Source organism: Rhamphochromis sp. 'chilingali' (genome assembly GCF_963969265.1).
Source record: "Rhamphochromis sp. 'chilingali' genome assembly, chromosome: 1".
In the NCBI taxonomy this organism is placed as follows: Eukaryota; Metazoa; Chordata; class Actinopteri; order Cichliformes; family Cichlidae; genus Rhamphochromis; species Rhamphochromis sp. 'chilingali'.
The window spans coordinates 4,803,929-4,860,000 of record NC_137929.1 but is presented as its reverse complement, the minus strand read 5'-3'; the positions used below and the strand labels follow the sequence as shown (position 1 = coordinate 4,860,000).

General features: G+C 43.1%; 3 protein-coding genes across 9 annotated transcripts; 1 reads left to right on the top strand and 2 right to left on the bottom strand.

The window, feature by feature from the left end:
• The first annotated feature begins 18,048 nt into the window (after positions 1-18,048).
• Positions 18,049-24,567, top strand: LOC308399027 (uncharacterized protein). 4 transcript variants are annotated; one of them, XM_080885966.1, is made up of 3 exons: positions 18,049-18,927; positions 23,993-24,104; positions 24,313-24,567. In XM_080885966.1, the coding sequence occupies exons 1-3, from the start codon at positions 18,841-18,843 to the stop codon at positions 24,351-24,353; spliced, it is 240 nt and encodes a 79-aa protein (XP_080742092.1). In that variant the 5' UTR covers positions 18,049-18,840; the 3' UTR covers positions 24,354-24,567. The 4 variants fall into 4 exon arrangements, with proteins under 4 accessions (XP_080742092.1, XP_080742089.1, XP_080742091.1 ...); XM_080885963.1 differs by having other exon boundaries at positions 23,993-24,144; XM_080885965.1 differs by having other exon boundaries at positions 23,993-24,178.
• Positions 24,568-33,622: 9,055 nt separating this feature from the next.
• On the bottom strand, positions 33,623-36,716 carry LOC308398945 (phospholipase D1-like). 4 transcript variants are annotated; one of them, XR_013972039.1, is made up of 4 exons: positions 35,887-36,202; positions 35,014-35,596; positions 34,831-34,924; positions 33,623-34,492 (listed from the first exon to the last, which is right to left on the bottom strand). XR_013972039.1 is itself a non-coding variant. In XM_080885847.1 (4 exons), exons 1-3 carry the CDS (start codon positions 36,106-36,108, stop codon positions 34,871-34,873), a joined length of 525 nt encoding a protein of 174 aa, XP_080741973.1. In that variant the 5' UTR covers positions 36,109-36,716; the 3' UTR covers positions 33,623-34,488; positions 34,831-34,870. The 4 variants fall into 4 exon arrangements, 2 of the variants coding, with proteins under 2 accessions (XP_080741973.1, XP_080741972.1); XM_080885847.1 differs by having other exon boundaries at positions 33,623-34,488; positions 35,348-35,596; positions 35,887-36,716; XM_080885846.1 differs by having other exon boundaries at positions 35,348-35,596; positions 35,887-36,714.
• A 1,690-nt stretch (positions 36,717-38,406) lies between these two features.
• On the bottom strand, positions 38,407-52,470 carry LOC308398291 (uncharacterized protein). The gene is made up of 4 exons (XM_080884845.1): positions 52,391-52,470; positions 48,077-48,173; positions 40,026-40,622; positions 38,407-39,700 (listed from the first exon to the last, which is right to left on the bottom strand). Exons 2-4 carry the CDS (start codon positions 48,137-48,139, stop codon positions 39,014-39,016), a joined length of 1,347 nt encoding a protein of 448 aa, XP_080740971.1. The 5' UTR covers positions 48,140-48,173; positions 52,391-52,470; the 3' UTR covers positions 38,407-39,013.
• Between the last annotated feature and the right edge of the window lie 3,602 nt (positions 52,471-56,072).

Here is a 56,072-nt window from a genome sequence, read left to right as displayed (position 1 = left end):
CTCCTCTCCTCCATGAATGTATCCCCACTAATCCCATTACATGCTTGTCCTTGTCCCACATTTATCAAACATACTTTTTAAAATCAAACAGTTAGAAATGACATTCATTACTTCATTATGTAACATGTCCCTGTGATCTAAACAGCCTGTTAGCCCTCGGAGCACATTTAAGTAAATTGAAATAATTGTGCCAATAAATTAGATTTGAAAGCTCTTATTCTAATTTTCTGTTTTGATGATATTTGGGATATGCTGTTTATGTAGAACAGCTAAAACTAGTTCTTTATATTCCCATATAAATGATAAACACACATTATTTACAAAACACTGCCCGGTGGACGCCAAAGGACGGCCTGTTTTGATTACGCTGGGATCTTTTTGGAGCGCACATTTTTGGTCTACGATCAAAGCTGCCACACCACGCTGGATTAATCTCCCAGTAGCTGAGTTTATGAAGTCATAAGAAAGGAATGTCCCACACGTTCCTGCTGTTACACCATATTTGGACTGGGACACCTTTGCTAACCTCTGTTGCTCAATGACACACTGATTTGAATCTGAAGGCGCTGGCGACATATTTGCAGCAGTGTGGGTTCACAGAGGCTGTTTGGACTCTGAGCATGTGACACACCAGTAGCGTGCCACACTGGGCCTCTCGGGGTGGCGTACAGTGTCACTGTGTGTGTCTATTTAAGTGTTTGTCGTGTAAATGAGGACAACCAAGATATGTGAAGTATAGAGTGGTGTACCACAGTGACAGGTTAATGTCAGTGTGAGTGTGTGTAGCAGTTTGTGTGGCCAGAGAAGGTCAGCAGCCTCCAGAGGACAAAGCGCTTGTGTTCTTCCACAATCGCCCGTTTGATCAGACAGATCATTTGGCATCTGTCAGGCTAAAAACAACAACACAACATGAAACCAAGCATACGCTCTGCAGTCCTGCAGCTAACTCCTGACAGTCTGTCTGCTGTAGGCTGAAGAAATCAGGGGCTCATTCATCTGCACCTGTCAGCGTCTTTATGCTAACAATAGATCAAACAGTATGTGTCCACAGGATGTGTAATGTTGAAGGTTACCGTACATCCTTATCTCCAGCACTGAGAATCAGTTATCACTGATCGCTGTCTCTGCTTTGTTTTGACATGTTTCATATTTATATATTTCATATTTATAAGGTAAATACCCTACAACATTACAGAGAAGAAGAAGTAACCCCAGGCTCGGTGAGGGGCAGCCATCTGCCGTCACCAGCTGGAGGTGATGAGTGGAAGACTCGATAGGCCACTCTTATTTTCATCCACTGCTTCGTTACCTCGACACGATGTTTTGGATCATCGTCATGCTTGAACATCCATCTTCATGGGACGAAGGTTCCTCGTCACAGTACGATACGCGGTCCTGTCTATTGGCCCTCCATGCAGGGAGGTCATGTTGTGCTCTTAGCAGAAAAGTGACCCATGTTTCCACCGCTTTACTGTGGGGGCGGTGTTCTTTGGTTTTTAGTGATTGTAAAGAAGAAAAAACCCATTAAGTGCCAACATAACATAAACCTGTAGTTTTAAAAATAAATAACTACGAATTTTCAAAAACTTCTTAACAGAAAATCTGTTTAAACAAAAAGGTTTTGACCTGCTTTTTAAAAGAATGGACAGAGTCAGCTGTAGACTGGTGCAGAGCCTTGGTGGTTTCTCTAATCCAGCACAGAGGCCAGTACATTAATCTAAATGCAATGATGGAAACGCATTGATAATTTCTTCCAGTGCAGCAGAGGAGACCATGTTTAGAAATGTTAGGAGTGAGATAAAGATTTTACACAGTTGAAACTCAGAGAAGACTCAAACATTACACCAAGATTTTGAATGCTGAACTTAGCATGTGAACAAAAACAGAATAGAATAGAATGCGTTTTATTGTCACTACACACATGCACAATAAGCTTCAGAGCATCTCCTATTCAGTGCAGACGTGGGAAAGAAAGAGGGGTGAGTTGCACAGTTCTGCAGCACTATCTACAAATATAGAAACAAAACATAGTGCTATATATTACAGTGTGGGTTACTGCACGTAAATTAAGTGTTGCACTGTGGTGATGATAGTTGTGTAGTCTGTGTGTAGAGGTCCTAGATTGGGGGGTGGAACTGTGTTTATCATGTGTGAGTTCAGGCTGGTTATGGGTCTGTGGGTCTCCTTGCTGATGCACCTGTAGCGCCTCCCTGAGGGAAGCAGGCTGAACATGTTGAAACCAGAGTGGGAGCTGTCCTTGATGATGTTTGCTGCTCTGCTGAGGCAGTGGGAAGAATAAATGTCCTTCAGGGAGGGGAGAGGGCAGCCGATGATCTTCTGTGCTGTCTTGACCACACTCTGAAGCCTCTATCCGCCTTAGTGCAGCTGCCGTACCATACTGTGATGCAGTAGGTTAGCAGGTTCTCAATGGACGAGCGGTAGAAGGTCAGCAGCAGGTTGGAGTTCAGCTTGTACTTCCTGAGGACTCTCAGGAAGTACAAGCTATATGGGATATCTTGATAAACCGAGCAGATATTTGATGTTTACACAACTACTTTCTCGCCTGAAAATATGTTAAAAGTTTATTTTGTGACCCAGAAAGATTAGTATGAGTAATTTTAAAACTTAGTAGCGGCCGCCATTGCTGGAAACTGGAGTTTGGCTGGGCCGCGCTATGAATTCTGGGATATGGTAGTAATTTGGACAGCCTTATAATCGCAGTATAATCGCAGCCTTTGCGGTTAGAAAATTGCACTTGATCATGTCGCGATATTATCGCAAATGCGATATATCGTTCAGCCCTAGCTGAGATGTTGTCTGTCCAGGAGATGTCAGCAGAGATGAGGACACCAAGGAACCGGGAGGTGTGGACCCTCTCCACACGCTCCCCGTTGATGTAGAGGGGGGCCAAGTCAGTGCCTCCTGACATTGACAATGACCTCTTTGGTTTTCTTAGTGTTCAGTCCCAGGCTGTTTTCTGAACACCATGCTGCCAGCTTCAGGACTCTGTATGCTGAATCTTTCATCCGGGCTGGACTTCTTATTCTTGACTGAACTTGGCTTTGCCCTGGTGAGTTCTTTTCTTTCTCAGAACCAACCCGATTCACCTTTCTGAGCTCACCCCAGTCCACTGACAGAGGTGGAGGGCCAGCTTCAGTTTTTAAAAACAAATTTCGATGTCGGCCGCTGTCATCATGTACCCCAGCTTCGAGGTGCAGTTATTGGAACTGAACTGAACCTCATTTCTTTGCGCTGTGGTGTATCGCCCCCCGAAATTTGTTACGGATTTTATTTCTGAATTTGCTGACTTACTGGGGAGTGTCGTCTTACGCTATGATCGTATTTTAATTCTTTGTGATTTTAACTTCCACGTTTGTTGCGAGGACGGCTCACTAGTCAAAGACTTCCTTGCTCTTATGAATTCGTTTAATCTCACCCAGTTCGTAAGTGATCCAACTCACACAAAAGGTCACACACTCGACTTGGTACTGTCCCGTGGTTTGGATATCTGCATCACGGACATTAAGGACTTCGGGATTTCGGACCATTTTCCGGTTTTGTTTAATACTGTTATTAACAATGTTGATTTGTATAGTGATGGTTCTCTACGGCAAACGCGCTCGATGAGCTCTCAGTCACTTGCTCATTTCACTGCTGCTTTTCTTGATTCTCCTCTTTCTGATGTTAATGGTATTGCAGATTTATCAGCGGAGGAACTTGCCAACCTTCTTAATACTACATGCGCCGACATTCTTAATTCGGTGGCACCTCTGAGGACAAAAAGTGCCAAATTGTTACGCCAACCCTGGCGTAATGACCCTACCGGCGCCCTTAGGCGTGGATGTCGGCGCGCTGAGCGAAAATGGAAAAAAGATAAACTCCATGTCTCTCTGGACATGCTTCGTAAATGTCTATCTAGGTATCAAAAGTCTGTTAAAGCTGCTAAATCTGCCTCCTTCTCTGGTATTATTTGGTCTAACTGCCATAATCCCCGAGCCCTTTTTAGTATTTGTAATTCCTCGATAAACCCTTGCCCCTTTACTTGTAGGGATGCCTCTCCTGTACTTCGTGATAATTTTTTTTAAATATTTCACTGACAAAATTTAAGTTCTGAGGGCGTCTCTCTCATCTTGAGTCGTTGTTAGTTTCTGACCCTGTTCCAGTCCCTGAATGCTTGACTGTCCTTCAACAGTTCAATCCACTGTCTTATTCTCATTTAACAGCTATAAGTGATCATCTCTAACTCCCCCCGTGATATCGTTCCCTCTCGTTTTCTTAAGGAAGCTTTGCACACTATTGGTCCCTGTATCCAACTTTTACTAAATGTATCCCTGTCATCAGGTTGTGCACCGTCAGTATTTAAGCGCGCTGTCGTGCAACCCATTATAAAGAAAAAGGATCTTGACCCTAGTGCTCTAACTACAGACCGATCTCCAAACTCCCTCTGATATCCAAAATTCTGGAAAACGTGGTTCTAAAACAACTTCAGTCCTTCCTTGATACTAACGGTATCAGTGAAAGTCAGTCTGGCTTTAAACCTCGCCATCGCACTGAGACAGCGTTAGTTAGGCTTTTTAATGATCTTCTTCTACCTGTGGGCCATTGTTTTAGTTTTACTAGATCTGACTGCTGCCTTTGACACAGTCGACCACAAGATTCTCATCTCTAGAACATGTCGTTGGTCTTAAAGTTATAGCTTTATCTTGGTTCATCTGTCAGAGAGGTTGTTTTCCGTAGCCATGGAGCAACACTCCTCGGCCTCTGCCCCATTGTGGTGTGCCTCAAGGATCTGTGCTCGGCCCAGTTCTTTTTCCTTGTACATGCTGCCTTTGGGAGTAATACTTAAAAAATATAACATTTCCTTTCACTGCTACGCCGACGACATACAAATTTATTTCCCTTTGACATCAGATGTCTCTACGTCTCTGGAACCCCTATTTGACTGTCTAAATGAGGTCCAAACGTGGTCACGTCTCTCACACTGAACGAGGATAAGACAGAAGTTATAGTTTTTGATAGTCACACCCCGCTGGAACAACTGCCTTAGGGTCCCTTGGTAGCCATCTCTCACTCACTGTTAGAAACCTTGGTGTTTTCCTGGACAGCTCAAGAAATCGACCTCCTCTGTGGTAAAAAACAGTTTCTACCAGCTGCATCAGATATCTAAAGCAAAGCCATACCTCCCTTTGAAGGACCTTAAAAAACTCATTCATGGTCTTATCACTTCCAGATTAGACTACTGTGATTCCCTCTACTCGGGCCTCCCACCTTCCTCTATTCACTGGCTCCAGTTAGTTTGAAATGCAGCTGCGCGTCTCTTAACTGGAACTAGAAATTATGCCCACATCACACCAGTTTTAGCCAACCTACGTTGGCTCCCTGTTGATTATCGTACCAATATTCAAAATTCTTTTGCTTACCTTTAAAACTTTAAACAATTTAGCTCCCAGCTATCTACGCGAGCGCCTCCATTTGTGCATCCCTAATAAGGCACTTAGATCTTCCAATCAAATGCTCCTGACGCAACCGAGGTCTCGTCTGAAGTCCAGAGGGGATCGGGCCTTTGCTGTCGTACCTCCCAGACTCTGGAGTAACCTCCCTCTTTATATTCGTCTCTCCGAGTCCATGCAGTCTTTTAAATTGTGTCTTAAAACTTATTATTTTAGTCTGGCTTTTGATCCAAACTACTATGTTATTTCTATTTTGTTTATTTATTTATTTTGATAACACTTCTGAAGCGTCAGAGCTGTCCTTGCCTGTGATAGAGCTGACCTGCCATAGGACACTGGGACGAGTGTAAATCCAGGCTGAATTCCTTGTGTTGGACAGTATTTGTGTGCAGCAGCAGAGCGCACAAATCAAACTGTATGTTTTGGTAAGCCTGGCCTTCTTGTACTGGATGTCAGTGAGCCAGTAGCTGGTGAGTTTATCACATTAACATTTTTACTAGCAATTTCACTAGCTGGGACCACATCCTCAGTTACGATGAACGATGATGGATGAGGGAGCGTGTACTGGTGCTGCAGTGTGGGGAAGGCCTCAAAGAGGACCGGCAGCGGCTCCTGGGCTCCAGGTGGGCATGAAAATGAGAACAGAGGGTATTGGTGAAGGGGGCATATATAAACTGAGGCGGCGTGAATGAGGTGTAGTCCCACTCCTGAAATTCAGATAATATCTCCACTTAGAATAAACTGGGTCAAAGAAAAAGTGCCTCTGATTGGGCTGCTTTCTACAGTTGGCTGTGAGTCCATTGCAGGGCATCAAACATGGATAAGGGGTTGTTTCAACAGTAATTCTATGATGAAAAATTAATGAGGCATTTATCAGGATCTATATTTAATTTAATATCTATTTAACATATTTAATCAATATAAAGCTCAGTGTCTATTTCTTAGCTTGTAAAGTTGTGAAATTCATGGCAGATTCACTTCTTGGCTGTTTTGCGTTTTATTAGATAGTTGATAATAAAGAGTGTCTTTGCCTGTGGCTTTGTTAAGACTGCAGGTTTTTGTCCGCCTGACCTTTGGTGACCTTGGCGAGCTCAGGATGAACAGGCTGTCTGCTCTGTTTGGGTGTGATGCTGCCTGCAGAGACAGTCTACTCTCATGCAGACACAACATCTTTACTGATATAACGTGGTCATGGACTCTTCTCTGTTCTTCCTTATTAAATAATAGTAAAATGACTCTGCAGTTTTGATTCAAAATGCACCAGGTCTGCTCAGTCTGAATCACACCGTTAGAGCCAGACCAAATGATTGGAGCACCAATGTTAGCACTCAAAGAGTCTAAGCAGTACCATAAACAGTGGTAACCAGGCTGAAAGGCAGCGCACATTTCGGTGCTTTATTTCTGTGCTTTTTTTTTCCTGAGCTGTCATACACTTTAGATTCTAGCCAATCATTTTACGTTTCCGAGGATAGTAGGCGGGCCCAGGTACGTACGTTCTTTTAGAGCAGAGCTCCAGATTAAAAATGCCCAAGGCGAAGCGGTCAAAGTCTGGCTGTACTTCACAGCAGAAGATGCAAACTCAGCAGCAACAAGTGCTTTAAGCTGATACTGTGATGTTGTCAAAGGAGGTAACACCTCGAATCTGATGACACACCTGGCGACGCATAGCATTTTTTTTAAAAGCCGAGAAATGCGCCGTATTTGATAGCTTGCTGCGAGACCTCACACCGTGCACATCTACTGCGGGTGTGGTGCCTGTTATCGGACCCGGAGTTAGCAACATCCCCAAGAACCCGAAGAGGAGAGTCCTGGCCCCTAGCCCTGCCAGTGTAGCAGAAATGATGAGGATGATGATGCAGCAGCAGCCGTTCTTCTCTGCCTGAGTAGCTTAATGTTGTTTGTGTGTAATTTACGTTGAGTAGGCTAACCACGTTATTACATTAATGCATGTAAGGTGAACTAGCAAACATCATCATAGCTACATGCGGCTGTCTTCTTGTTTGATGACAGATACTCCCTTCACCCTGGCCAAAAAGGCTAAAATGACCAAAGAAAAAGTGGGAAACAGCTAAACATGAGAGGTTTTTGGACAAAGTTTGTGTTTTTTCCATTGTTTAAGCACTGCTTCCAGCCAAGAGTGATACCATATATGCCCCATAGCTGCAGAAAAGGCGAACATTGTTATCTTTTTACAAAAAACAGCTGAACATGAGAGGTTTTTGGACCAATTTTGTGTTCTCCATTCGTTAAGCACCGGTTTGAGCACCGTTTAAGCACCGGCACCGTTTCAAAAGTAACGGTTTGGCACCGGTATCGGATAAAACCTAAACGATACCCATCCCTATTAGTAATAAACATTATCTGATTTCACTGCAGCTTTTACGAGTCAGCCGTGCTATTTCTGATAGGCTCCCCTCTTCTCTCTGTGAGTGTCGCTCATAGAAAACTTGGACACATTAGCCGGTCATGTGAGCTGCTGCCTGTTAGTGCACACGCCGCTGCCGCCTCGCAGCAGCCTGGGATTCCTGATTTACTGCTAATTCACTGAGCAGAAGAACAGCGTTTAATGGGGCTCTTTCCTAAAAGTCGTGGCCTGTGTGAGGGATCGTGGCGTGTAGTGTATGTGTTGTTGGCAAGCCGTCACAAGGGGGCGCCCTTCGACAACTTACCTTTGATTTTGTGACTCATGAGCAAGAAAAGCATAATGTCAGATTATTAAATGTAATTCATCTTCATAGTAAAGGAGGAAACACGGATGTTTCTCAGTGACTCATGTTTGTTGTGCTGTGTTTTCAGTCAGTTTGAGACAAGAAGAAAAGAAATGAGCAGGAAGCAGAACACATCACTGTTTGCTCCTCCTTTTATATAATAGGACTAATACAGCAGTGTTAGATATGTAAATGGCTCCAGCTGTCATAAACTAAGATTCAGGAAGTTCTCTGATTGAAATGCTGGCAGGTGATGGGTAACCCTCCCCAGCATGTTCCCAAGCGTTGCATACAAGCCACTGAAAAGTAGCTGACGACAGGCTGACTGTCTGTGTGGAGAATCAGTAGGAATACGATGGATGAGCACATGAATCTGACATATTTGGAACAACCAGGTCTCGTGAATGACGTCATTTTTACTCCACGTGAAGAGAAAAACATGTAAACAGATCGTGAGCATCAGATCTGTTTATGCACTGCTTCAGTTTCCTGCTATCCAAAGACGTCAGCTGACGGCCCCGCCTGCCTTTGTTGTCTCTGCCCAGCCTTCCTGTCGTTATCCGTGTTTTTGCTCCCCATCCCCTCTGCCCTGTTGCCCTGACAACAGACAGACACCTAGGTTTCCTTGGTGACCGGGCAGTTTCCTGCCTCCCTGCTTGGACGCTGTGACTGTAGCACAGAGTGTAAGATGTGATTTCAAAGCCAAACCTGGGGATGTGTGTGCTTCACAGCACGCGGCTGTGAGCGGCCCGACCTCACAGGACACGTCGAGCTTTGTCTGGGTTTGGATTTAAGGAGCTACAGGTTAGAGGAGCAGGGACAGAAATCGTCTGTCAGTGTCCCCGTGAAGCCATCGCTGATGTGATTACTGCTGTTTCACATCAAACACTGCAGTTTTCCAGCAGTGGAAAGAAGCTGCTTTTGCTGGCATCCTTATGGAAGTTTAAAGTTTACATATAAGTCATGCAGACCGTCAGTGATGCAGGTGTGTGGCTGTGATTATGACAGTTGGACGGTTTCTCCCCTTCTTAGTCCAGAAGACGTGGACACGTTGGACTGACAGCAGCACTGTTCCCTCTTGTCCTCGGTCAGTTTGTATGTTATGTTTACATACGGCTTCTTCTTCTTTGTTGTGGATGCAGGGTGAACTGACATCATGCAGTCTGATTAACATTTCCCATCAAAGACCAGAACTGTGCTTTTCACAGATGAGAGCCGCTGCATGCTGAGCACATGTGGAAGAGGCTGCAGAGCATCGTGCTGCTGGAACCTCGTCAGCACGGCTGCTCTGGTGTTTCAGTGATGGTCTGGGGGACATCCCAACCACTCAGCACCCTTTGAGTCGCTCTAATAACAGCTACTTATTAATAACATTTGTGCACGAAGCTGCCACATAACACCTGGATTCTTGGGGTGTCTCTGCACCTACACAGAATGGTTTCAGTGATGGATGGAAGAACCCTCAGACGATGCCTTGCGTTGGGTTCTGCGTCGACTGGACGCCTTGTGTCGGAGGTGAACCGTTTGGATTTAAAGGTTGATCGTAGCGCTCCCTCTGTGACTCCCAACATTAACTAGCTCACTCGTGAGCGAGAGAAGATCAGCTGTGATCCTGTCTGCTTCATGTTTGTCGTGAACGTGAAATATTTTTCAGTGTAGGTGGAGCACAACCAGTGTGTATTAAGTTTCACACAGCACAGGTGAAACAGCTACTAACCATCACTGCAAGCTCGACAGCAGGAGCCGTCTTCCTGTCGCAGTATACCCCAAACAGCTAATTATTGGACTGCAGGGAAATGGGACGGGTGTTGGTGCCATGAGGGAAAACCGTCGTTCTCCTCGCTCCTCCCTTTGCCTCCTGCTTGCTCCTGCCGACCCCGCTGGTCTCCGTTTTCCCCGACACTGATTAACCCCCCTCCTCTTCCCTAACAACGTTAGGCCCCTTTGATCTCCAGCACTTAAAACCAGCAGCTACCATTGTGCCATCCAAAACATCTCTGTGGTTGCTATGGTTATTCACTTAGATACAATTACTATAGCAACAGTGTTTCTGAGGGCTGGGGAGGAAGTGGCTCAGCAGGGATCCAGGTGGAGACACATGAAAGACACAGGCTGCATATAAACGGTGGATCGGTGAGGGCCGGCCCTCCTCGCCAGCCTCGCCATCGATACGATTTCTCTTTATGTAAATACGTGACACAGATATGTATGTTGAAGAAAGACAGAACATCCTTTCACACGATCCTCTGACACACTTGTCTCTACAATTGGATGTGAAACAGACTTGAAAGGAAAGAAGTCGTGTCAGGTATTAACAGATATATCAAACACATTATCTTCATATGCAGGGGTTAAGACTCTGTCATCAAACACCTTTACAGAGAAAAGTAGCCAAGTGTGTGAGATGATAGCTACAGTGAGTGACAGCTTAGCAAAAATCCTGAAAGTTGGACACTTAATGTCAGCTTTGTCAGCCACACTGCAGAGCTCACAGAAGGCCCACAGCTCTGATGACTCAGTGGATGGAATAAAGCCCTCCAATGTGAACTGCACAGTGGTGTCATCATCACGTGTCCTTCATCTTCTCTGGGATGGATCAATAGATGGCTGATCCAGCCCCGTGTCATGAGGCAGCGCTGCCTGGTTGGCAGAATCTGACCCCAGACCAGCTATATACCATGTACAGTGTTCAATCAACCTTTCACTGGGCATGTGTATAAGGTCACAGCTGTCAGTGTGCTGGATATTTGCAGTGTTTTAAAATGTATTCCACTACAGACTACAGATTACATGCCCCAAAATGTATTCTGTAACGTTACTCAATGAGAGTAATGTATTCTGAATACTTTGGATTACTTAATATATTATCATGTTGTTTACAACTACATGAATGTACTGTTGCTGTGATTTATTACTGTTACTGAAGGTCCGCGGCTCCGAACCGTAGTAAAGGGACCTCTGGCTAACACGTCGGGTTCGTGTCGGGCTCGTAGCTGAAAACGAGCTTTACTTTGTTGTCTGGGTCGACTTTGCTAGCAGAGACAGAGAGGCGTTGAAAGGCTGCTCCAACAGAACTTATTGTCAAAGGAGCAGAACAGAGTCAAACCTCTGTTCTTAGAACTGAAGAAGCTTCTCGGATGAGAGGTGAAACGTCTTCAAGCAACTTAAAGAAGTCCAGACGCTTTTCTTTGCAAGCTCCTCAGACTACGATGACCTGGATGACTGAGAACCTTCACAGACAACAGAACTTATTGTTTCGGAGGAAAACAGGAACACGGTGTACGGTCGAGTCTTAACAGCTTACTTACAGCTGGGCTCGTCAGGCTCTCTTCTTGCAGTGGTTATTATTATATTTACATGCTTCCAGCACCCGTTTCTGCTCGGTGACAGCTCGTGCTTTTCCTTTCTCTCCCTCCCTCGCTCACAGACACATCACGGGTACAGCAGTCCATTCTCCCTGCAGCACGGACTACACTGCCCATGATGCTACATTCTGCCTGTTAGCTTAGCACAACAACAACAAGGCCTCTCTCACCCAGGAAACACGCAGCGTGTCACCCTGTAACCATGGCAACCACAACGCTGCCGCCTGGAACAACAGAACATGTCAAACAAACCCAAACAGTCCTGACCCGCCACAATATGAAACAGGAAAGTACCGCCGTGTAATCCATTTATTTCAACAAAGTAACTGTATTCTAAATACCACCTGTTTAAACGGTAACTGTAACAGAATACAGTTACTCGTACGTGTACTCCGTTACTCCCCAACACTGGATGTTTGTCATATAATTGAAATATCATTAAACTCACTACTCGTACTCATAAATATGGTCCGTGCACAAAGCAGCGTCGTCTCTTTCTAACCATCCCTGCTCCAACAAACACGAGGTTGTTTCCATCGCTGCTGCTGTTCCATGTTGTTCAGCTCTTATTGTTACTGTAAGTCTCGTGTTTCTTATTTGTGTGAGACTTTGCTCCTGCCCGTCACTCTGCTGCTGTTCCATGTTGTACAGCTCTTATTGTTACTGTAAGTCTCGTGTTTCTTATTTGTGTGAGGCTTTGCTCCTGCCCGTCACTCTGCTGCTGTTACATGTTGTTCAGCTCTTATTGTTACTGTAAGTCTCGTAGTTCTTATTTGTGTGAGGCTTTGCTCCTGCCCGTCACTCTGCTGCTGGAGCACCGGGATTTCCCCAATCAGGACAATAACGGATGTTTCTGTTCGTTTCTGGTCTGTACATGTTTTATATCAGAGCATCTCCCAGAATCTGAACTGATCAAAAAGTGCCGACATGTCCGGAGGGATTTTGGCCCACTGCTCTTTACAGCTGCTTCCACAGATTTAGTAAAGGAGGCTCTGGAGGCTGGCTAGCCCACTTCTTCTTCAGCCCCTGCTTTGTTTGCACCCATCCACGGCCACCACTGTGTGTTTGACTGTGGGGATGTTGGTGTGTTGGCCCATCCAGCACCTTTCCTATGATCATCCTCCGCCCATGAGGCTGACTGATCACATCATGGTCAGAACTGCTGCTCCCACAGTCACCGAGCTTCATGCTGACGCCCTTTGCATCTATATGCTGAGAGTCCCACAGCCAGTCTGTGGGATCCAGGGTTGTAGAGGATCACACACTTCATTCAGGGACATGCAGATCTGTTCATAACTGATATGTTTTTTGTTCGATGTTTCTAAACTCAGGTAAAAATCAGAGACTGTTCATTTCTCTGTAAGTGAGCAAACTTATAAATTCAGCAGGGAGGATAATTGTTTCCCCGTCGTAGTTCAGTGTAGCTAGTCTCTTAACCCCCAACCAACCCGCTGCACCTCCTCCCTCCCCTCCCTCTCATAAAATATTGAGAGAGCCTGGCACTAGGCCAGACGCCCCCCTCCCTCTCTGCCAGGCAGACGGCCAGCTGACGGAGCATGTGGCTGTGGGAGGGGCACGAAGGGCGGCTCGGCTGAGGAGATACAGTAACCATGAACATATTCGTTCTCTAAATGAACGCCACGAGTTGTTCCCACATCGAGCTGCTCTACTCTGAACTCATTCACACGAGCACTTTCTGCTCGAGTGCTTCCTCTGTTCACAGCCACACTCACGGATGCGCTGGAGAACAGCTCGGGTAAGAAGTGTGAACAACATGCTGGCATTTCATTCTACCTGCAGTGGTCAAATCAAGGCAGTGGTCAAATCTAGCTTCTTTCAGCTCAGGCAGCTGCAAAAACAAAGCCAATTCTTTCACGGCAGCACTTTGAGACAGTGATCCAGGCCTTTGTCAGCACTCGGCTGCATTACTGTGATGACCTTCATGTTGGGGTCAGCGCATCATATATTAGTCAAAATGCTGCAGCTCGTCTTTTAACTGGCACTCGAAAGTTTGAGCACATTTCCCCTGTTTTAGCTTCACGTCACTGGCTGCCCATTTCTTTTAGGATTCATTTTAAAATTCTTTTATTTACTTTTAAAGCTCTCCATGGCCTCGCCCCATCTCATCTCTCTGAGCTGCGACAGCCTCATACAGGCCAGCTGATCAGCTGCTCCTGCATGTACCCAGGACTGGGCGTAAACTTAGAGGAGATCCTGCTTTTGCTGTAGCAGCTGCAAACTGTGGAGCGAGCTTCCTTTGGAGATCAGACAGGCCACTTCTTTACCTGTTTTTAAGTCTTGAAAACCCGCCTCTTTACCCTGAGCTTTGACACCACGTGAGATGTTGGTTTTTATTTCAGTTGTTTTTAGGTGATTCGATGCTGTTTTATCTTGTTTTGTTTTCATTTGATGTTTTATGTGTTTTATTTATTTATTTTGCTGTTTTCTGTTGTTCTATTGTTTTAACTTATTTTCCGTGCAGCACTTTGTTCCTGTGCTGGCTATTTTAAAGTGCTTTATAAATAAGATTGGATTGGATTGGACTGCCACCAACAGCTCTGTAACACACTGTGCACACAATGCTATCATTGTCTTTTCTTTTTAGCTGCTTTTACATTTTAGTTGCTGACTTCTGATAAACTGAATAAAACAGGAGAACACACAACCTGGAAATCTTCAACCACACACAAAATACATACGTTTCCCTGGTAAAGTACACAACCTCTGCAGTACCGCTGAGTTTTCTACAAGCGCACAAAGCTGCTACCAGCTCTGCTGCTGTGACCTGTGTTACCTGTGTTAGGCTCTTACATCCATACGATGGTTGAAGGACCGGCCGTGTCCCGTCTTCCTTCTGTGCATAATCGTGGCCCCTGCTGAAAGCTGACCCCGTTCTCCCACAGTGTTGCTGAAATGGTGAAACTGGAGCACGAATCGATCTGGGAGCTTTGATGAGAGATCAGCTGAAGTTTGACTGCAGCCTGATTCACTTTAGGACAACCAGTTTGCTTTTAATGTTTTTCTGCCTGATTCATTCTGATACACAAACACAGGCTGAACGGTGTCTGTGCTCCCACATCCTCAGTGTCCGTCTCAACACCTCTGCATCCTTCACTCACTTCTTAGCATGCAGGACGTGTGTGTGTGTGTGTGTGTGTGTGTGTGTGTGTGTGTGTGTGTGTGTGTGTGTGTGTGTGTGTGTGTGTGTGTGTGTGTGTGGCACAGGGGAATGTGGGACTTTGTCCTGATGTGAATGTGTGTGTGGATCTTCTCCTCCCGGCCTATCACAGTGAGGAATGGAGGTGGTGTCAGTGTGGGTCAGTGTCACTGGGAGCTGTGGGCGTCTCCACAGTGGGCCTGGGAAACTTTGAAAAGATGTTTTCTTCTTTCGGCCATAAAATCCAGATCTTGGTTTCCTCTTTGTGAGCACAACAGAGACTCCCCTTGTTTCTTACACAGCCCCCCTTTGGCTTTCATGCACACACACCCACTCAGGGAATAAAGTCACTGCAGCCATTTAGCTGCTTCTCAGCACTCGCTGCATAACCTGAGGTTGGTCAGCCGGTCGACTCGTCGTGCATAGTGACAAATGAGGGATTTCAAATATTTCCAAAGCGATGCATCAGGTTTCTTTGCAGATGAAGTGAGACGTGGATGTTTCACAGCACCAATGAAGATTGTGTTTAAGTGCAGCCGGGCGCACGCTCCCCCAGCGACGCCAGCTTCTTCTCACCGTGCAAACACTTTGATTTGAAATAGATTACAGCCGTGAGTGTTTGACTGTGATGCACTGGTGATGTGTTCAGGGTCGCAGGTTTCCACCCGCCTCGTCTCTTTGCATGCAGTGAAGGAAACTATGCAAACTATGCAAGGTGTGCAGTAACAGGTCTGAACAAACCAGCAGCAAATAACTTCCAGTCTCCACAGGTTCAGTGCAGCTGGTGTAACAAACGTTTGGTTACAACATATTAATGTTCGCACACTGCTGTAAAAATAGTTTTATTAAAATGAACGTGCACTTTTGTAGAAGCTCGTGGTGAACGCTCCACTGCCTTTGTTTTATTGTTACTATTATGTTGTGATGGGTTGAACAGGATGACTTGAGACGTGTGCGATGTGACAGAATAGACAGATGGAAGCCTTCATGTTGGATCAGAACGACGTCGGGCTTGTTGGTCTGCTGTGGTTTGATCAGAAGACTTCCTCAGATCAGCACCGTGGCCCTCCTCTTCCTCTCCCCCATCTGCTTCTTCTAGCAGCTTCCAACACACTGAGGTCTCTGACAGTGAGAGTGACTCCAGTGTTCCTGTAACTTTGAAGCAGAGGTTCAAGACAGATTTGATCTTTCCTTTCCTTCTGTTTGGGATTGAAGTGATGTAATATCAGGGGGGGCAGGGGGGGCTATGATGTCCTGTCATTCTCATGTAAATCTGTGTTGGGAACATTAATGTTTAGTAAATGTGAAGTTAGCAGAGCAGTTTTGGTCTGAATCACTGACGTCTTTCTTAAATACTGCAGGAACAGTTAGGAGTGTAACTGTAATCTGTAACTGTAGTTTGGCTGAGCTGGAGTCTTTGGGTTCATCATGTCGTTGGATGCTCACCTCCTGCAGCTGCTGGCTGCTCTCCCAGATGAGAGATGATATCTGAATGTCCTTTATAATAACCTTAATTCACCTCGCACACACACAATGAGCTGTCTAATCAGCTGACTGGAGCAGGTGCTGTGTGTGAGAGCGATGTTGGGGTTGTGAGGGCCCAAAGAGCTGGATCTCAGCCCCTGTGGAGGACAGAGGGGGTATGGACGTCGCGTGCGTGGACACCACTCCTCAGCTACTAGCTGCAGATGTGCAGTGCACATGTGGAACATGCAGCACCTGAAAGCCTCTTTTCCTCTGGAGTTAAACACTCTCCCTATCTGTTCACATACAGGTCTGTGTCCTCTGTACAAACCGCTGGTGACCGTAGCAAACTGGCAACCAGAGTAATGGTAAATGGTAAATGCACTGGTTCTTATACAGCACTCTTCTACCCTCCCTAAGCACTAAACCAGTTCCAGAGCATCTAATAAAAGCACTGGCAGCAACAGGGGCCAGTATCCCGCCCAAGGTGACTTTGGCACGCAGACTGGAGCAGCCGGGGATCGAACTACCGACTGACGTCCTGAGCCACAGTCGCCTCTTTTCCAGTAGAACATAACTGCCTCAGCTCAACTTGACTCTACTCGACGCTGTTTCTCAGTTACAGTTGAGCACCACCTCGGTGTGGGTGGGGCTGTTACAGCAACACAACCTGGAAGTCCCGTGACGCAAACACAACAAGCGATGACATCCCGGTGATGGAACATCTGCACCCCGTCACTGGACTTCCTGTGTAGCCGTTTCCCTCGTTGCCAGGCAGGTTTGAGTCTTGAAGGGTTCGCTCTCATAACTGATCCAGTGATGTCACTTCCTGGCCATCGGCGGCATGTATCTGGGACACAAACTGGGCTTGGAACTGGGTGAGAGATGAAACTCTGAGGACCTGCACAGACTTGCTGCCTCGCTCTTTGTGAGGAACGTCCTTCAGGAGTATGAAAGGGAAACTAGCAGTTTATTGAAACCAGCTGCGCTTCAACCTCAGATGCACACAAAGTAGACTCGTTCCCCAAGAGTTTGCACTTTGGATCCCAGGTATCGAACCAGCAACCCTCTGATTAGCAGATGAGCCAGTCGGGCTACAGCTACCCTACGTGTGTGTGTGTGTTGCCTGTTCATTCACATAATCCATCTTATCTCTAATGAAAAAGCCAAATGAAATCCTCAGATTTGCCCCTCAGGTTCCCACAGTGTTCAGGTCCCACATTTGAGCCACGACTGTGGGTCACACAGAGCATGTCCTTTAGCCTTCTTTGTTTTTGGATTGTGTGCCACAGAGTCTCACTGAACATGATTTTGGCACGTTTGCTGAGATTGTTTGAAAAACAAGCTAAAGAACACGTCCACGATGTGACAGCAGCTGTGGGCCTCGATGGAGCCCACGCTTGTCCTGGAGGCGTCCTCTGTGGAGTGAGGCCGGCTCACATGGTTCAGTCTGAACAGGGTGAAGCTCCAGCTTTGACCTGATTAACTTCCAGTAGTGGAAAAGCAGCTGTAACTGCATTTTTCATCACTATTAATGGGATGCTGCTATGACCTGCTGTTAGTGGGAGCTCAAAGCCTGAGGCCATCATTAAGATCTGTGTGGGTCTGTGTGGGTCTGTGTGGGTCTGTGTGGGTCTCTGTGTGTGTCTGTGTGGGTCTGTGTGGGTCTGTGTGTGTGTGGGACACTCACTGAGTAGTAGTCGACTGACCGACCCAAACACGGTGACTTCATATCACAGGAAATATTCAGCTCAGGCTTCTGTCTGACGCTTTGCTGTCTCACATTTAAATCACAAAGGTTGTTTCTACAAACACCCACTCATCTATCGTCCTCTTTCACACCGGTCACAGACCCACTGCTGAACTCACAATATCATTTATTTTCCTTGTGTTTGATTGGTGGTACAGTTGTTTTATTTTGTGTGTTTGTTACACAGGAAAGCTGTTATTGATCAGTTTGAGAGTAAAACAGAAATTGTGAGTGTAAATGTGGAGATTACAGTCGTTTCATGCTGTAACCTACAAAATGCTTTGTGCAGACGAGTCAGTGAAATCATCCTGACTTCTTTAGCTCATGAACACAGTGTGGGGTCAGTGTTAACAACATGGTGCAGAAAGGAAACACAAGCGTGGAGTCGGTGGGATTGTGCAAACGGTGGCTCGTGCATCAATCAGCTCCAGCTGTGATGCATCTCTTTGATTAGTGGGAGCAGCAAACTCCATCCAGACAGCTTCCTTTGTTTTTTTCACTTGACTAATCAATCAGCGCACAGCTCCGTTTAGCACACACGCCATCTTTAACGACGGCGTGGAGTCTGTGCCCTGTTCCTCCCACACACGAGTGTTCGTTCATGTTCGGCCTTTGTGTCTGAGCGTTTCCTCTCGGTGTGTCTGTAACGAGGAAGCCACGGGCAGGTCGCACACAAACGTGTGGCTGCCGAGTGTGCGAGTGTGGCAACGTGTGGCAACTATTCTGGTTTGCCAGCGACGTTTCCAGATAAACACTGGTGGCAGCTGCTGCCATGGCAACACCATTGTGCTCCCTCCCTCCCTCGCTCGTCTCCCCTCCCTCTCCCCAACCACTCCTCTCTCTCATGCTCCGCCGGCTCAGAGAGCGAGGACCAGAGAGGAGAGAGGTCAGCTCGATTCAGAGGACAGAAAGAAGAAAGGAATAACCCGGAGTGGACGGGGACAGGATGAGCGAGGACAGCCACTCCCACTACAGGCTGGACCCCAGCGATCGCCTCAACGGGCTGGGACAGAGGAGGAAGAGACCCAAGAAGGTAAACGAATAGATGGAGAGCCACGTGGTGCAAAGTGTGTAAGGATGGAGCACCCCACCCTGCAAAAAGAGAAAGGAGGTGGGGTTAGGTGAGGTTTGTTTATGTGCAGACGAGCGTCCACATGATGTTAGGAGCACCGAACCATCTCTCACCCCGTCGTCTCCTGTGGAGTGTGTGGCTGCTCCCCCACAGCAGTTGTATCCTCTCTCATATCCTCCGTCTCCTGGTGTTGTGTTGCTCCACAGTGAGTCGTAGTAGGAGGCTCACATGCTGTCAGGGTGGGTCCCTGCTCGCTCTTTGTGTGCCTGTCGTTGGGGGTTTTGGTGTTTGCAGCTATCAGGAGGTTTGTGTTGTAGCCTGACGTGAGAAGTGTTGTTATTATCATCATTTTTAACATTTCTGCACCGCTACAATAAACAGACACACACCCATCAGCCTGTTTACAGATCTATACGCCCATAAAGACGTGAAACACACATTGCACAAATCTACTATAACGTGTTCATATGTGTTATAAAATAAAGAGGTAAACTATTAGCTGTTCAGGTTGATTCATAAATATGACATCAGCACGTGAAATCCTTCTGCTGACATCCCTAAAAGCTCGTCTTAATATCATGTCAGACCAACGAAGCCGTACAACACAAATAACCAGACCAAACCAGGGTTGTGCGTCTGTTGTTGAGAACATTGTCAGTAAACCACAGATCAGTGTTTATGTACCAGTGACGTCCTGTCAGTCTCGATGTAATGATTCCTAACAGCGCGTCTTTGTGTGCCACCTGCTCGCTCAGCAGCTACACAACCCAGGAGCTCCGTTTTGAAACAAACCTTAGCACAGTGTTTGTGTGTCCGCCGGGAGAGATGTCTCACTCTGTTTCCATCCTTTTCTCGTGAACAGCGATCTGGTGTTTCTGAGGACACAGAAGCATCCAGCGTCATTATTTTTGTGTATGTCGTGTGAGCTGAGAGCTGTAACCAAAGGTAGTGAGCGCGTCGGCCTTTAACGTCGCGGCTGGTTGTGCGATCGCGTCGCCGCTGAACTCGTGAGAGTTTGTCTCAGGGATCTTTACATTTGAAGTCAGGTGAACATCCAGTGAACTAACAGAACATTCAGGAGCATTTACTCTCATGAATGTCAGACAAACTGAGGTTTGTGTGTCAGTTAGATTCTTTAAGTCATTAAAGTGTCTCTGTTAGGAAAAGCATCTGTTTCCTCCACTTCTGCAGAACTGCGTGACCCGTAGCATCATTGCAGGAAGTATCCTGTGACAATGAGTGACTGCACATCATCATTATCAACACATAAACCTGTGGTCTGGACCTGCAGTTCTTATTTTTACTGTCTGGTTTTGTGTAAAGCAGCACTTCAGTAAGCACCTGTGAAGCACACAGTCATAGTCGAGTAATGAAGCGATCCATATGTGAAACATATTCCACGTCTACAGGATAGTGGAGGTTACATGGGTCAACCTGGCAAACTGTACCAGCACATGTGATCACACTGATAGCAGAACACAGGTATGTGAGTCTCTACGACGAGGTCAGAAACCAGTAACAAATGTTTCATGTGATTCGTTTTTCTCCAGTTTGTCTGCAGTGAACCTTAAATACTCACTGAACCAGCTGTTTCCTGATGTGGTGACGTGTGTCGGTGATGAAGCCAACACTCTGTCCAGTGTTGGGCAAGTTACTTGAAAACAGTAATCAGTAACTAATTACTTCCCAAAAAAAGTAATCCCGTTACTTTACTGATTACTTATTTTCAAAAGTAATTAATTACTTAGTTACTTTTTAAAAACCCGATTTCCAACCTGAAGAGGTGATAAAGCGATAGATCTTTCAGCCCAATTCTACTTTTTCTGCATAATCCATCATACAAAATGTAATCAAATGGAAAAGTCTCTTTTTAAAACTTGTTTTATTAGTTTTAATCTTTTAACTTTATGCATCAAGCAAACATTTAATTATCTGCAACATTCTCTGACTGGAAGAAATGAGTTTAACATTTAAACCTATTTTCTGCACATTCCAGCACATAAAATAAAATATTTTGTGTGTTTACACTCAGTCTTTCAAATAGATGCAAGTAAAACACAGCAGAAAATAAATAAAGTCAAAGACTCAGCGGTCCTGTTGCTCTATTTTCACCTGTAAAGCAGGAGTGGGGTAGGCGGAGGTTTACCCTGGTGCAGGTGTGCCGCGGTCAGTGGAAGAATCCGCGAGTTTCTCTGTGAGTTTCCCATTACGTCGTAGCTACTCGGTGCTTGTTGGAAGTTTAGGGGTTTTTTTCGCTGTAAAAAGAAGTTTTCTTCCCACGCACAGCGGACACTAATGTTTTTGTCACTTTTTATGGAATCAAACTCAAAGTAAGGTCAGTACTTCCACGCTTTAAACGCTGCACGCTCATACTCTCTCTGCACTCGATATATGATCCATTGTTGATCTGCACACAGCTGTTGTCACTAACGGCGCACTCGCTTACGTCACTGTCGTGAGACATTCTCGCAAAAAAATCACGGTTTTAGTAACGCAGTAACGCAGCGTTCCCACGGGAAAGTAACGGTAATCTAATTACTGTTTTTGCAATAGTAATCCCTTACTTTACTCGGTACTTCAAAAAAATAATCGGATTACGCGTTACTGGAGCGTTGTTCTCCTCTGTAACAAAGCAGTGATAAAGGAATAGATGCTGATTTTATTCATTTCAACTTGTGTCTTTGTGCTGCTGGATTCAGTCTGAAGCAGGCAGCAGTGCTGAACCTACCAGTGTAAATGTGATGGTGGAAGCAGAGGCCAGCACTTGGCAGTGCTAAACACAATAAAAGACTCACAAGTTCCTGCTCAAAGGTCAGCTGCCTTCAGATCAATCATTAACCTGCAGCAGGTTGTGGCCTGATGTGTTTGTAAGAGTTTCACTTTCAGGAGGAGAAGATTTAAACGAGTCACACAAATGTGAACTACAAAGTCTGTGACACACAATTTATGCAAACTGCAGTAAATCTGACCTGAAGAAATCCAGTCTTCTGCCTGTTGTGGTTGTGACAGCTGCTCGTAGGAGAGTTTGTTTGTAGGAGGTGGAGATGTTCTCAGATCAAGTGCGTAATCGTCTCTTTGTGTAGACGCTAAAAGCTGTGAGCCAAAACTCTCTGCTCTGAAACTCTTCACTCAGTCCTCACGCTGAGAGTTTAGAGGCTGAACTTCTTGTTCCTCCATAACACTTTTCATGAAACAGCAGAAATGAGCTTGTGTTTCTCAGCAGTGCGCACACAGAGAACCGATCCTCTCTGCTCAGTCTGAACAAATCAAAGTGAAACGTCAGTGAAAACACAGCTGCTGATCAAACTGTGTCAGATTAATGCCTCAATGTTTCACTGTGACGTTAAAAAATACATAAAAATGATTTAAAGAAGTAGGAGGCAGATTTTCACAATAAGAGCACTTTGTTTTTAATTCAGTTAATGTCAAACTGTCATCAACACCTCTGTGTTGTCTCTGAGCAGATTCAGGCATTACTCAAATAATAAAGGCTTTCTTTCACTATTATACTTTTCATTAGTCTCCAGGTTGATGATTATAAACAGAATTATTAAAGTTTTTATCATTTCAGGCTGAAAATCAACATGAATTTGGTTCTAATCAAAGAAGCTCCTTTAATGTGTGTCATTAAAATCCTCACACAGACTTAAAAAGGCGACATTAACATTAAAATAAATGAAAGAAGCTTCAGCTGAGAGCTTCATGCAGTCATCATCAGCAGCTCATAGCAGTCACAGCTCTTTATTACGCAGCTTTGCAGGAATTAAAGTGGCTGAAGTGTCAGAGTTTGTGTGAGAAGCTGCTTCATGGACAGCTGCACACACGTCTTTATTATTTCTTCATAAACCAAACACACAGGTTTGTCTGCAGATGATTTAAAGTGTGTCGTTGTGCAGTTAAAGCTGTTTGTGTGACGCCCTGACCTCCTGGGAATGAAACAGCCAATCAGATCCATCAGAGAGAGAGCAGGAAGTGTTGTGTGTTTGTGACAGAACAAGGAAACAGTGATGATGATGAACATAAAGGTCCTCTGATGTTTCCTGTTACAGTAACGCTTGTTCATCTGTTGCTCTCCTACACTTTCCTATAAATAAAGGAGAAAAAGTCCGTTTAGTTTCATTTCCTACAGCTCAGAGTTACACTTCACATTCCTGCTGTCACATCAAAAAGCTTCACTTTGGTCCAACATCTACATGTTAACATGAAACACAGACAGACTCAGAACATCTGGAACATCTGCACTTTGACCCAAACTGTTATAGCAGGATATTTTCTGCATATTTCTTATGTTGGACCTGTTTGAACTGTAAACGACCTGTAATCATCTGTAAATGGTGTGAGACACACTGAGGCCACCTACAGGGCAGCTGGGGAACAGCAGGGATCTGAAATCATACGAGACGTTAGTGAGTGAGAAGAACAAACGGACTTAAGATGGCTCGAAGTGATCAAAGTTGATCTAAAACAGAAGATAAATCCACTGATTCTTTGTAAAGTTCATCTGCTGCTCACATGAATCCATGAAAGATTTATTTCACTGAATGTTTCTTCAAAGCTCATTTCAACCTGTTGAAGTCATGAATGAAAGTGCAGACTGAGAGTGGATCACATGATGTTTGAGGTGTGTCATGTGACATGTTCAGTATTGTCACACATGTCTAGATTGTCCCTGATATCATAACTGCTCAAACACTGATGATTATATTTGAAGAATTATTCCTGATGGCAGCAAAGTTTGAATGGAGCTCTCTGTCTGTGCTGATTTGTCGCCCTCTGGAGGTCAAAGCACAAACCTACAGGGCAGCTGGGGAACAGCAGGGATCTGAAATCATACGAGATGTTAGTGAGAAGTTAGAACAAACGGACTTAAGATGGCTCGAAGTGATCAAAGTTGGTCTAAAACAGAAGATAAATCTAAAGCAGCATCAGATGAATGTTACCATTTCCAGTTACGGTGCCCTTCATCTAATATGGAAATGTGTTGTTTTTTTTTTTGCCGTGTTGTTGTTCTTCCTATTGTGTTTAGGCCAGAGATGCTCTTCAAACAGCTGACAGACATGACCACATTACAAGAACATGGTGTGAGTCCGATTTGATATTCCAGTCAACGCTGAGAGACCTTAACCAGGAAGTCAGAGGTCAGCTGATGCTGCGAGCAGGAAGCGAACCAAGGGAAAGGTCCACTCTACTCAATCTCAAAGAAAATATGCTGGTATTTGTTGATGTTGATGGTACAATAAAAATATATAATATAATAAATAATAAAATATCATGTGATGATGAGATGTGTTGTTGGTGTTTGTATTTTCTGTAAATGTCTTTTTTAATGTAAATGCTTTGTTCCAGACGGACAGGGAATCAGTTGCTGTACGATGACATCATCTTGATGTTGACGAGGAGGGCGAGAAAAACTAGTTTTGTCCTGCAGATGGCGATCTTGCACCGTGTTCAGAGAGCCGACACTTTGATGGTGCTGCTCTACTCAGCTTACTTTAGCCTGGGTTGGACTCTATATGAGCAGCTTCCACTCTGGTTTCACTCTTAAACACACTTGTTTGATTTCACTTGTAAAAGTTGAAGAATAAATATTTTATTACAAAATTATTTGTTGATGCATTTTTTTAGGGTCAAATATCTTGTTTGATTTGAGGAATGAACTGTTAGGGTGGAAAAAGTGAATCAGGTTAAAATAGTGGTGCTTTATATCAGTGAAGATGTATAATGTAATTTAAAATGTTGATGATGGGTTGTAGTGGGCTTGTACTTACAAAACTGCCTCATTTTATTGGAACGATCCACAGTTGCATCCATTCACGGATGACATCTGACATCATTTGACATCTGGTCTGAACACGTTTGTACACAAGATGCCTCAGTTCTGGATGTTCCCACAGACTCCTCTGTGCACCTAAAGAAAAGGTCAAGGGTCAGCAGCACATGTAGTTGGGACAATTCTTCAGTCGCACAAACTACATAATCATTTTCCTCCAATGACGACTTTTCACTTGCAGAAATGGTCCTGTGTGATTTCCAGGCTGTGATATAAAAACTAGTTCCTAATGGCAGCGACTCACTCAGTAAACATGTGTTTCCTTCACCAACCTCACACACAGATCCAATAAGATCAGGAAGTGGGCAGTATAGTACAATATGTGTTATTCTGTGCTGCACTGCCCAAACTAAAGATCTGCTGAAGTGTTGGAAATGATCCAGATGTTTATTTTGGACGATACAGCAGAAGATCAGACATGAAAGTGGAGATAACACAGAAGACCTGCAGCAAAGGTCAGAGGTCAGGCTGGGCCCTGGATTCAACAATGAGCCAATGATCATCAAGCAGTGACTAAAGCAGAGCCCTGACGTTCTGACATTCATCACACAGTCAGAACAAATGTCTGCTGATGACTTCATCTCATGAAACGACTGATAGATGTCAGTTCATTGATCAGCTGAGCTGCTGATCTTCATCGTCACAGAAACATTCAGCTTGTTTCAATCAGTAAATAACTCCCACTACTCCCAGTTTGAACTGTTCCCACTCAAAATGCTGTGAGAACAATGGTCATTGTAGAACTTCACAAACATCACGTGTTGTTTTCCACATGTAAGATCAGCAAACACACAGAAACTTCCTGTTGCCACACACGGCCTCTAAAATCTCTTCCACGCTTTCTGTCTGAAGTCCACTCTCTGTGTCGGATCCACAGGAAACAACAAGATCTTATTAACATGGTTTTCAATGTGTCTCCTTCCAAAAAGTCCAACCAATGAACAAATGTGTGTATTTGTGGAGGCCGAACAAAAGCATGACACATTTCTCTGTTTCTATAAACTGGAGTCAAACACAAACATGAAGAGTTTCACTGACAGACTCCAAAATGCCCCCACAGTGGATCAAAGGGAAATCCTACAGTGTGGCCAGAGACTCTTAATGGCTCCAACATCAACACATCCACAATGTTGGATCCAGTTCTGCCTCACAGAGTTACTAAGACACACCCTCTGCCAGCATCACAACAGCTCCACCTGCTTCACCTGCCTCCTCAGCATCTGTACACCTGAAGAGAAAAGAAAGGCTCCAACAGCTCAAATCTACAAAGGATTCATGAAGTTTCATCCAACAATAACATGTTTGCCTTCCACAGTGTGCTGTTAGACACCACTGTACCTCTGCCATTTCAAAAAGAGCAGCTTGGGAACATTTTGGCTCCAAACACTTTGTGTTTAAGTTCTTTGTTTTCTTTGTGAAGCCGACAACATCTGGAGCTTTGTGACTCATAGAAACATCATTTTGTTCTTTAGATGACAGCAGATTGGGACTGAATAATCAATCACTATCAAACCAATAAAGACAAACATGCTGATTTTACAGGAACTTTGTTGGAGAAGCTGCAAAGACATGAAACTGGTGGAGATCCCAAACCAGTTGATAGTGCTGGTTATTCCAAATAAAGCTGTTTCCCTTTGAGATGAAATGACTTTCTGTCCTGATATATAATAAAGATGTTGTTGTTTTTGAGCCCCTGTATTAAAAGTAGTTTAAAGTCAGCTTGAGTTTGATGTCTTTATGTCAAAGCTGCTCATGATGTTGAGCTGCTGATGGAATAAAAACAATATAAAAGCATGTAGTCCAGACTTAAATGTAGCCTGTTGTTAGCTGAGGTCCACACACAGTGTTTGACAGTGTAAAGTGTGTGAAAGGGCTGCTGGTGGAGCTCACTAGGATGAGCAGGTGACCACGAGGTGGAGAGCAGCTGGCCTGGCTTTGACCCGGGCCACGCCCCCTTTCTCTCTGCTTTGCTGTCACTTATCTTCACTGCTCTGTCCAATAAAGCTGAAAAAGGCCCCGAATCAAAGAAATCTGCTGCAGCCTCTGAAATGTCTTCTGTTTCCTTCCCGACGGCTTTTTCACCGTCAGCCCATCAGACAGTCCAGCAGCATTTATGATGATGTCATGATGTTGAAGAGGCTGCTACGGTGGCCTCCCATGACCCCCAGCCTCATCACAGCTGAGATGCAGACATTTGAAAACATTCAGCAGACAACTGAATAACAGTCCAACACAACAGTCTGTGTGCAGACACACACTGACCTTTCATATAGTCAAACACAGCTGGTTGAGTCATTTCTCTGTGAGTCTAAAGTGAATCTAGTATTTGAAAGTCCACTTCCTGTATTTGTTGTTGAAGACTTCTTCAGCTTCTTCTCAAGGACATCAGCTGCTTGTTTGGCAGCAGAGGCAGTTAAGAAGCTTCCTGAAAAACACTGAACAGTGAGTTCACTGTGGCATATGACAGATTCAGCTTTCTGTGTGCAAATGTGTCTGTGTCGACCTTTCAAATGCTGTTGAATCCAAAACATCAGCGGCTCCTCGGCTGCTCACTTCATGCACTTCTGTCTGTGTGACAGTCCAATGACATCACAGCTGTTTCCAGCCCCAGTGTCTCAGGACTGGACACCTTTAAACATGTCGAGGATCAAACAGCGTCCAGCTAAACACACATGAAACTATCAGAGCTGACAATCATTCCAATAACATCTAATGGTTCATGTATGTAGACACAGGACTACAAGGAAATGGCTCTCAGCATCTGGCTGTGGGAACACATGAGTCCCTGTTTGTGTTCAGATTGTGTGCATGTTTTAGACGTGTGTCACATGTAGAAACACAACAATCCCACAATGACACACAGATGTGTTTGACACAGCTGTGCAGCTGTAAGTTGTTTCTAATGATTCATTGAAGCTCTTCTAACATTCTGGAGACGATCAGTACATGAATCTGTTCAACACGACAACAGTTTGACTTCAGTGTGAACGTTTGCATTAAATAACCTTCTTCATCCAGCTGACAGCATCTTCATCCTATGATGTGAACAGTTCCTCCTGTTGATGACAAACCTCTGACAGGATCTGCTTGAGGAGCTTTTTCATGTGCAGCTCTCTGAGCTCAGGGCTGAGCTGCTGTTTCATCTTTAAGAGCTGCTGCCTCCTCGCCGGACTTGTTCTCCTCTTCTTCTCCTAATGACACCATTTCTGCTTCATATAAAATTCAATAAAGATGCTGACATGTATCTGTAGCAGCAACATCATTGAATCTGTAACAACTGGAGCCAAACCAGTGGCTCTGCTGGGATCACTGGTGAGCCAACACTTCCTTGTTGATGCAGATTTCAGGGCTTCCTTTTGCTCCTCCGTTATAACTGTTCTCTCTTCTCAACACATGATGACACAAAGGAATCAGCAGTGACAAAGATGATGCTGAAGAGAAGCACACACTTCACACATATAACAGAGCAGTGCAGTTACACACACCTCTGCTCGACATCAGGCCTCAAACAAAGACACAAAACACTAACTTGACTCTAAACAGAAGAAACGAGCAGCTGTTTCTGTTCTGTGCTTATTTATATTTGACACACATGCTTCTCTTTGTGCAAACACACATCGCACTATAAGGGTAACCTCGCACACAATGATTGGACAGCACAGTGATGATGCTGGGAGATCCTATACGCAGCAACACAGAAACACTGAGAACTTTAAACAATGATGGAAAGTGTTATAAATGACTTGTTGGCCTCTGATCTGTCACAAACAGCTGAAACGTGTCTCTCATGAGTCACATGAAGGTTTTTGACAGAAAGGACAAAAAGTAGCTGCAGTCAGTTTGTGTCATTTTTATATTTATTCATCTGGGAGAAAAATCTGAGGGACATTAAAATGTGTTTTCAACAGAGACAAGAACATGAATATAACAGAACAGGTAAATGAACATGTTTCAAGTAAACAGCTGGACTGATCAGGTCCAAACACAGAGTGATAAACTTGTCAAACAGCTGTCATATCTTTATATAGAAGCTCTTTATAAATGCTGCTCACTGCAGTCTGTTTACTAATAATGTCAAAGTGTTAGAAACACAGAAACATCAGAATGGTCTTTGTTCACAGAAACCTGTCTGGGATCCTTTGTTGTTCTTTTGATGCAGAGTTACATTATAAATATAAAGAGTTATTTCAGAGTCTCATCAGTTTTCCTGCATGTCTTTATTTAACACATCAGCAGGGCTGAAGCTCTCATGTTAAACACACACTGATCTATGGACACGTTCATGTGTTTCTAACAGAACCAGGCTGTTATCAGCCTGCACTAACATTATGTCACACACACTGAATGTAACAGTGACAGTTTACATCATCACACAATCAGCTGTGATTGTTTCACTGTCATCAAACGAGTCAACAGGAAGTAGAATCAATAGAAACCAATCATTTACTGACAGCATGTCTGATGGAAATAAGTGCAGATTATGTATGAAGTCTAACTGCACACAGTAACTGTGTTACAATAAGGACTTAACAGCGCCCTCTGCTGGAGTGTTTCAGTACTGCGTTAACTAGAATACACCACCTCCTCCTCACACCACCTGCTACAGCTCTACTCTTCTATGACTACAGTCATCCACAGCACTGATGTGAGGTCACATGGTTCATATGTAAGGAGCACAGCTGACCTCAGGTCAGTTTAATGACTGTGAGCAGCAGCTGTGTTATTGTCACTGTGACAGGGAGACACTCTCAGACACAGCGCTCATGTCAGCTTGTTCTCATGCAGGAGGATCAGGAGCTCCATGTTTGTCTTTCTGTTTGAATCATGATGTGTTTGTGCCATCAGAGTCTGTCATGAGTACTCAGGGTTTCACAGCAGCTCTTCTGGATGCTGACGAGGACTCCAACCTCATGTTTCACCTCTCTGAGCTTCTGATGTCTGTGAACACTCGTGTTTCTTCTCTGGGCTCATCTGGACAAAAACACCTTTCTGTGTTTGGCTGCAGCCTCATTCTGACTGACAGGAAGTGTGTTATCCATGAGCTGCACTTCTGTGAGGAAGTTTCCTGCTGTGTTTCCTGTCTGTGGACAAACACGAGTGTTCCAGCTGAGGACTTGGTTCCTTCCACCTGTCCATACAGGACATCACGCTGTCTGCAGCTCTGTAAATGCAGCTCCAGGTCCTTCCACGTGCTGCTCTGTATTTGTGCAGTTTGTAGTGTGTCCTGGGAAACGTAGCACACATGGTGTTCTTCTGCTGTTTCCTCCTTTCACTGAGTGTGAAACACTGACGCTGTGCTGTTGTTCACAGAGGGGAGCTGATTCTAGCTGCAGCTGGACTCTGTCATCTAACTGAATGTGTTGGTGCTGATCACGGGGCTCTGAGGGGGGAGCAGCAGGAGGACTCTGGATGCTGACGTCAGTGTATCTGTGGAAGCTCCCACAGCGTGTCTGTCATTCAATATTGTGCTGTATATTGTATCTATGCAAAGATGAACAGACTGTGTGTTCACTGGTCTCTGTGCTGCAGCTCTGATGTCATCATCACTCCCTCCTCCACCCTCAGCAGTCCCAGCATGCTGCTGTGGTGCACCCCACCCTCACTCTACACCTGAGCCACAGACCACACCCTCCACCTCAATATACACCACAGTTTTCTCTGCTGTGGAAATGAGATCAGGAGGAAATCATCATTATTATTATTTAATAAACGCTCACATTAATGTGGGCTTATTTGTTTCATATTAGAAACATTAGTTGAGTGTTTTTAGTATAAAATGGTCAAAGTCCCTCTTTTTGCTCCTCCCCTCACCTGTGGATGGGCGGTGCTGTTACCGTGGTGACAGCTTGGATGTGTTTCAGTCCTGCCTGGTTATCACTGCAGGAATCTTTCACATTTATTACAGGTAATAACTCTGATTTTTCTGTGTATTATGAACCAAATGTATCCTGATACACACAGAGATGGATGAGCAGAGGTTTTTTTTGCAGTTTATGTAGTTACTATGGACTTAATGCATACATATTATTAAAATTAGGGCTATAACAGTTGTATTGATGTATAGCAACTTGAAATGCTCCCACAAATGGCTCCACAGCATGTAAAAATATAACAAAAGCTCTGGCGGACTTGGTTCTGTGGTCAGTCTTAAAGGGTGAAGTTAAACTCTGTAATCTTCACTGTGTCACAGAGTTCAGTGAGTCCCGTTATTCACAGTATCAATCAGATCATCAGAGAACAGCTGATCAGCAATCAGTGGTGCCAACAGCGCCTCCTGTGGTGAGAGGATGCAATAATGCAATGTAGCATTTTTCCACTCAACACTTGCAGTCATGGAAACTGTCTGTTGGATCTGTGTGACGTTGCTTTCTTGGTTAGAGTTCCTCACAAATGTCCAGATGATTCTTCTAATGAGGCGTCGACCATGTTTGCAGCTCTTTGGAAGAAAACGTCGCCCTTTGCCATCCTTACTTTTCTTTGACTTCTTCAAATGCAGCTGAACTCCAGCTGGTATTTTCTTGGACTTTGCAGCTGTTTCTGGTCATCAGTTCATTCCTGCAAACCTCTGAAGCTGAACAACAATGATGCTGCATTGCTGGCTGATCCCAAAAGGTTGATTCTGTTCATCTGGACGTTTTCAGAAACGTTTGCTCACTGATCAGGTGACTTCTTCAGTCTCAGCTGACTGCAGCTTTACAAGCTTACAAACAGCACATTTGCACAATGACTGAAAGCAGCAGCACCTGATATATATGATACTAATATAATACATATACATATATAATCCATACTAATGATGAAGGAACTGAGCTCACAGTCCATTGTTCATTCAGTGAACTACTCAGTTTATTTTGGGCCTCAGAAATGCTCACTCTGTTTGTACATCACTGTCAGCAAGACTCATTCTGCTGTGTGGACAGGAACACATGTGACATCACTTCCTGTTGTTTGTGACTGAAGAAGTTTACAAGGAATCATTTAGAAGAGTTTCAAACATCAACTGATTGAATCCATGAATCTGAAAACGTGTTTGTGAGTGAAAGAGACAGACATGTACAGACTGAACTATCTGTTCAACAGTCAGAGTGTTTCTGTAACAGGAGACACTCTTTACACTCCACTCAGCACAGGGACACTGAGGAACCAGGAGACCAGAACATAAACCCAGGATAAAGAGTTTGAGTGAATGTGGTGTTGAAGGTGTGGAGGTGGATCAGAGTGTCAGAGGAGACTCTGTAGAAGGACAGAGTCCACATACACTGCTGCTCTGTTAGAGACAGAGGAGGAGGAGGAGGAGATGGATGAGTTTTGTATGTATCAGAATCAGAATCAGAATCAGAATACTTTATTGATCCCTGGGGGAAATTATTTTTTGTTACAGTGCTCCATTTTAAACCAACATTAAGACAAGACAGACAATACGCTAACTAAGAATGTATTGTGTGTAACACAATAATGTGTTTAATATGCAAAAGAAGAAGAAGAAGTAAACACATATGGGACAAATGGAGACCATTGCAGCTCATCCACTTTGTCACACAGTAACAGTATAACTGGAACACATTTGCAATTTAGTTTCTGAGAGAAAGAAAAACTGATAGAGATATATGCATGTGTTATTATATTTATGTGTCCCAGATAATTGTTTTTCATCTAGTCATGGGACACCCACCCCTTCCTCCCAAGTTAACTGCAGCCAAAGCGAGCTAGTGGGGGTATTTAGACACTCACAACCAGTGGGGTAAAAAGAGCAACCAAGAAAGTGGCAGCCTGCACGGCCACAGATGTGCTGGAGGAGCTAGAAGCTCTACCCATGGAGAAACTCCTGGAGAACCTTGCTAAGCCTAACAGGGGACAGGTACTTCTGCCCAACCTGGCAGCCACAAAGTGAACTCATTTAGGTAAAGATAACCACATGCACCTAACCAGCCTGCACCAGCCTGACATTTCTTCCTCCTAAGTAAAAACCAATGGATGGATTGAACTTAGAGTCTCAGCTCAGTTTTCTATTTTGACCACCTACACCCCAAGATACTCTTTTAAAAAGTGTTGTTTTCAGATCCCTTTGAAGTTCATAAAGGGCCTGTTCATTTTCATTCAGATGTTTTATTACATAAATGTTACTGTTTTCTTTTGATTTATGCTCCCACTACACTGCACCTCTACAAACAACAATGCCACGGACTGTCAGCTGCTTTTACATGCTGTGAACATGAGTAGGTTTGATCAGAGTTTCAATTATCAAAGAAAAGACAAACTGAGCAAAAAGAAGGAAAAAAAGACCAACTTCTTCCCAACTGACAAGAAAAATACTCGTCATGTTTTCATAATAAAGGATCAGGCTCCCCATTTATGACAGCTTGGACCAATAATGTATGTTACACTGATGCTACTGTAGAGACAGGGTCAACATCTCTATTTAAATATAATTAATTTCCAAAACACAATAAAAGTTATACATGAATTATTCATTATTTTTACTATTGATAAAATTCATGTATACTAATCAAAGTTATACATGAGTAACGACATTATTAATAATGATTAATAATAATAATTCTAATGCCAACATGATGACTGTTCATAGCTCCTGCTTTGAAATACTGAACTTAAACATTGACCTGATGAAAGATCACAATTCACAGTGGCCCACTGTCAGAATCATTCTGAATATAAACTCATCGAGTTAATCTGAACCTTTCTCAAATGTGCTGTGAATAAATGCTGCTGCAAGCCACTGTGGGAAAGCTGTGTTATTATCATGGAAACATCTGTGACACATTCACAGAGGACGAGGACACAAAGGGACGACACGCAGAGGCTGTGTTAAAGTCAAAAATCCAAATCTTTAGTCCTAAACAGGCAGTGGTTACAAACAGGAAGACGAGCAGTCCATTAAACAGTCTACAGGGTCAAACATACAGAGAATTCAAACAGCTATTAAAAACAAATAACTGGACACTGAAAAACTTCAGTGATGTGTGAGGCACCAAAGGGAAGCAGCTGAGTATATTCAATGAATTCTCTTCAAATACAAAGACAGAAACTCCTACAGGCAGCATGCAAACTGAGCAGGATACACAAAGATCAGAGATTACAAAAGAAATCAGAAAAGGATTTCAAACTTACTGAGAGCAAGGCCTCTGTTACAAATCTGTCTAATAGAAAAACATGCTGTACAGATACAATACGCTCAGTGTTCATGGTCATTTAAAAACTGGCTCTACCTGAACCACTTCAATATTTTATGAAGTCACTGAGTCGACCATTTCTACAGTTTGTTTCCTTCATTGCAGTTAGAGTGCGGCTGGTAAGGATGAAAACACACACAGAGCGTAAATTGTCTTTGTTAGTAACAAACGTCAGCAAAGAAAAGACAAAACACACAAACACTCTCATGATATTCATGAATCATTAGAAAGCATCCAAACATTCTGCTCGTGGACTTTTACAGTCTTATTTGCACTCGCTCATCTTCATAATCATCCTGATCAATACATGACAGGGGAGGCTTTGAGGTAGGCGGGGCTCTCTGCTGATGTCAGCATGAAAGGCAGGACCAGCGTCTGCCACATGTTGGTGAAACATCACAGTACACTGGCGTGGTTTCCTTTCCAGATGTTGGACGTTTGACACTTCAACGTTGAGGCCAACAAGAAGACACAGTTTTGGGTCGGGTTGCTGCAGGGTTTCTAACTGAGCAAAAGCAGAAGCACACAGACCAACAGGGATCAGATGCTGAGTGTTAGAGGAACATCTGTGCTGATCACTGAATGCTGCTGTGGTCTCTTGTTGAAGTTGGCTGGTGGGACAGTCTAATAGTGATATCCTGCCCATCGGAGGAACACTTTTAAAAACACATGCAATACTTTGTTTGTGTTACAGTCACAGTTTATGTTATTTTTGTCCTTTAAAAGTGTTGCTGTACTATAAAGTCCTATAATTTGAGGCTAAAATGGCTCAGAGAGTCTCTCTCTCAGAGGATCTCCTTTGAAAGTGGAGACGGCTTTATCCGCTGATCCACGTCACTTTACCTGGATGTTTTCTTTGAAGCTGGATGAAGACTCCTCTCCCTCACTCCTGCTGCAGCTGTGTGGTCCAGTTGGCCTCTGAGGTCACAGTCAACATCTGTAGCAGAAGAGGGGAAATAAAAGTCCAGGTTACAAAAACTGGGAGCTTTTCCAAAATAGAGTGTAACTGGACTTTTTCAGCCTTACAGGCAGATAGTCGTCTGAAGCTGCAGCTTTTTCTTTTTAGCTTTTTCCAATCTCTGCTCTCGGCTTTCTTTGAGAACATGTCTGCTTTCTTGGCATGGGTCTGTCTGCTGTTGGTGAAGAGACTAAATCCACATACTCGCTACTAAGATCTCCTCAAGTAGTCTCAACCAGATTACAGTTTAAGAGTAAATGTCTCCTGAGAGTTTCACCTTGGGGAGATGCTGTCTTGCTAACATGCAATCATGAGCATTAATCTATGAGGTGAAAAAGTCATTTTAAAAGCTCCAGCCACAAGTTTTATTTCATCTGTGTTTTGGTCAGAGTCCCATCAGACCTCCAGAATGGTGTCAGAGTGTTTTCTATCCACGTGATGAGCACAGGCCTCAGGTCCAGACCTCCAGGGGCACCATAGCCTCTTTGGAGCTAATAGGTGCAAGAAGGTTTTGTTGGGATAGGAACTGAAGAGGAAACTGACGAGGAAGGCAAGGATCTTCTTCAGCTCCTCCGAGCCGGGACCTCTTTGTGGAGGCCAGCATTGGCCAGGTAGCCCTCCAGCATCGCTGGATGGCCGACAGTGGAAAACCTGGAGGAGTAGGAGAGAAACAGCAGCTTGGAGCATGTCTTTATACTGTTTAGTTTTTAGAGCCACAGACTTTCTTTTAATGTCATTGTTCAGGATCTATGACTGATTATGTATTTATTGTATTCCTCCATGACTGTGTGACAGCAAGTGGAAAAAACCAGCTTCACCTTTGTTGATATGCTTGTAATTTTAATATTGATTAAATGGCCCATGAAATAATAGAAAGCTCATATATGAAAATGTATTTTAAGAAGTAAAATGTTAATCTGAGTACAAAGGAGTACACTCACCTTCTGGTAGATGGAGGTGTAGCGAGCGCTGGTGAACATCCAGGCCTCCTCGTAGAACTGATCACTGATTGGATCCAAAACATCGATGGAGGATCTGTGTAAGCGCTGAGGATCGTCCTGATGGACAGAACAGAAGGAGAGTGAGACAAGTGAAGATATACTAAACAACACTGTGACATGAACTGAGCCACACACAGTTTGATTCACAGGTGATTCACACATTATTTGACCACGAGCAATCTTTTCTGGTTTGACGCCGTCTTTGTAGCCAGAAACCAGCTCTCTCCTCGGCTTCCTCCACTACACGCTTCCCCCACGCCAGTCTCCTCCGTCACTATAAAGGGGAGAGTCATGAGCTCCATCACCCTCACCTGTGCCGTCCAACGTCCCGCCACCAGCCTCCACTGCAGCAGGCCAGAGACCACACCCCTGCCACAATAAGTAAAAGTACATCCTTGCTGTACCCTTAATGCTAAATGTGCTAAATTAACCGCTGCCTTTGCCCCTTTGGGATTATTCTTATGTCACTGGGATGTTGACCTTTGACCTTCACATTAGAGAGATGGGCAGACATAATTAGTGTATGAATTTTAAAGTAACAGGTAATAAAGAGAGTGTAGCAAATGTAGTCAGGTTTATTACTCTGTATCACACATGAGTGCCCGAGGGAGGCGGGGCTGACTGGGGAGACACAGGAAACAGAGAGACAGGGCTGACTCGACATGAAACGATGAAACGTGGGACACGGGAACAGAAACTAAACACAGGCTGAAATGAACACTGAGGGAGGGAGAACTAAGATTACTGAGAGCCTGATAAATAAGAAGAACAAAAACCAAGAAAAACAAGAGTCAAAGAAAACCAAAAACACAAAGCATTGGGCCAGGACCCACTGCTGTGACATTTATATGTGATAAAAACATTAAAAACTGCTCAGATGTTGAAATCTTTCTACGTATACTTTAGGTTCAGCTCTCCAGCCTGGCATTTGGTTAAGCATGATTCAAACATTTGATTTTGTTTAACTGGTTTTAATTATAGTTACTTTTTGTGAACATTTGTTGCAGCATTTAAAAATACATCATTTATTTTCAAACTTTTATTTGATTTAGAGCATCATATTTGACCAACGTAAATGTTTTAATTTCATATAAAATAACTGAAACAGTGAACTAAATATCTGAAATCTTTCCTTCCTTAAAAGTTATAATCCTACTTAAGTTATAGTGCAAACGCTTAAGCAACAAATATACTTGATGCTAATTAATTAATATTTCCCTTTGATGTTGCAACTATGCGGTCACTTCTGTCTTTAAACAAAATAATATTTTCCAGTTACAGAAATCATAAAGTCCAAACTAAAGTGCTACTGTTGCTATATGCATTTTATATAAATCATGGATGATGGTCCTGACATGAAGGAAGAGAAAGTTACAGGTTGCATCCTTTGACTTTGTCTCCGTGCCTTTGGGCGATTTTCAGAAGGACAGATGTTTCTGTTCAATTCTTAAATCAATTTTTTCAAACACAAACACTATTTTAAAGCTTCTAGAGAGTAAAATATTAATGATAATTATAATAACAATAATAAAAACAAAAGCTCTCAGATCCATCAAACCAAGCAGCAGAAAGAACAATAACTGAAGAGAAAACTTTAACCTTGTAGACTTCATTATGTTCCAGCTGCTCTACAGACGCTGTGACCTCGAACTTAAGCAGGTCGTAACGTATGTGCAGCTCAATAACTTCATAATCAGACCCTGTGGTATTTAGGCAGCAGAACAACTAAGAATAACAACTACAAATAATGTTTTTAGGTTTCTGTTGTACTGCAAGGTTCTGTACAGGAGAACCAAACCAAGAGCAAATATTACGTCTCATTTACACCTGAGCACGAAGAGCCATCAACATTTAGCAAATTGAATCATCTTTGTTTAGATGCAAGAAGAATCATATAGAAATGAAAAAGTAGAAATAGAAATCCAGAGCAAAGATATCCTCTAATTCAGCGTAGCACATGTGCAGCTGCTGCGATTCACATAAGCATTCGGCTCGTCGCTGTTGCAGATTTTTCTCTCGCTGTTCTGGCTCACAGCGCTGCAAACACAAAAATAAATATCCCCAAAGCTGTGGAAGGGAGCTAATTAGTAAGAGTATTGTTACTCTCCACAGGAGTAGTCCAGCAGTAGAAATCAGTCCAATAACAAGGTGTGTAACATCTAGCAGGGTGACAGAAAAACCCAGGGTAACTTCTAAGGACCTCAACGTCTCTCTCACATTGTGTTTTTTAAACATGCTTCCATTTGTCACTTCAGTCTTTACTCTGAAATACAGGAAGAGAAATCATGGCTGAAACAATTTCTCATGAAACCAGGGGTGTGGTCCAACAGTCAGTTTGGTGAGGAAGGTTCCTAACTGAGAGAAGTGACCCAGAAGTATCTGTGTAGCAGCCACAATGAATCCAGATCATGAGCTTTATTAACTGATCAAAGTCTCTTCTTTCATCTTCTGTATCATTCAGTTTGCATTGGTAATGCCCATTATTGTAATGCTTTTTTAAGACGAGCAAAACTTTATTTCACTTTGGGTTAGCTGGGATAAGTGATGGATGGAGGGAATTTTACTTCAGCCACAGAAATCCTAAACAGGAAGGAGGAGCAGAGTTACAGTGGATCACTATCCAGCAGGGAAACAAGGTTTATTTCAATTTCTTGGCCATGAGTGAGATTTACTGAGTGGGCAAATTAGGGAGACGACACCATCAGATCCCGAGCCCTCCATGTGTTAATCAAGAGACGGCTGCTGTGCTACATCCATAAATAATGAATAAATTAGGAGCTAAAGCTGAAAGGACAGTTTATTTGTACCATCAGTGAAGATATTTTACATTTGAATTTTTTATTTAACATTTGCAAGATTCAATAACATAAAGAACCTGAACAAGAAAACATTTATGTGGATCAAAATACATTAAAACAAAAACTTTATAATAATAAACTTTATAATGTTGAAACTTTTCAACCAACTGATGAAAAGAAAGCTAACCACTTGACATGAACACTACAGTAGGACAGTTTTGAAAGCTTAAAATGGAACTAGGGGAAGAGTTTGATTCACAGCTGCCTCATCAGATTTTTACAGGAGATTCTATCTGAACTCTGTGGAGCCTGATCTCAAGCTTTTTGAGTCTGACACAGAAACCAGAGGATCTTTCTGTGTCTTCAGATTCACTGTGATCCAGTGATGGGAGTGATTTCAGCCCTGAGTGATCGCGCTGATGTTTGCACAGAGCAGACAATGAGGTGAATGTTTGGGCACATTGGTAACAGTGAAACAGTTTATTAGTAACGTGGGATCGTTTGTGTGCAGAGTATGAACTGAGATTCCTGAAGCTCTTGTCACACTGGTCACAGCTGTAGTTTCCTTCCATGTGTGTACGTTCATGAAGGTTACGACTATGTGACTGTGAGAAGCTTCTGTCACAGTGTCTGCACTTGTGTGGTTTCTCTCCTGTGTGGACTCGTTTGTGTGATTTAAGCTTCCATGCAGTGGTGAAGGATGACCCACACTGATCACAGAGGTGCTTTTTAACCCCACTGTGAATCAGTTCATGTCGTTTTAAGTGATGTGATGTGGTGAAGCTTCTCCCACATTCTTTGCAGTATTTCAGTTTGTCTCCAGTGTGTCTACGTTGATGTGTTTTAAGGGCAGCTTGCCGACTGAAAGTTTTTCCACAGAGGTCACAATGAAAGTCTTTCCCACCACCACAGTGATGACAGGGTTGAGAACTGGATCCATCTGTGTCGCTCTGCTTCTAAACAAAGACACAAAGACAGTGTAAGTCAGTCCTTCAACATTTGTATCCTGAACGTCGCCTGAAATAAAGAGCATCTCTGCAGACGTCCAACTACATTTGACTGTTTCAGTTAACACACTCAGTTTACTGGGCTGCAATAACTACAATACTACCACCATAATACTACAGTAATACTAAAATCATAACTGAAAGGAAAATCTGAATAATCACTCAGAGCTGCTTTTCCATGCAGTAGAATTGCTAACATGCTAACACAGTTTAATGAGCAGAGTTGTTCCAAACAGTCAGGCTAAAATGACAAGATAACAATATAAATACATACCTCACAGTAGCTGCACTTGTAGAGTCTCTTTCTGGTGTGGATCTGTTGGTGTCGTCTCAGGTGACGTGGAGATTTAAAAGTCTTCTCACACAGGTCACATTGATAAGGTCTCTCCTCAGTGTGGGTAAACATGTGTCGTTGTAAGTCTGTGTGAGTTATAAACTCTTTGCCACACTGTTCACAGCAGTACACATCATGTCTGTTGTGAATGCGTAGGTGTGTATTTCGGCTCTCTCTCAGGCTGAAAGTTTTTCCACAGATGTCACAGCTGTATGCCTTAATTCCAGAGTGGGTAACTAGATGCCTCTGTAAGTGGCTACTGTGAGTAAAAGCTCTGCCACACTGATCACAGCTGTACGCTTTAACTCCACTGTGGATGAGTTGGTGTGTTTTTAGGTAACCCTTCAAGGAAAAAGACTTTCCACACAAGTCACAGCTGAACGGTCTCTCTCCAGTGTGGATGACCTGATGCTGTTTTAGTTTAGCCCTCACAGTAAAACCCTTCCCACACTCGTCACAGGTGTGTTTTTTCTCTCCCTTTCTTCTGTGAGGTTTGTCGGCCTCCTGAGAGCGCTGACTTCTGGCTCCATGTTGGTCCTGCAGTGACAGAGATACAAACAGAGGCAGTGAGTGAAATGCAGTCGTGGAACAAACTCAACCTTCAAACTCCATTAACACTAGTTTTAAACCTGAAGGTGGAGCGTGGCACCAAACACCTTAAAGGTCTCTTATCCCCACCTGCTGGTAGTTCTAACACATTACATCCAACCTGCTGTTAAAGATAATTCATGACTGTTCAAACACTAAAATCATGCACACACACACACACACACACACACACACACACACACACACACACACACACACACACTTTTATAATTTAGATTATTTTGTTGTTTCCTATTACATATTTCTATAATTTGTATAAATTTATACAGAATTATTCAGTGATAATAAATCCTATGTTTGTTTATTCTAAAGGAACCCCGTTAGCTTCCACAACAGATGTTGCTCGTCTTCCGTCAAATACTCACATAAAATATTACACAATGAAGTGGATTCAAGATATCCACATAATTTCACTCTTACATCCACAGTGAGGTTTCACAATTGTTCAAATATAAGCAATCAATAATAATAATAATAATATCAATAACATTGAGGCACATTACACAAATTTCAAAAACAAATCATGTCTTACAATATTTACAACAACTAAAAGCTCTGTAAATCGGCTTTTAAGTGTTCATTGAAGTTTTGAATAATTCTCTAATTTTTTAAGGCAACTTATTCCACTTAAAAGTTGCTCTAAATGTAACAGTTTTACAAAACGTTACTTTTAACTCGAGCATTTACTAAGTTGCAGCTTGTTGAAAACTGTGTAATATGATGATGTATTTCATCTGGATACTGCAGCTGAGCAGAATAAATGTGGTGTGTTTAACAGAATTGCTTTCTTTAGAACTACAAGTAAGCCATAGAATATTTTAGCCTGTACAGGAAGCCAAGAAAGGTTATTATGCATTTGATCAATATTAGTATAGTATGAACATCTTCACACTAATCTGGATGCCTTATTCTGGACTAACTGAAGTCTGTTAAGATCTGTCTTATTAGCTGCTGACCAAATGATTGAACAATACTCCAGATGAGACATTACTAGTGCATTAATGACATCTTTCATAATGAAGAAGTGATACACAAAGAGCATTTCATAGCCATAGCTATGCCTTGTCGGCAGAGTTATGTGACATTAGTGATGTTTGTACTTTCAGCGTTAACTTGGTTTTAAAGCCTTTAAAATATACGCCGTTCAATAGTCGACCTTCATCTGACAGAGAATGTGATGATTTTGTGGATAATTAAAGTCAGTCATATATCCACAAACACAACAAGCTGAAAGTCAGTGATGCTGCTCGGTTTGCAGTCCTGAACATCACGGCACAAGCAGGATTCACTGCACTGTTAATGTTAGCTGTGTTATATTGCTGCCTCTGTTCGGTGGTGTCGAGCCAAACGCACTTTAACGTGTGTTTGAACGAGCTGACGGTTCACTCGTTAAGCTGAAAGAAAGATGCTTTAATCACAGCAGTCACACATGTGTCCACTGCACCATCTGGAACTCTTCTTGTTTACACTCGTAATAACACAAACACTAAATCCTGCTTCTCTGGTGCTGTTGTGTAGCAGTGTGTACACCTGAGACTGTCACCTGTCTGTCTGTCCTGCACTCTCTCTCTGTTTCTTTCTCTCTGATTGTGGAATAAAAGTATGAACATGTGTTTATAAGTTACACTTGTGTTTGAATCCTGCAGCTTATCACACATTTGATTTCCATGTGTGACGACTGCAAGTGTCCAGAGTGAGGACAGACTGAGGGAGCCACTGCTGCACATCATCTGTGAGGCTTTGCAGCCCTGATGATCCACCAGGACAAACTCAGCAGTGTGTGAGGAAGAGGAGGAGGAAGAGCCAGCAGCAGCTGACAGATGGAGAGAATAGACAGACTGTTCCCTGTTTGTGAAGGACTGCTAGGAAAGTTTAACATAACTGTCTGTGCTGAATCAGTCTTATTAGGTAATGTTCAAATAATGTGATCATCCCAGTGTTTTCAGTGTGGGAGAAAGTACTCAGGGCCTTCAAGTTACACACTATGAAAGGCAGCAACAAGTTTAATGTTCAGAAACCTAAAGTCTGTATCAGCAGCAGAATGGAGCTAAAAATAAATGTTGGTTTCAGTTCTATGAAGCTTTGAGTATTTTGGATCAGCAGCTTCTGTGTTTGTTGCATCATATTGCTGTAACTGTTTATATGCTTTATATATTCTGAGCTAAGTTGATCTATAGTGTTACATCATATTCTATAAGGATGTTATGTGTTTGTAGACTTTCTGCCCAGTTTGACCCATTTAGCAGAAGTCAGCCTGTTTAAGGCTCTGATATCTATTCTGTGTGACTTAAAGCAGTTATGACATGGTCTGATTTTCTCACCCAATAAAGGAATATTTCATATATCAGTCGACTCTTCATTCTATCAGACACAGTTATCACAGCTCCTACATTTGCTTTTTACACATATATGTAAGCATTCAGCCACATTTAGTACCAACATATTAAATGAACAATATTTGTCTCTTATATATGATACATCTGTATACACACTGTCACAGATACTTGTCTGTGAGTGAAGTGATTAATATAATAACTATAATATTGGCCATATTATATTTACATTGCCACAGTGAGATGACTTTAGTCTCATGAACAACATCAGCTAATTGTTATTTACAGCTAATCTTAAACGACTGTTCAGCACAGAAATGAAGCCCAACAATCATGTTTCACAGTCCTGTGGTCTCAGCCTCAGATACTCATCAAATCACACAGAGCTCATGTAGAAACAAATGAACTAAATATGTTCTCCTTCATTTCTGTCAAACAAAGCTGTATGAAACGTTTCCAGCTGTTAGTATCATGGTTGCTAGGCAACCTGGGCAGCACGACGGAGGCTAGACGTCCCATTTCACGAGCCTACGAGCCTCGCACTTCGGCCTTAGCGGTCTTTGAGTACGCGGCCCTTGAGGACTTTAAAGCTGCAGAACCTGAATCGGGAGCCATGATGATCTCCAGCCTCGTGCTCGCCAACATTCTCACCTGAGTTAAGAAGACGATCACTGAAATGGTCTCAGCAGGTCCTTTGATGACAGCAATGAAATGCAGTGGTAAGGCTTTTTGGGGATTAAGTTCGTTTTCATGGCAAAGAAGGACGATGCAGTTCATCTGATCACTCCTCATAACATTCTGGAGTGCAGGCAAAATGCTATTATAAAAACTTAAGCAGCAACTTCTCCAGGTTCCAATATTTATGCAATTCTCAAACCTTTTGGCCACGACTGTATAACCTCTTCTGAAGTTTAGTGGATATTATACATGGTTATGCTCAGGATGTGTCGGCCAGTTTCCACTGGAAACGCCTTTTGGTTAAACTGTCAGCGAGGAATTTGCATTTGCACTGTTACATTTTTATATAACTTTAATGCACATAAACAACAGCTGCTTGTTTCAGTGAAAATACATTGATGGCTTTTTAATAAAGTTGTGCAGCTGTAAAGTATTTTGTCTGCTGTCAATTCTATCGTCAGCTACATCGTTATGGCAAATGTTCAAATGTATATGGTGATAAATATCTTTGGTCATATGGTCCTGCTCTGTCTGTCACCTTCTGTGTTGAGCTCATTGTTTCCTCTGTAGTGGCTGAGCTGAGTCCAAGTAGCTGAAAATGTTCCTCTGCTGCTCCGTCAGACTCTCCTCCTCCTGCTGATCAGCTGGGACACAAAACAGATCTTTGTTAGGCTCCACACTGCACTGAAGAGTCAAAGTGTCTCATATGTTCATCTGACAAGTAAAAGAACACATTTTTGTTTCCCGAGGTGGGCAACTTGTTGGAAACAAACACAAAAGGTTTGAGCACTGATACCTGCCATTGCTGGCATTGAAAGATGCAACGCCAGCAATGTGGATTGTCAAGACTCAAACCAATCATCAAGCAAAGACAACAGGGATCATTTGTTTCTGTTTATTTAGCATTCACAGCATTTGTAGTTGCCTTCTGTGCAGGGGAAGTCCACGCACACTGTGTGGTACCGCCATCCGCAGAAGGTGCATTCAACCTCTGTAAGAGAAACGAGATTGTCTGAGACTGAAATGATATTCACTAAAGAAGTGGTGATTTGTAAAACTTCACATTTTGATCCGGGACGTACTCTGCATGAAAACAAGCGCTCACTCTTCCTGCTCAACAAATGACAAGGGCGGAGCCTTATACCACGTGATACAGAAGCTGTGCCGTGTGATGCTAAAATTAGCAGGGAAAAAACAACGGAGAGCACGTCAGGGATGATGAGAAAGTGACAGGAGAAAATCCGTCCCGGTCAACCACCCAAACATCAATAACGGGAACCTTAGACAGCGCTTCCCTATACACGTCGAACTGATATTCACTAAAGAAGTGGTGATTTGTAAAACTTCAAGTGTATGATAAGGTGAAAACAAATACACAACTGCATGTCATGTAGTTGAAGGGTTTTTTTCTTTTGGAAGACCAGAAAACACTGAAAGTTACAAATTAGTCCTTTATTTATCCAGGTAAAAAAAAATCTCATTGAGATTAAAAATCTCATTTCCAAGAGAGACCTGGCGTCATGGCAACACAAGTCACATACCACACAGGTATATAACATTTAAAACAAACACAATATCCCAACATGTGTAACAAATGTATTGTGCTTGAAACAAATTCAGAATAGGTGATAAAGCAGCTGCACATGTGTGTCACGAGTAAATCTGGCTGTATAACAAACAGAAACAAGTGATGCTGCTGTCTTTGCTCAACGGTTGGTTTGAGTCTTGACAATCCACATTGCTGCCATCTTTCAATATGTTGAATGCACCAGTGTAAGTGCAGCCACTCAGACTCAATGTGTTCATAGAAACAGGCGCAGATGTGTCACGAGTTCATCCAGCAGTAGCTATGGCACTTGGCCACAGGGGGCAGCAGTGGACTGACCTGCATTCGAGACTGCTCCAGCTGCTCTGTGACAGTCAGTAGATCTGCTACAAATTGCAGATCATATGCAAGTTTTGGAAATGACATTATAAATATTCCTAACTCAGCCACGGCAGCATTGTTGATGTATTACCTATATACTACAAATTATTCCACCTGCTGAAAAGTGGATCTAATGTGGGCGGACTCACACTTAGCAAATAAACCTGTGATGTGAGAATGTAATCAAACTGTTGATCAGAGGCAAAGTAATTTAAAGTTTATGATGCTATCGTCTAATGTTAGCTGACATGATGTTAGCTTGTAAACTTATGTTGTTGTCTGGGTCTCATGTCTGATCTGATGATAATAACTGTGACAACACAGAGATTAAATAAAGGACGTTGGTGGGACTTCTTATGTTAGAACTATAACTTCAGTTAAGGAGTGAGACGTAAGGTGACAAGGAGAATGAAGAGAATGAGAAAGAAGTAACTGGGAAGAGAAAATGAAAACAAAAATTTGAAATGATCAAATTTGTGTTAACAGATGATGGTGATTTTAAAAATTCAAGTAATTTAAAGGTTTTATCCTATTTGTTGTTGTTTTTTTCATATTCTTCTATTTGCAAGAGGTTATTAATAAAACAGGTTCTCTTTCTGGTTTCTCATTTTGGACGCACTCTCTACAGCTTATCACATCCAAAATGGCGGATGTCAAGTACAAAACCTCGACAGAAACAATCAGCAAGAATTTTAGCATCAGTCCAAAATAAAACTGTCCAACTACAGAGTTTTAAAATCCAACTAAACTATGAACAGAGATCTTTTACAAATAGGCTATTGATGAGATGACAGTGGTAACAAAAACGTACACATCCGCGCACACAGACAAAATGGCGGGAGAGCGTTTAACGGTCGACCTCATGAGTCCGTTACCGTGAACTATGGAGCGGCAGATTTGTGCTGGAACTGAGCTGCACACAGCTGATGTTAGCCAGGAAACATTACACACTGCTAACGTTACCTTCACACGGAGCTCCACACGGAGACGATCAGCGTCAGGCACAAACACCAAGTTCAGAAAAGAGGAACTTTGAGCAGGAAGGAAAGAGTCAGAGAGGCGTTTGAGGACACGTTTACAACCACGAACATCAGAATCTGTCTGTGCTGCATTCAAGTGCAAGTTGGAAACTCACTAATCTCTGTCATGTTGTCCAAAGATGATTTATTTCTGCTGGTTTTCTTGTTTGAAACACAAACATGTGTCAGCACTTTGTTGTTCTTCACCCTGCAGCATTTGAATATTTCAGGAGTAAACTGATCATAAATTCATGAAGTCATGACTGAAAGTGCAGACTGAGAGTGGATCACATGATGTTTGAGGTGTGTCATGTGACATGTTCAGTATTGTCACACATGTCTAGATTGTCCCTGATATCATAACTGCTCAAACACTGATGATTATATTTGAAGAATTATTCCTGATGGCAGCAAAGTTTGAATGGAGCTCTCTGTCTGTGCTGATTTGTCGCCCTCTGGAGGTCAAAGCACAAACTGCATGATGTCACTGTAACCACCACGGTGACAGGAAGTGTTTTTAAATGATGAAATATGTCAGTGATGCTGATAGTGTGTTCATCACAGACGTTCAGGCTTCGTGTTGACATGAATCAAAGTTAATGTCATTATGGACCAAGGACAGTACTCTGGGTCTCCTGCAGAACAACTCGAGCTGTGATACCTGAATGAAGAGCCTCTGCTGCTTTAAAGAAGGAGGCTCGAGGCAGCGGTGAGGTGCAGACCAACCAGCTTTTATTCAGCAACTTTAACAGAAGGATCAGAAAAATAAAACTATACAGCACAGTGATGCTGACTGAAGCCACAGCATTAAACTAAACAAGCATCTGATCATCTTTAACAACATCTAATAAATAATGACAACTATTTACTCCTGTATTTCCTACAATAAAGCCTGTTCAGATATTTGTTGCTGATGGAAATGTAAAAGGCTCCCAGGAACCAAAGGACAAAAACAGAGGCAACAGTCACAGCTGCAAAGGATCCCCTAACACATAAACTGGTTCGAAGATATTTTCTAGCTCTGCAGAGGAGCTTGATTGCACGGACAGTAAAAAGTGGATTCAATAACAGCAGCGAGCGCTGAGTGATATAACGGTGCTGCGAGCAGCAGTGCAAAGGCTCACACAGAGACAGCAGCTACACTGTGTGTGGATGTGATCCACAGTCACAGCTGTGGGTTTCAGTCAGTGTGTCTCTAACTTCATGGTCACATTTTAAAGCTTATTGGAGCCAGAAGATGTTCAAGTAAAAGATTTATTGCTGTACTCGTCTACCAGGATAACAGGAGGTTCATAAAGCTGTGTAATACTTCAGCTTTACATCATGCAGTAGTAGTTGTGTCCCTTTGTGTTTATTAGTGTGTTCACACGTCTACTTTAACTTCACTCTGTAATGAAAGGATTCAAATCACTGATAAATACATACATGCTGACTCTGAGTCTCAGTGAAGGAGGAAAGGATGGATGAAGGCAGCCTAGTGTGGGTCATGTGTGTCCAGCAGTCATCCAGGGCCTGGATCCATCTGTAACAGGAAGACAAAGTCCAGCCTGTAATCATCCTATCAGGCACAGCGTTTCCATCCAGCATCCTGACGACGCTAACAACCCGTCAAACGTCTCCTCTGGTCCACAGAAGTCACACTTCCTGTGTCATGTTTACCTTTTTAAGTGTGCTATTCAAGCCTGTGTGACCAACTCTGACTCTCCAGATTCCATCCTGGTCTCTGCTGCAGCTTCTTCTACACGACTGTTTTCTGTATAATAATATCTGCCTTTCCCGTCTCTGTCCCAGTGTGCCTGCCACTCGTCCTTCATCTTTACCTTCATTATACTCTTCACCTCACTTTCACTGTATTTTATAGTCAAACCTGCACGACTTCTTCTTGCTGCACCTTTTTAAACTTATCGTCCTGTTCATTGCATCAACACCGATATTCACAGGGAGCCATAAGAAATCCACTTCTATCCCTCTGTGTTTGATTCTATACAGTAAATGAAGTATATCAAAAACAATATGTTGCCTAGAGTCTGAAGACATATCACCTGTGCTCACTAGCACGCTGCTAGAGTCCCAGCAAACCACATACCTCCATATTAGTGCGTCCTCCACCCAGTTCAAGCCAGTAACATCACTACCAGCTCCCAGTATAAACTGCCACATCATCTGTAATTCTTTTACTCATCACCAAACTTATTTGTGGGAGAACAAATGCAGATGAGAACAGCTCCACTGTTACTTTGGTCCAACCAAGTTTCAGTTAAAAACATAAAATCAAGGCTGTGCTCAGTGATTAAATCATTAATTAAAAATGTTTTCCCAGCTAAAGATCTAACGTTTAATAAAGCCAACTTAAGTGTTTTAGAGGTATTACTTGTCCCCTCGTGTTTGGGAGCAGTCTGTGGCACACAAGGTATGTTTACTATGTTTAAAGATCTTTTAGAGTGCAGCTCTCTGTGTTTTGACCAGGCCACATGTCTCCTTCTGTCACCTAAAAGTACAGAGATTTTAAAACCTTCTAGTAAACAGGGTCCCAGCTTCTCCTGGGAAAAGTCACCACTGCCATAATCCTCATAGCCCGGACCCTTCACACATCACACATCAGACTGTGGAGACAGAGCGTGAAGGTGGTAAAGAGGAACTAAGGGGGGCGAGGCTGGGCAATGTGACTTCGATTGCTCTGTTGAGGGTGGGGCTCGATGGCGAACCTTTGGCCGCTCTGGTGGGGGGTTTATGGGGGACAAAAAGGGATTGGGACGGGGGGTAGATCTGAGCCCAGCATTGACCCGCTCCATCATCTCCTCAGTGAATTTCAGGTGTGGGGGGGAGGGAGAAAGGGAGGGGGAGGAGGGTGATGGCCTGTCAGGGGTTTGGGGGACAGGGGAAGGTTGTGGTCCCTTGTCCTGGTCGTTGGTGTTGTTGAGAGAGTTGGAGGCAAATAGGGACCCCTCTTCTTGCCTTTCTGAGGCTCTTCCCGGGTGGGGGCAAATGGAGCTCCTCCTCAAGGTTTCTGCTGGGCTTTGTCTGTTCTTGGAGTACTGTTTGTTCCTCTTTATGAGATAACTCCTCGTTTATCTCAGCCTTGGCACCAAGCACAGATGGATAACGTATGGAATAAAACAAGTTGGAGGTTTAATAAACTTAAACCTACACCATCCTCCCTATTCTGGTATTTTAAAGAGTACTTAGCGTAAATATTAAGCAACCTAACTAATAGGGTTCCAACTCCCAGCAACAACAAAAATAAATAAATAAAAAATAGGGAACCACCCCTCACGCGCCACCCCATGATGCTTAATCGACGTAATCAACCTTAATTTGATGCAGTGTGAAAAAAAAATGCACAGAAATCAATTATTTTTCAAGAAATATTAAATAGATTCAACATCTTTCTTCAACAGAATTGCAGACTGCACAGATGGTACCTTCCCAAAGGAAAAAGTACTATAGCTTACTAGGGTATATATATTAGACTTAATAGTCACTATATACAGTAATGGACTTCTATTCATTTTACATCAAATTAAAACTTTGGGTGTCAGATAAGTATTTATTAAAAGCTGGACATTTTAAATGAGAATAAGAAAGAAAAGTCTGTCTTTGTGCCCCCTTTTCCCTGTTAATGCCCTATCGGCCCCCCTGGCTAAACTTTGCTAGATCCGCCCCTGCACAGTTACCAGCGTCAGCTACGTAGTAAAAGATCCTCGAGTAGAAAGTAATATTAAATAAATTGTAACAACAGCTTATCAAGCTTAAACGTGCTGCTGTTGTTCAGCCGCTGGTTTCCTCTTTCTGGTGCAAAGTGGGCCAAAAACAAACAAGAGAGACGGACTCGCGACAGAAAAGCCGATCAGCTGATCATTAAGCGAGAGGCAGTCGCTTGTTAAGCTTAACGTGGGAATGCTTTACAAACATTCAGAGATGGACTTACACACTTGCTTTACTTCTCTCGGGATAACTTTGTCGGAGATGAAATGCTGGGTTGCTAGCGAAGCTCCACATGCTATCCAGACCACCGACAGGTCCCGCATGCCACAGCCGCTCTATCACGTGATGCATACTGCTCCGACGTGCTAACGTTCTGAGGCGAGTTACGGCGTGTTGCAAGTTTTGTGAGGTGCTTTCGTGATATTTAATGGATCGGATTACATTTTTTATTTTTCTCCGATATCCGATCCAGTAATTTAGGTCAGTATCGGACCGATACCGATACGTAATATCGGATCGGTCCATCTCTACTACAAATTGCAGATCATATGCAAGTTTTGAAATGACATTATAAATATTCCTAACTTAGCCACGGCAGCCATGTTGATGTATTACCTATATTGGTATCACTGTGGGGTTGTATACTGTTGATCTAAGGTGGAATTACCCTGTGGAAATAGGAATTTTCCATTTTAGAGCATTTTGAAATCACTGAAAGTTAGGTCAATTATGGACAATTTGAAAGGGCTTTTATTTTTGAAAGCAAAATCAGAATGACTTGATACTGATATGGTATCACTGTGGGGCTTTATACTGTTGATCTAAAGTGGAATTACCCTGTGGAAACAAGAATTTTTCATTTTAGAGCATTTTGAATCGTTAGAAGATTAAGTCAAATATCCGCAATTTCAAAGGGCCATTACTATGAAAAGCAAAATCAGAATGACTTGATATTGATATGGAATCACTGTGGGGCTGTATACTGTAAATATAGAGTGAAGCTATCCTGTGGAAACAGGAATTTTCCATTTTAGAGCATTTTGAAATCACTGAAAGTTAGGTCAATTATGGACAATTTGAAAAGGCTTTTATTTTGGAAGGCATAATCAGAATGACTTGATATTGATATGGTATCACTGTGGGGCTGTATACTGTTGATCTAAAGTGGAATTACCCTGTGGAAACAAGAATTTTTCATTTTAGAGCATTTTGAATCGTTAGGAGATTAAGTCAAATATCGGCAATTTCAAAGGGCCATTACTATGAAAAGCAAAATCAGAAAGAATTAATTTTGATATGGTATTACTGTGAAAAAGCCTGCGGTTGAAAAGTGTTGATACAAAGTTCAAATAGTATTTGGAAATACGACTTTTGCTTTTAAGAGCATTATGAATTCATTGAAAGAGTACTTCAAAAATGAAGATTCACAGGGCTTTTACTTTGAAATCCAAAATAAGATGGCCTTGATAGTGACAGGGCACAATTAGGGTACAAGGCTGTGTCATATAGATGTAACATTAGAGTTTGTAAAAAAAAAAAAAAAGCCTAAATTATATGTTATTATGTTCTTAACATATCTGTTTATTCACTCGAAGTTGGCTTTTATTTTGAAATCCGGTTTCCACATCCATTCCCGTAATACTTTGAATACACAGGGAACGTAAAACAAACTGGAGGCTGGCTTGACATCAGTGAATGCCTCTGTTAGCTACACAGAGTTGCTCAGAGTGCTTGTGTTACACTAGCTACTCAGTCACTTTAACAGAACTATTAACATTCACATCTCACAGAACTGATTTGATTGGAGCATTACAACACGTTTGCACAGAGCATAGGAGCGCACTGACTCTGCTTCACGAGCGCTCCACCTAACGAGCGGGCTCGCGGTGCGGTCGCGCGGGACACTCCTCTGGTTTTCTCCCGTGTTTACATATAAATAACTTTGGCGGACCGCCTTAACTCTCCCATTCACATTAACGTGGGTAACCATGGTGACAATAAACAACATTTTCGGTGCGAGCACCGTGTACCGACCTGTAAAAGCAGGTGAAGAGCAGAGTAAGGAAGACACGATGCGTCTCTGCTTTCCTCCAGAACGTGTCTGAGGAAGCAGCGGAAGGTGGGCTCCACTTACTGCTCCCCGAAACCCCGGAGCAAGCACCAAAGTTCCGCCCTCACTGCTTTCTAACATAAAATGAATCCCTGTTACATGGATTTTCTATCCTCTTAAAGAAACTGAAAATAAATACATATAGCAATGAAAAATGTCCCGTTACATGAGTGTTTTACACAAAATAATATTCATGTGGTCATTCCCTCACAGGGGTGCCACAACTACACTGCTGTTTTGACAGAGACACAGTGTGTTTATCTAACTTGGCTGAAGCCAAAGTTCTCCAGACAAATTCAGTCTGTTTCTGCCAAGTGTGAACTCACTGGATGAGCGCCAGATACACAGAATCAAAAAGGGATAAATTACTTTTCTTATGTCATGTTCCCGTCACAAACTGGCTCAAGGAGAGGGGAAGCAGGAGTCCACAGATGAAATGTTCCTATAAATAAAGTGGAATTTATTCAAACTTTACCAAAACTTCAACACATCAAATACAAGCAGTTCAGCAGGGAGTGGATGTGTGTTGCATGTGCCAGGTGGATGCAGAGAGAGGCCAGGGCCACGTTCAAACCTGAACACGCTGCACAGTGTTTTCTTCCATTTGTTAGGGATGAATGAAATGCTTCCTTGAAAGGATGTGTGCAGTCACCAGTGGGCGTGGAAGCATGTGCGCCCTCATTTGGTGGGTGTGCAAGAAAAGTCATTGTTACGCCCCAGTCTAGGGGTACAGGAACGCAACACAAGTTTGGAAGGATTGCCCCGCCCTGGTCCCCAAAACCATACACAAAGGGAAACCAATTTCTTAGTGAATCGTGATTTATTTTTCTACACTGCAAAAAAAAAGCTCCGGGGTGAACAAAGGCCAAAATAACAAACAAAACAAGCTAAGTCAGGAGAAGGTGTTATCTAAAACCCTATGTGAAATCAAACATCAAACAAAAGACAAGCGCTACACCTAACTCCCTAACTGAAATAAACAGGAGAAAACAGTGCAAGGAAAAACAATAAGGCAGCTCACCCCTTCTGTTGCAGTGCTATTTACAATGAAAACTAATGTACACACTATATACAAAACTCCGAAAAGTCGCAAAAAGTCACAGGCACAAATGTCTCAGGTGTTGGAGGCCAGGGTCAGGTCTGCTGCTGCTGTCAGTGGCTGCCCCAGGACAACTGCTGGTGAGGGATTTGAAGAGGATCACATGGCCAGGGGACCAATCAGCAGCCGTCAGCTCATCCACTGCGGGACCTGCAAAACTTAAAGGCACAGACAACAACAGCCACCAAAACAGATTATGGACAGGGCCATAACAGTCATCCTGTCACACAGCAATGCCTACATAAATCACACCACTCTGCTTAAAATAATAATGTTTAGTGAAGCAGGTGAAGCAAAGGGCTGCTTTTAATAGGCTGGGAGACCCAGGTGTGCTGCTTTAGCTGCTGAGCCTCTTATGACAGAACAGCGGAGAGTGGTAAGAAGGGAGGAGGGGGTCTGGCTGTGTTTGTGAACGATAGATGGTGTAACTCTGGGCATTTCTCTATCAAAGAGACGCTATGCTGTAAGGACATTGAGCTGCTAGCGGTTAGCATGAGACCGTACTATCTACCACGAGAGTTTACACACGTGATTATGATAGCTGTGTATGTCCCGCCCTCTGCTAACGCTGCAGCAGCCTGTGAGGTCCTGCACACTGTAACCAGCAGACTCCAAACACAGCACCCTCAGGCCCTTTTCCTGATCTCTGGGGACTAGTGGGCCTAGTGCAGGGGTCAGCAACCTTTAACACCCAAAGAGCCTTTTGGACCCGGTTTCCACGCAAAGGGTCAGGGTTCGGGAAAACACTGGGAGCCGCAAATACTTTGTGACATCTAAAATGAAGATAACACTGTGTATATTGTTTTTACCTTTATGCTTTGTGTGAACAACTACAGTGTGTTGCTTATGAAATCCATGAAGTGCTACAGAGAAAATTACATTTGATTTATGTAATGAAGACATTTTGAGCTCTTAAAGAAATATAACAAAGGAAAGCTGAACTACAATGATCCATGTAGCAAACACAAACTGTTATATCGCCTTTGGGCTTTTGGAGCCTTGACCTGACTTTTAAAAAATAATTGGAAAAAAGCTCTATGCTGCTACAAAATGAAAAATAGATTTATTTTTTTTGAGAAAAAAAAGTAATAGAATATAAATGTATTTTTATATTTCAATATCACAATAATCTTCCAATGTAGAACTACAAGTTAAAAAAGAAGTAACATAAATCAAATCCACTTCAGCTAAATACTTCTCATTTATTTCCATCTTACATGCTGTGACTGCAGCCATTCCCACATCTCTGTGAATGGGACTCATGGACATGGATCAGTGGTTGTTGATCAATGGTCCTGAGAATCTGCATAATTAAGATGAAGGAACGGAGCTCCCAGCCCATCGTTCCTGCAGCTGCTTTCAGTCTTTATGCAAATGTCCTGTTTGTAAGACTGAAACCTGCAGCTGAGACTGAAGACGTCACCTGATGATGACGACACGTTTCTCCCACAAAACGCTGCGTCCAGATGAACAGAAGCAACAGACTCACTTTCCTGGATGATTGAGATGCATCAAGACTTCATTGTGTGTTACTTCTCATTCAGCACAGACACATTATTCCTGTTAGGTCATGTCAGCTGTCACTCAGTACAAGCACAACTGTGAACAACACAAACTTCTCTTCAATGTGTCACAGAAACACTAAGTGTGAGAGCCTGTATGACACACAGGACAGACTGTAAGCTCTGCTGGCTGCACAGCACTTTGTAGCAGTTTTCCAACATGTCCTCCACCCGTGATGTCAGTGGTGGGACCCCAGTCACAGCACTCAGCACCACCTCCTTTAAATGGATTTTATAGCAGTTACTCCCGTTACTCGGTGCAACGCTTCTTAAATGTGTTTTTGCAGGATAAAACACAGCAGGTGGTGTAGAGAGGACGTCAGCTGACGGAGCAGAGGGAGGCAGACTGTGGATAAATGACAGAGTGAGAGGAGAGCAACCATGACAGAAGCACAGGTGTGGCAGATAGAAGTGGCTTTATAGACACTTATTGTCAGTCCTCGTGCATGCTGTGGAAATAAGTGTCTGTGTCATGAGGTGACATGTGAGCTTATCTTTGGTCAATAAAGCTGAACGACCAGTTTTCACTTTGCTTGTTACGCTTGTTTAGTGACGTCTGGGTTTCTGTGGAGCCCGAATTTTGATGAGTTCTGGTGAAATCATCTGAGATCATCTGAGCATCGGTGAAGAGTCAGCAGAGAAAGTGTGGGACAGAAGTTTGCTTTGGACACATGGACTGAAATCAAAAAGGAACAAACAGGATTTCCAATGGACAGTATGGAGAAGTGAAAGTACACAAAGGCTGTGCTGGAACACGTGTGTTACACTTTTTGACAGCTGAGAACAAAACACAATATTTTGCATCATCTCTGCAGTGTCTCTTCTTTCCTCTGCTGTTGTGCTTTTAGCTCCAAACTGTTTCAAATGGTTTGTCAGCAAGCTGACCTCTGACCTCTGCAGTACTAACTCCTGACCCGTACAAAGAGCGGGCGTTTCTGACCTTTG

Coding starts and splice junctions, on each gene's coding strand:
- LOC308399027 (XM_080885963.1), top strand. CDS start 18,841: ATGAGCGAGGACAGCCACTCCCACTACAGGCTGGACCCCAGCGATCGC. Junction 18,928..23,992: donor GGAGGAAGAGACCCAAGAAG/GTAAACGAATAG, acceptor TATTGTGTTTAG/GCCAGAGATGCTCTTCAAAC. Junction 24,145..24,312: donor GGAAGCGAACCAAGGGAAAG/GTCCACTCTACT, acceptor GCTTTGTTCCAG/ACGGACAGGGAATCAGTTGC.
- LOC308398945 (XM_080885847.1), bottom strand. CDS start 36,108: ATGTGTGAATCACCTGTGAATCAAACTGTGTGTGGCTCAGTTCATGTC. Junction 35,597..35,886: donor ACACCTCCATCTACCAGAAG/GTGAGTGTACTC, acceptor CTACTCCTCCAG/GTTTTCCACTGTCGGCCATC. Junction 34,925..35,347: donor ACTCTGACACCATTCTGGAG/GTCTGATGGGAC, acceptor CTTCTGCTACAG/ATGTTGACTGTGACCTCAGA.
- LOC308398291 (XM_080884845.1), bottom strand. CDS start 48,139: ATGACCCACACTAGGCTGCCTTCATCCATCCTTTCCTCCTTCACTGAG. Junction 40,623..48,076: donor CTGAGACTCAGAGTCAGCAT/GTATGTATTTAT, acceptor CTGTCACTGCAG/GACCAACATGGAGCCAGAAG. Junction 39,701..40,025: donor ACAAGTGCAGCTACTGTGAG/GTATGTATTTAT, acceptor GTCTTTGTTTAG/AAGCAGAGCGACACAGATGG.